This window comes from Saccopteryx leptura, chromosome 3 (assembly GCF_036850995.1).
Source record: "Saccopteryx leptura isolate mSacLep1 chromosome 3, mSacLep1_pri_phased_curated, whole genome shotgun sequence".
In the NCBI taxonomy this organism is placed as follows: domain Eukaryota; kingdom Metazoa; phylum Chordata; class Mammalia; order Chiroptera; family Emballonuridae; genus Saccopteryx; species Saccopteryx leptura.
Genome location: NC_089505.1, coordinates 47,141,918 through 47,214,006, shown reverse-complemented (window position 1 = coordinate 47,214,006; position 72,089 = coordinate 47,141,918).

Sequence of the window (72,089 nt, the reverse complement as noted above, 5' to 3'; positions counted from 1 at the left end):
GTGCCATTCAGGAGAACTATGTTAAATGTGAATTAAAGCCCAAATAGGGGGAAGGTAATAACTGAGCCACTTCATAACTTAAAGGAGTTCAAGACTCCAGAGTCCAGGTACATAGCTCTTCAGGCCATAAAAGAACTTATATAATAGATTCGGTCATTATCTACCACTTAAATGTATGAGAGATTAAGACAAATTGGAGGTGAGAGAGGCAGTTTTAGAGAAACATACTCATACAGAATTGTCAAAATGGCTCAGGTTAGGGTGAAAAAAATTCAGATGAATATATTTGTGTGGGTCTATTGCCGGGTTCTCTATTCTGTCCTATTGACCTTCCTGTCTATTCTTCTACCAATAATATACAGTTTTTACAGGTGTAGCTATAGAATAAGTCTTGAAATCAGGCATCCGCTCTGTTCTTCCACTTCAAAGTGCTTTAGCTATTCTATTTCCTTTGTTTTATAGATATATTTTAAGTAATCTTGTCTCTGTCTACAAAAATTTTTAATGGGTTTGGATAGGAATTATGTTAAGCTTATATATTAATTTGGGGAGAAGTGGCCTCCTCACTTTGTTGAATTTTTAAATCCACAAACTCAGTATATTTCTCCATTTATTCAGACCTTCTTTGATTTCTCTCATCAGCTTTGTGTAGTATTCACAGTACAGGTCTTTTACAATGTTTTACTAAATTCAGACCTAAGTAATTCATTTCAATGAGAAATTATAAATGGTGTTGCATTTTAAATTTTGGTATCTACATGTTATAGTTAGTACATAGAAATATAACTTATTTTTATATGCTGGAATTTTATCCTATAACCTTGCTGAATGCACTTATTACTTTCAGAAACTTAGTAGATTCCTTGGGGTTTTCTACACTGATAATCATGTTTCTGGCAAATATGTGCAGTGTATTTCTTTTTTTCCTATCTCCATGACTTTTATGACCTTTTCTTACCTTATTGCTCAGGCTCGAATGCCAGTACTATCTTGAGGCTAGAACGTTGGTACTATGTTGAATAGCAATGGTGAGAGTGAAAATCTTTACCTTGTTCTCTGTCATAAGAGGAAATCATTCAGTCTTTCACCATTAAATATGACGTTAGCTGAATTTTTTGGATATATGTTCATCAAGTTAAAATTGCTTTCCTCTATTTCTACTTTTCTGAGAGTTATTTTACTACACTTTAATGTTTCTTTTGAGTATTTACAAATATTAATAACTTTTCCCCCTTAGGTAGTGAAGAAACTTCCTAAAATTCACAAGTGAGAATATGACATTATTTTTGAGCTTCTAAAAGTTTGTCTTCCAAATATCTTTGCCCTGATGCCAATCATACCAATTTACAGGTTCTCACTTTGTTAAAGGTGTTTTTACCCCTAGGTAATCCTTATTAATATGCATAAATATTGTCCAAAATTGTATGAATCTATGAGTACCAATAAATACTGGCTAAGGATTTATTTATCACATAATACAGAGCATGAAGGGGAAAGAAGATACTGAAAAGGTAATCATTATGAAAGGAAACCAGGATAACTGTAGAGGAAATGAGGGAGACATTATGAAACTTCTAGAAGCCTAATAAAGAAGGACTGAAAAGATAAAATCTAGATGACTTTGGGCATGGCAATGACTTTTAGATATATCATCAAAAGCATGATTTACAGGGTGGGGCACAAAAATAGGTTTATAGTTGTGAGTATGCAAAACAGAGTTTATTCCTATATTATTATTTATTAATTATTGCATTATTTTTCCATATGAACAACTGTAAACTTACTTTTGCCTTACTCTATATAAAAAATAATTGCTAAGCTAAACTTTATTACATTTAAAACTTCTGCTCTGCAAAAGATAGTGTTACAAGAATGAGAAGGCAAACCACAGACTGAGATAAAATATTTGCAAAAGACACATCTGATAAAGAAGTCTTAGCCATAATATGTAAAGAACTTTAAACTCAACAGTAAGAAAACAAACAACCCAATTGAAAAATTGGCCAAAGACTTTAAGAGACACTTCACTAAAAAGTATATACATATAGTAATAAGCATATGAAAAGATGCTTTAAGTCAAATGTCATGAGAGAAATGCAAATTAAACAAGAATGAGCTACCTCTACACACCTAGTAGAGTGGCCTAAATCCAGAACATAAATAACACCAAATTCTGACAAGATTGTGGAGCAACAGAAACTTTCATTAATTGCTGGGGGAATTGCAAAATGGGCATCTACTCTGGAAGAAATTTGACAGTTTTTTATGAAACTCAATGTACTTTTATCATATGATCTACCAGGGGTCTCCAAACTTTTTACACAGGGGGCCAGTTCACTGTCCCTCAGACCATTGGAGGGCCACTACATACAATGCTCCTCTCACTGACCACCAATGAAAGAGGTGCCCCTTCCGGAAGTGCGGAGGGGGGTCAGATAAATGGCCTCAGGGGGCTGCATGTGGCCCCGCGGGCCGAAGTTTGGGGACACCTGAAGCTAATTGTGCTTCTGCATATTTACCCAAAAGAGTTTAAAACTTTTGTCTACACAAAAATCTGCACACGGATTTTTATAGCTTTATTCAAAATTGCCAAAACTTAGAAAAAACCAAGATGTCATTTCATAGGTAAAGGATAAATAAAATGTTCTACATACAGGCAATAAAATATTACTCAGTGCTGTAATGCAATGAACTACCACATTAAGAAAAGACATGAGAAGCTTTATGTGTAGAATAGTAAGCGAAAGAAGCCAATCTGAAAAGATTATATAGAATATTATCCAACTATATGATGTAAAAAAGACAAAACTACTGAAACAATAAAAAAGATCAATGATTGTTTGGGTTGGAGATAAGGGATGGAGAGGGAACAAGAGGAGCACAGAAGATTTTTAGGGCTGTGAAAATACTCTGTAGGACACCATAATGGTGGATACAAGTCATTATTCTTTTGTCAAAACCCATAGAGTGCCCAACACCAAGAGTGAACCATATAGAAAATGATATACTTTGAGTGATGATGATGTGTTGATACAGATTCATTGATTGTAACAAATGTCCCACTCTGATGAGGGATATTGATGATAAGGAAGGATATACACATATGGGAGACGGGAGTGTATAGGAAATCTCTGTTCCCATGAATTTTGTTAAGAACCTTAAACTGCTCTAAAAATATGACTACAAAAAAAGAAATATTTGGTGATGGAAAATGATATGACTTTGGGTGATGGGCACTCAGCACAATCAACAGTTTAATTGGTATAGAAATGTTTACCTGAAACCTATATACTCTTATTGATCAATGTCACCCCATTAAATTTAATTTCTAAAACAAAAAAAATGATAAATAATAAAAAGGGGAGTATTGAAACAGAGAGAGGTTGTGCTCAATGAAAAAGTCAACTAAGGTAAGCAAATATATCATACAGTTTCTCTGTAACTTTGCCTTGGACATCTGGGCTTACTTATTTGCTGTGTAACCGTAGACTGTATATTAAAAAGACAAATAGCTTTGTATATATATGTTTATATATATTTCTGTGTGTGTGTGTGAGAGAGAGAGAGAGAGAGACAGACAGAGAGACAGAGAGAGACAGAGAGAGGGACAGAATGGGACAGACAGGAAGGGAGAGAGATGAGAAGCATCAATTCTTCGTTGCGGCACCCTAGTTGTTCATTGATTGCTTTCTCATATGAGCCTTGACCAGGGGGCTGCTACAGCAGAGCAAGTGACCCATTGCTCAAGCCAGCAACCTTTGTCTCAAGCTGGTGAGCCTTGCTCAAACCAGATGAACCCATGCTCAAGCTGGCAACCTCGGGGTTTCAAACCTGGGTTCTCCATGTTTCAGTCCAACACTCTATCCACTGCACCACCACCTGGTCAGGCATTTATATATATTTCTTTATATTAAAAGTTTCAGGTATTTATTTTTTAATTATATATATCATTTCCATTATTACTTATTAATTATCATTTTTGTGTCATTCTTCATGTTAAGTATACTTTCCCTTTTATATCATTTTACCATACATCATGAATTTTTTAAACTCCAGGACAACCACACCACTACAGAATGTTAAAGAACAGGTACTTTGAGGATCCAAATATATGGCATATATATATATATGAATGAAACAGTCTATTGAATCTATTAAATGTTTTGATCCTGACTCGTGTTTAAAAGTAGATTTTTTTGGCCTATAATGACTCATTCAATATTTTGTTGGATAAACACCATTTATTTGTTTCTTGATTCATTTGAAAAAAATAATATCTGTAATTAATTGGTATTCAGTAAAATTTCACTCTTTCTTTGGTTTTATTGAATAGTTTATCTCTATGCTAGTATTTCCAACCTAATCATTGATATGACACTTTATAAATTATCAGGAAAGAAGGTATCTTAAAAATAGCTCTATACATCAAGAGGTAGATTACACCAATGTAAACCTTCTGAAAGATCTCTTACATAGAAGGTGTAATGATATTCTAGGGATCACAGAGAAATATTCAGGAGACTTTGGAGATCAGGGTAAAGTATAATAGGAAGCAAGAATGGAGAGAGTAAGAAGAGCCTTACTTCCTGAGCAAATCTATTAAGTAGGAATATAAACTTTTCAAATACACTGCAACCTGGGTGTTGGGAGGGGGCCAAAGGTTTCTGATGCTGCATCCTGCCTCATAACTCTTTACAAAGCAGGTATCAAAGGAGTCTGCACCCCATCACTACTTTCTCTCTAATCATGTCACTGCTAATTCAATTACAGCATAGAATAGCTTCACAGGAAAATACATATTTAATAAGGTCATATTCCTAAGACGATGCTAATAGACTTTGTACATTTAACCAACAGATATATATTTACCTCTTATTATAAAAAAAAGCAACGTGCTTAAGACAAAATGATTATCTGTATATAATTAATTTACCTAGCCCTTTCCTTCAAGAAGCTTAAAGCTGGGTAAAAGATAGGAGCTATAGACAAATAATAATATAAATGTTTAAATAAAGGATATATATTACCCACATATGTATAGACATTATAACATGTACAAAAATACAGTTTCAGAATTAATGGAAATTACGCTCTCCCAATAAACTCTAAGTGAATGAGTTAATTAATGCTTCTAGATATTATTTAATTTAATCATTAAAGTAAATTATAAACTAACTTCTATTCTATAGACTTTATTTTATTGAAAATAAACCAAAACCACTAGGGTACCAAATTGCCTATAGCACAATTCATTGAGTTGGTTATTACTACGGTCCTCAACAAAAATTACCTTCTGGTAAGTATTTCAGGATGTCAATTATAGATTAAGTGACTGTGGATTGCTGGGATCAAAGAAGGTTTCACAATCAAAGCCACCTCTGAGAACTGATTTCTGAGCAAACTGTTTTTCTTACACAGCTTGAGATGCCATTATCCCTGTTCACCAAGTAGGAAATGTATTGGGCATGCAGCTCTGAGATATCAGGTGTAAATTCTTGGTTCCATATGAGATTACCATATATATGGCCTAAGGAATGCTTTCCAAATGAAGTATCTTTGAAGACACATTAACTGTTACAGAGTACCTATAGTATTCCATGACAGAATAACTAATAGATGTTTTTCTTGTGCCTAGATAATTTTGTCTATTTGGGTAAATAGAACAGTTATCACTATCTATGTTCCCAAATTGTTATTATAAGTGTTATTTTCTTTAATATATTGTAGATGGATATAACCAAAGTTAATGACCTTGATCAATAAGTCTTTGAAATAAATCATTTCATTCTTTACAATGGTCACACCTAAGTTAAGGTGATTCTTTACATGATCACCTTAACTATAAGAGACTCATGTTACTAACCCCCCAAAAATCATTTTGTATTTGTACATTCTGGTGCTGAATTCTATGCTGATAACATGTTCTACTGAACTGTTTCTTTCCTAAAGGTTACCTAGGTTTATTGATTACTTCTTATTTTTTTATCACAGTGGGAAATAAAACTAAAGAATCCTAACTTATTGGTGATTTTCCTTTAGACATTTTTTTAAATTAATATAGTATATTGAAGTACAAGAAGGTATCCCTTCTTATTTTCTGTTCTGTTTATTATGCAAGTATAGATTATCTCCCACTGAGTTGAGATGTGTTCTATGGAGTATTCAGATCTTTTAAATGTGTAATTTTCAAAAACACACATTCAACAAACATTAATAAGCACATACTACATTCTAAGCACAGTACTACTCACTAGGAATTGAAAAATTAATAACTACTGTATGCACAGTACTTCTATATGCTGGGCACTTTACTAAGCACCTTAAATATATTAGATCATTTAATCTTCACAAATTTATGAAGTAGGTATCAGAATTATTTCCCTTTTCCACAGGAAAAAGTAAGACACAGAGTATCTTGTTATGTTATCCTAAGTTGAAAAGCTTATAAATAGCAAGCTTAGGATTTGAACCCAGGAAGCCTAGCTTGAACAAGTAAAATATGACATAGTCCTTGTCTTAGACATGGCCTATGGATTTATGACAAAAGAGATTAATGTATTTAAAAATATTTTCTGATAAATTTCTAATTGATTAAACCACATCATTGTATCTTACCCGAGGGTTTAGATTCCTCTATGGCTGTCAAGTATGACAAGGGGACCAAATGCACACAATGATTTTCACTGGCTCCAATGGTACAGGAGGAGTGAGGGTAAGAACTCTGCAATACAAGCATTTTATGGCTCTCAGCTGAGATATCTTCAGGAAAACAACAAACAAACAGTGATAGGGTTGCAGGTGGGGGCCATGACCCCCTCCTCCCTTAAGTGGACGAAGGGACACTGACATACTAGATGTTCCAGATCACCTTCCCCCAGGGCATCCGGGTGACTAACCAGGGTGTTGAAGGTCTCCCAGTTTATTTATGGTTAATCTCACATAAATCGCTGAAAGAGACATTTTTCCTTAATGGCCACCAGCCCCCACCCTCAAATCCCCTATTTAACCCTACCTGTTAGAGAACCGGGGGCTGCTCTCCCTTACGAGACAGCCCAGCAGGTTTCCTTTCATTAAAGCCTGTTACAGTGGTCTTTCAGACTCCGATTGATTCTATCAAACAGAAGTTAAAATATTGACCTGTCCAGATTATGTTGCAGAAAGAAATTTTCTTTAGGGGTTATTAAAATTTGTAGGACTTTTCTGGTGTTCAAACAGATGGCTCTATGCAATAATATTATCATAATTTTAAAGCTTGGGTCACAGCTAACAACTGAGAAAAGAAATTATACAATTAAGTGAAAGTAAAATTGTTGATGTGGATAAAGCAATGTGGCCCTTTAGAAGTTGTTAATTATAAATCAATTAACTAGAGATGATTCTCTGGGCATATTTTGTTTGAAAAATTTTTCCAGACCATTAAAATAGAAGGAAAAAAAAGAAACTTGAAACATTAGAATTTCAAAGAGCTGTTGACTGATTTGTATGACAATTTTCTGTGCTTTGAAATTCTCCATATTATACTTAGAGTTTTTCAGTTATGCTTATTAGATAAACTATCCCCACCCACAGAGACCTAATATCAATACAAATGCATGCCTATAGTTTAAGTTTTCAGACATTGAGATATTATATTGAGTAGTATTTGCAAAGAAGTAAACACCTATTTGTTCACTAAGTGGCCATTCATTTATACTTTTGACTTTCATTGACATAACAGGATTCAAACTGTAGGCGGTATGCAGAGTTGACAAGGAGATATCTACTAAAAACATGGATATGCTATTCCTCTCTGAAAATAAGTTGAAAGGTTATAACACATCATGGAGGCACAAAGTCATCTTGAAAAACAGAAAGTTTCCAATCCTGCAAGATTTGACATTACTATAAATGAATATTTTTGTTATTTAAAAAATAAGAAACAATTGCATTCTTAAGACAAATCCTGTAAGTGATGAGGCCCTTTTGTTTCTCAAGCTTCCTGGAAGATTGAAGAGTGCAAGTGTGGGCAAAGGGGATACAGATTATATCCTCTGTAGAGGAAGGAGAATTTAGTATACAGGGACAGTGCAGAAGGAAGGAGGTGAGGAACCAAAAGAGAAGAAGGACAGACATGGGGCTCGTGAGGTCAGCTGGGCCCTGAGAGAAAGACCCAGGAGGAAGCTCACAGTAAGAGCATGAATGAAGGGAATTCTGGGAGACAAGACAGCCTAATAGAGATTTCTTTTAGGAGTTTGCCTCATGTTTTGCCGCAAACATCCCAGTGTGAAGAACCCCCCACTCCAACGTCTATCTTATGCTTCAGTAAAATTTATCATTCATCATTGATGTTCTCTGTAAGTAAAAATGTGGCTATGTGTGTTAAGTTCTGAAGGACAGATGATCACATCTGAATAAATGCATGAAGGAGAAGAAAACACTTTGGAAGAAGCAGGAGTATATTGGCAGAGGAATCTAAAAGAATAACTACCCCCTGAAAAGGTACAGCAATCTCAGGGAAGGCTAAGGGTTCCCACGAGCTCCAGAAAGAGGAGTTTACAAAGCAGTGTTACCCACCTCTCAAGAGGCAGGGATGCTGTAGCTGGCAGCTTGTTATATTATCACGTTAAAGAAAACTTCTTTTAATTAGAAGGAGATAGGCTTGAGCAACAATAAAAGTGTAGGACCAGTAAATTCATAAAAGAAAATATACATAGTGCTCAGCCAGACACTTTGCAGGGAAGGGAGTGTCTTGCTAAGGACCAAAAACTCAGTTCTTGATGCCCTTGGTGGAGACAGATGCATTAAACTGCTGTGAACAGATGTTATTAAATAAATCATTTTACTGAATATCTTTTTTTGTTTTGTTCCATGGTTAACAAGTCACGTGTTGATTATAATTTGCTGTTGTCACTACTACATTGGTAATTATACTACTTAATAGAAATTAATAAAATGACATTTTTATATATAATTTCTTTAAGTTTAGCTAATTGGAGTCTATCAGTAAAATGGATGTTTTACTCTCAAGGCTGAAAAATCTAATTTACTGACATGCAAATAAAGTCCAGAACCTGGACCATAGTAAATATACCTCTTTTTATGTAAAGTGTGAAACCTCTTAGAAAAAAAGACATTAGATTCTCCTAATGACAACCAATGTTTCTCAACAAAGGATTTTTACTTGAATATCTTTGTAACCCACTGCAATTAGCTTAATCCCTTGCAAATCAATTGTAGTCTAGACAAGCTAATATACTATATAGGCATAGAACTGCACACATATGACATGTATTTGTGAACATATTTTTCCTAGTGAAACTTCCAAATTTTATAAAGACATGGTGAGTCAGTTGAAATAGTGGCTATTGTTATCTAACTGTGATTATAAATAATAGTGTGGTAAGAACTGTTTAGAATATGTTTTCTTTCTTCTAAGATTTATTGTCTTTAAAATTAAATGAAGAACTATTTGACCAGAGTATTTGATTCTTGATATTTTATTTAATTATCTATTTTATATTTTTCTTTGAATACCCTACAGCATCCTCCAGCTCAATGACTCCCACGCTAGAACCACCAACTTTTCCTGACTTCTTTCCCAATGCTTTAAACTCAACCTGTTCTTTTATGTCCCTATGTTTGATAACACCAAGATCTGTCCAGTTAACCCTGAGTTAAGCAAAAAATCTAAAGTTCTCAAAGATTTTTCCCTTATGTTCCCCATTAATTTCTTTCAGTGTCCTTTCCCAGCTTAGTCTGTCCCTCTTCAACATCAGTACCTTAGCTTATTGAAGTACCCTAGTGTCTTTGACCCTGTTTCCGTAGGCCTTTGATTTGTGTGATTGCCTCCAGAAGCAACACCCTGCAAATACATTTTCCATTTGCTCATTGAGTCCTCAGTAAAATCCTGATCTTATCAGGCTACCCTGTTGCCTAAATCCTTCAGGTAGATTGTGCTCCCTGAGGAAAGGGCCAGCCCTGGTGTGCATGATCCATGTGGGGGCTGATATATTTCTTTTACAGACATAGCCTTTGTAAATCCCTGCTAGCCTCCCTGGACTCTAGCAATATGAAAATTGCCAGACTTAGTCTCACTCAAAATGCACTTCATATGCTTCTATTTCTTTTTTTCTTATTACTCCTATGTCTGTAGTGTCCTTTCCCTCCTGTCTGTCTGGCTAGTTCCTAATATTTTATTTAAAACTAAAATAAAATTATATACCTTGAATAAAACTGAAGAATCTGATAAAATTAAGAAAATATGATTTAGTGAACAATGATCAAAGCAGGTGAAAATGGGGAGGAAATAGAGAATGTTTTTATTTTAAGGATAGTAGAATGGGAACAAAGCAATTTTTGCTTGTTTAAAGACATGATAGAAAGCAGTAAATTTGGTGTAATTATTTTAAAGTAGGAAAATTCAAGGCGTAGTTTGATAGCTTATGTGAGATAAATTATAACATTATTATGTTTTTAAGTAGTGATTAAAATAAGAAATTAGGAAATGTATGGGTAAAATAAGATAAGACTGAGATTTGCCTCAAAATAATCTACTGGAAGAATGGAGATAGTTATAGGTAAGGAATTAAATGAATTGCAAATTGTTTAAAATAAGGGATAAGCACATGGAGATAGATATACTATGCTCTGTCATATATGTGTCTAATGTTTTCTTTCACAGTGAGAAGTTTTTTTAAGGCTTCTTGAAAATAGTAGCAATAGCACAGCAGAGACATAAGAGAGGAGGAAGACCTTAGTATTTAGTATTAAAAAAAGACAAGTGTCTAACGTGTAGAGATGGTAGGATATAAACATAAGGTTTACAAGGCAGAATTAATAGCTAGAAGACACCTCTAAGGAAAGAAGTTTTAAAAACAATGAAAGTAAAGTTGATGAAATTCTCTATAAACTTTTATAAGTAAACACTAAATAAAACAAAATAAAAATACCTCAAATACCTGTGCATGTGCACGTACATGCATATTCTGAGTAAGAGTAAAGTTGGGAAGGGCGTGAAGAAGAACTAAGTATGTCAACAAAGGGGAAAAAAATGCAAGCCGTTGCTGTTGTAGACTGGCAGAGCAGTTTCTGACTGCGGAGGAAGAAAATGCCCTGATCCCCTGATGGGGTGTGCCCTGCCTTAGAATAGTCCCATTGACTTGTGTCACAGGGAACGGTCCAGACACACACCACTGCAAAGATACAATAATTCTTAGAACTAAATTTTCCTTCTGAAAGGTTAGCATATGGCAGTTTTCAAAACTGGCACCTCAGTTCTTCATTTAATATTCAAATTTGTGAAAGATTTTGAGCTTGACCAGGTGGCTGCACAATGGTTAGAGCATCAGCTTGGGATGCTGAGGACCCAGGTTCAAAATCCTGAGGTCATCAGCTTGAGCGTGGGAACACAGATGTGACCCCATGGTCACTGGCTTGAGTGCAAAAAGTTGCTGGCCTGAAGCCCAAGGTTGCTGACTTGAGTCCAAGGTCACTGACTTGAGCAACACTGACTTGAGCAAAGGGTCACTGGCTCAGCTAGTGCCCCACCCTACCCCATCAAGGCACATATGAAAAAGCTATCAATGAACAAATAATGTGCCGCAACTATGAATTGATGCTTCTCGTCTCTTTCCTTTCCTCTCTGTCTTTCTCTGCATATAATTAAAAGTGATATTTACTGACTAATCTTCACTGAAACTATAGAAAGACTAAAATATGTATTATCTCTACCCATTTTCCAGACCCTGGCCCCAACTTTCCCTGCCATGGAGCACACAACAATATTAAAGGAGCCATTCTTTACCTCTGATTATTGATTTTATCTAATTTTCATAATGTCACTCATGATAGATACAGTTAATTTTTGTTGTTCTGTATGTATATTGGATATTGTCATTTGTACCATTTATCACACCCATAATTGTCATTAAGAACAGAAATGCCTTTTCTTAGATATTACATTCTAAAATATAATTATCCTGACATCCTGATGTTAATAGCATTGAATCTTAATTATTTCAAAATGAAGCCATTATTTGTAAATTTAGTGCCTGCACCTACCACACATGTTTACAGAAAGTAAATGGAAGAATACTATAAAGTTTATTACCTACAGAAGGGCTCATTTTCTAGAAGTTGATTTAACCTCTCAGCTCTTTCATACTTCTTTTGTCCAACCTCATTAACATATCATAAATTTTACCAGGTCTTATTGAATCTAAAAAATAATAGTAGAAATTGTCCTTCACTGAAAACTGACATTCAAAACTGGTAGGCAAATGCTACGATTAATGACAAATGCTCTCATAACACAAACTAGGCCACTAGTAAAATGACATATTACATTATGATAATTTTTCTGGATTTAATAAAAGATAAATTATGTCAGAGAAGAGTACCAACAGATTATTTCTCAAATAATTTGTGATCTAATGTAGGAATCATAACCTAATAATTATGTATTACATTTTCACAGTGCTTTATACTTCACAGTGTTTCTCATTCACTAGCATATTTAATCTCAAATATTTTATTTACATGGTATTGACCTATTTAAAATTCTTTTCACATGACTAATGTCAGCAACATCTCTGCACATTTCTTATCAATTACTGATGAACTTTGTACTCTCAAGTGTCTGTCTCCTTGTGCCTATTCTCTCCCTATTGTTTGAAGATTTTTTTTTAAATGTCATATGGGTTGTCCAAAGAGAAAAAATATTTTTAAAAAATTATCCTTCTGACTTGTTTTGCTCTCTCATCATCAATCAACATCTACATTTATGTTAACTCAAGGGTCTTTCACCCCCAAGAAGGTATTCATTTTTTTTTCTTTTTAAGTTAATCGGTCATTCAATAAATTAAAATTTTGTGTTTATTTATTTTAAAGAGCACTTTTGAATAAATGTTCCAAATTGTTTTTCACTTATTTTTTAAATTTTATTAAATTTATTGGGGTGACATTGGCTAATAGGGTCATATAGATTTCAAGGTACATTTTTATGATATATATTCTGTATATTGCATTGTGAGCCCACCACAAAGTCAATTTTTTTTAATTAATTGAGAGGCAGGGAGGCAGAGAGACAGACCCTTGCATGTGCCCTGACCAGAATCCTCTTGGAAACCCCTATCTGGGGCTCATTCTGTGTCCATCTGGGACCTCTGTTCTGTTGCTCAGCAACCAAGCTATTTTAGCACCTGAGGCAAGGCCATGGTGCCATCCTCAGACCCTGGGGCCAATCTGCTCCAATGAGTCATGGCTGTGGGAAGGGGGAAGAACAAAAGAAGGGGATAAAGAGAGAGACGGAGAGAGAAGGGGGAGGCATGGAGAAGCAGATGGGCACTTTTCTTGTGTGCCCTGACAGGGAATAGAACCTGGGATTTCCATATGCCAGGCCAATGCTCTACCACTGAGCCAACCGGCCAAAGCCAATAAAGTCAATTTCTAAATAATTTCTGTATCTTCTTGTTTCCTCTGTTGTCAAACTTATCAAATACTATAATCAAATCCATCAATTTGCATAAAGATATTCTGATATTTCTTTGTGAAATACCTTATTAGCTTTCCATCTTAATTCTTAATCTTCATTTCATTATCATTTATATATGATTTAACTATAAATATATATAATTTTCAAACATCTTTCCTTGAGCATGGAAAAATAGGCAATCTTCTAATTTGGTAAGAGTAAAAATTGGTACAAACAGTCTGGAACAGCATTTGTCAACATCTGTTATTTTTATATTCTTCACCTCAAGGAGATATGCATATAAAGATTTAAGCATTAAAATGTTAATCACATATTATTCTTAAAATTTTTATTGTGTTTATTGAGGTAATACTGGTTAATAAAATTATATTGGTATCAGGTCGACAGTTCTAAAATACATCATCTCATCATCTGTATACTGTATTGTGTGTTCCCCACCCCAAGTCAAGTCTCCTTCCATCCCCATTTATCCCCCCCTTACCCTCTTCAATCTTCTTCCCACCTTTCTCCCTGGTAATCAGTATGCTGTTGTCTGTGTCTATGAGTTTATTTTTCTTTGCTTAATCTTTTCACCTTTTTCATCCATCCTCCCACCCTTCTTACAGCTGTCAGTCTGTTCTCTGTATTTATGAGTCTTTTTCTATTTTGTTTATTAATTTATTCTGTTCATTAGTCTACATATAAGTAAATTCATATGGTAAATCTTTGTCTGACTGGCTTATCTCACTTAGATAATATTCTCCAAGTCTATCCATGCCATCACAAAAAGTAAGATTTTCTTCTTTTTTTTTTTACAGCCATTGTGTAAATGAACCACAGATTTTTTTATCCATTCATTTGCTGATGGGCACTTGGCTATTGGAAAGAATGCTGCAATGAACCTAAAGGTACGTACATTCTTTCGAATTATTGTTTTGAGTTTTTTGAATATATCACATATTATTTTAAATAAAGAAAATTTAAAAAAACACTTATTTCTCTGGCCTCGCTCAGTTGGTTTGAGAATCATCTAAACACCAATGTGGCAATTGGATCCAGGGTCAGGGCATATACAGGAAGTGACCAATGAATGCACAACTAAGTCAAACTACAAATAATTGCTTCTCTCTCTCTCTCTCTCTGTTCCTTCTTCCATCTTTCTAAAATCAACCAATAAATAAAAACCTCCCATATATTCTATACTATTTAAAAATTTTTAAAAATAAGTTATGTGATGGCCATACAGTGTATATAAAAATCTTTCTAAAGCAATGTGGGTCCATTTCTTTATTATTGTTCTTACTGTTTCTTGTTATACTTTTTCTTCCACTGTACCCACCAATACTTCAAGGTCTCCATGAGATCTGCTTAGCTTTGATGGTTTTTAAAGGACACAATAAGATTTAGATTTGTGGAGAAAACAAAATCTTTTTTATTTTTTTGTAGTTTTCTGAAGCTGGAAACGGGGAGAGACAGTCAGACAGACTCCCGCATGCGCCCGACCGGGATCCACCCGGCACGCCCACCAGGGGCGAAGCTCTGCCCACCAGGGGGCGATGCTCTGCCCCAACCAGAGCCACTCTAGCGCCTGGGGCAGAGGCCAAGGAGCCATCCCCAGCGCCCGGGCCATCTTTGCTCCAATGGAGCCTTGGCTGTGGGAGGGGAAGAGAGAGACAGAGAGGAAGGAGGGGGGGTGGAGAAGCAAATGGGCGCTTCTCCTATGTGCCCTGGCCGGGAATCGAACCCGGGTCCCCCGCATGCCAGGCCGACGCTCTACCGCTGAGCCAACCGGCCAGGGCCAGAAACAAAATCTTTGTGCACTATGGGTGGGAATGTAAATTAGTGCAGCCATTATTGAAAACAGTATAACATTTCCTCAAAAAATTAAAAATTACAACTACCATAAGATCTAGCAATTTTACTTCTGAATTTTTATGCAAAAAACCCCACTAATTTGAAAAGATGTATGCCCTCCATGTTCATTATAGAATTATTTACCATTGCCAAGATATGGAAACAACTTAAGTATCCCTGAATAGAAGAATGGCTAACTAAGATGTGTTAAATATATACGCACAACAGAATACTATTTAGCCACAAAAAAAAAAAAAAAAGAATGAAATCTTGCCATTTATGACAACATAGATCGACATTCAGGGAATTATGCTAAGTGAAATTATTTAACCTGAGAAAGACAAATACCATGTGATCTCACATATATGTAAAAACCAAACAAAACAAACAAAAAGAAACCAAGTTTATAGATACAAAGAAAATGGTAGTAGTTGCCAGAGGTGAGGGTGTGAGGTGGCTAAAATAAGAGAAGGGCGTCCAAAGGTATAAACGTTATGAGAGTGCATATATAGCAGACGACTAAAGTAATAATACTATATTACACACTTGAAAGTTGTTCTGAGGGTAGGTCTTAAAAGTTCTCACTACAAGAAAACAATTTTGTAAATATGTGTGTGCAGTGATCATTTCATAATATATACAAATATTGAATCATTATGTTATACACCTGAAACAAATATGATGTCATATGTCAATTATACCTCAATGAAAAGAAAAGGGCTTTAGAAGTAAAGCTGATCTGAGAGACTGGAGAAAAAAAAGGAAGAAATAAAGCAGAACAGTACTTTTCCTGAGGAACCATATTTTGTGAAACAAGAATTAGGACACATTTCTGAGAAGGAAGCTGAGGAGATGTCAATAGGCTGAAATGTTGGGATTATTAAGACTGGTTTGCAAGGGACAGGGAGACAGAGCTGAAAGAAATGAGTCAAGTAGCCTTCAAGTTCCCCACTGCCATATATAATTAGGTGGCTCACCCTTGCTCCCCACACCCCTGTCCTACCAAATCAGAGAGCTAGATAAAATATCCTCAAGTCATTGCTGGTGAAAATACTGTTCTTTCACAGAGTTGCAGGGAAGGCATTCTGAAGGACTCATGTGTGGGAGATGGCTACAGTTTAATAGAGCTGAAATAGAAGGCTGCTCCCAGGTTCCCAATGTTTCATCTCTGTCCATCCCAACCACAGAAAAAGTCCCGGCTGGAATTCATCAGGTATCATACAAAGACCAGTACCCAGATGTTCTGTGCATGGTTCAACTCATATCAAAGCTTAGTCCAGTCCAGCTTTTGTCCTTGTCCAGTTAACATAGTCTGTGTCTCAGAGGTACTCAGCTGACACTGTGCCCAGGCCTGCACTTAGAGCTTGACTTGGGAGTTTGCATGACTGTCCACTCCCAGGCAGCTGCCAGCCCTCCTGGTTCCCACATGGCTACTTGGAGAACTCGAGAACTAATGGGGTGAGTGTGTTACCAAGCAAAAGAAACAAGAAAGCAAGAGCTTTTTTGTTAGGCTGATGATATTGCCTCAGGCTTTGGCAAGGACTAAGCATCCTTTAAACTAACCAATCAACTTCCCAATCTTTCGCAGTATACTATTGGATCCTCCCCTTAACCAATCTATTTCCTAGATCTTTCAGAGTTCTGTGTGCTATCCAATCAGACTCTTTTCTCAGGATAGACTAACAGGCCTCGGTGACCATGGTCTTAATTCCCACTGCGCATTCCTCCAAGAAGAAGCACCTTCTCCTGTGCAATTTTGACTTCTACTGAGCATGTGCTCAGCAGAAGAATTTTTCCTGTTGTTTTTATTCCTCTGCTCAGTAATGACCAGTAATGATTCAGCCTGCTTCTGGGGAATAGGTCCTGATGCAGTGAGGGATGCCCTAGGGAGTGTGTGAAGCTGTAATTTCCTAGTGAAGCAAACAGGTTTTTTAATGTCTAATTCCCTTTATTCCCATCCCTTATTATTATCCAGCTGCCTAAGCTAACAAGCTCAGTCACTCTAGTTGATAAATCTTTCAAGCCAGATGCATTTATTGAAAATTTATTTAATATACATAAAGGTGTCTTAAAATTAATTGTTTTGTCTATTTTCTTATACCCAATATACATAATGTAGATATTATTAAATTCATAATTTATTAGCTTCTGTTGATATCTCACCACTGGGGTGGCAGAAGGTGTTCATAAAACTGAGACACATAGACGCATTAGATTTTGTGAAGCTGAGCACATCAAAATTTATAGTTTAAGGGATTTGGACTCTTAACTCATAAGCCTATATGTTTAAGACTCTGCCTGGCCAGGCGGTGGCACAGTGGATAGAATGTCGGACTGGGACTCAGAGGACCCAGGTTTGAAACTCTGAGGTCACCAGCTTGAGCACAGAGTCACTGGCTTGAGTGTGGGATCATAGACATGACCCCATTGTCGCGGGCTTGAGCCCAAGGGTCGCTGGCTTGAAGCCCAAGGTTGCTGGCTTGAGCCTAAGGTCACTGTCTTGAGCAAGGGGTCATTTGTTCTGTAGTCCCCTGTCATGGCACATATGAGAAAGCAATCAATGAACAACTAAGGAGCTGCTACAGAGAAATGATGCTTATCATCTCTTTCCCTTCCTGTCTGTCTGTCTGTCTCTCTCTCTCTCTCTCTCCCTCTGTCATAAAAAAGAAAGGAAAAAAACACTCATATGGCATGGTTTTCAATAAAGCTATCTAAAGATATGCCCATAAAGAATTTTATTTTTTGTTGAAAGTAAAGAAATATTTATGAAGAAATGTTAGAATAGAAACAAGGAATACAAAATTAAAATGCAGTTTGATCCTAACTATATATGATAATATGTCCAGGTGGAAAAATATATAAAAATATATATTTCCCTCTAAGAATAAGAATCTTTCCCTGTAAATTAAAATATTTGGGGATATTTTTCAAGCCACCACTACCTACAAATAAAACATTAATATTTATTAAGGACTTCATTTCTTCCAGCCCTTTCCCCATAATACACACTGATATGCACAAACAGATGAACAAAACTATATTTTGAGAATCACTGAAGATACAGGGAGCTAATGAAGACTTAAATGGGGGAGTTGTGTGAGCCTATTTTTATTTAGGAAGGCCACCCTGGCATTATTCTGAATTAGACTGTGGGCAGAGCCAGTCAGTAGCTGTATTACTAGAGGTATGACAAGTATCTGAAGAACTGAGGTATAGAGTAGAGATAAAAAAAAATGTGTAAAGAAGAGAGGAAATGTAAGGAACACATCATCTTTCTAGTACAAAATTTTAGGTGATGGTACCAATGCATAAAATATGGAAAGAACTGGTTAGAACTGGGTGAGAACAAGGAATTTAATACTGGACATGTTAAATTTGAGTGCCTGTGGAATTTGCAAGTAGAATTGTTTAGTTGAATGTACTTCTCTGAATACCATCTCTGGACTGAAAATATAAATACAAACTTATGCTTCTTTACCATGGGACAGAAAATTATAGGTTATGCAGAATAAAGAGAAAACAGAGACATAGTCAGAATCTCAGAATCAATACCATTGGTTTCTAATTCAGTGTGCATGTCAGAAACATCTGGGAGAGATTTTAAAAATACAGATTCCCGGGACAGCCTCAGACCATCTAATGAGCATTTTTAGTTTGGAGTTAGAATTTTGGTTTAATTTAAAAATAAAATCTATGTATGATCTATATGAGCTGATAACTTCTCTTTTTAAACAACTAATTAAGAGATAGACAACAGGAGTAGAGTTCACAGCAGATGTAAGAAAGGAAAAAAGACTAGAGATGGTGGCAGACTTTCTTGAAATGGAATTAATTGTATTGTGCTTTCCCCCTTACATAGGTTAGTTGCTTTTACAGATCAATAACCTCATTTTTGATAAGTTTAGGGACATATATTAAGTTTTTAGTACGTACATGTATCAGTGTAAATTCTTTTTCCACATTCAACTGCCCACAAACTCTCCCTGATTGAAGACATAACCAAACCCAAAATCTTTGTTCCCTTGAGTAAAAGATAACCTTATCCACCCTATCAACCAGCCTTAAAAAAGAAGAATTTAAGCCTGACCAGGTGGTGGCGCAGTGGATAGAACGTTGGACTGGAATGCGGAAGACCCAGGTTTGAGACCCCGAGGTTGCCAGCTTGAGTGTGGACTCATCTGATTTGAGCAAAGCTCACCAGCTTGGACCCAAGGTTGCTAGCTTGAGCAAGGGGTTACTCGGTCAGCTGAAGGCCCGCGGTCAAGGCATATATGACAAAGCAATCAATGAACAACTAATGTGTCGCAACAAAAAACTGATGATTGACGCTTTTCATCTCTCTTCGTTCCTGTCTGTCTGTCCCTATATCTCTCTCTCTCTCTCTGTAAAAAAAAAAAAAAAAAAGAAAAAGAAAAGGAATTTAAGACGTCACAAGTGCATTCATTAAATCTAACAAGATTCATAATGTTTTTAAAAAGATAACATACTTACCTTTTCAAATAAAAAATACACCTCAAATTATTTTTCAAAAGTCACCAATAAATCTTGGAAATTAAGTTCTCTCTATGTAACTAATGCAACAGTCCTTTGTATTCCCAGCATCTAAATGAAGCAACTTAAATTGGTTTGATCATACATCGCTTTAAAGATTGACATTTAAACCCTGAAAATATATTCTACTATGAATGCTTTTCATTAAAAGCCCACTGCTATTGTTCTGGAGAAAAGGCAGTGCATAATCACCTGTGGAATTGTCTGCATAGTTGGAATCCCTTCTCTGTCCCTCAATCCGTCTTCAGAGCTATTCTGTGAGCAGCCTTGCGTTACAATGAGCCCCCTTGCAGCTGCTTTGCAATTGCTTTGATCTAAGCAAATCCAATGTAACCTTCCTTAAATTTTTGATATAGAAGCAAGAAAAAAAACACAATCTGTTTCTATTGTGTAGTGTTGAGATATAAAATATCAAGAAATAGAGTAGTCATATTTTTCACGAGGAAGCCAGTTTTCGGCAAGAGAGAAAAAGAAGAAAACAAAGAGAAGAAGCAGTGTCTGGAGATAAATGGATGTCATCAGTCTCCAAACCCTGGTTCTATTAGTTTCAAAGGTCTAGATGCATCCCTGACCTTTCTATACATTGATTGATCAACTTTCACTTAGATTACCTGAAATATCAGTATCCTTACAATGATCACATCCTTTTGCTTAAACTAGTTCATAATTGGGTGTCTGTCACCTGTAGGCTAAACAGTCCTACTTGACCCATTAACAAAAATAATAAATATTGTCCTATCTAAGATATAAGTATGTGAACCTATTCTGGTAGATTTCTATCCTGAGCTTGCTGTATATTTTCCATGTGTTAGAGAATATAATATTTGAATTTATTTTCTCAGAGTGCAATGCTATTTCTTTTATAATGGCTGCAATATTCAGTTTGTGTGTGTTCAGTTCTTGCTAGCAGCAAAGAGTCATTAGACAGCCCTTCGAAGATGGATGCCTATTACATAAAGGTGACATTGAGGCTGTTTTAAAGTATTATCATTTAGCACTCTTTTAAATGACTCTTGTTTCACTTATTTATTGATTACATCAACTGCAGCTTTAAAATCTGGGTCCCTGATTCAGTCAATTTCTGTTTACTGCACAATTTAATGGTTGATCTTATGTGGCATTTTGGGCAAAAGGTTTAATTTAAAAAATATTTTATGACATTGGAATTTGAAATTAGTAATATTGAATTATAATATTTTTATTATATAACATTTTGTCTTATAATATTCTAGTTTAACAATTTAATGTTCTGGTTCAACCTGAATTTCACTTAACTATCCTGTAAGTCAAATGCACAAGTAATTATATATACTTGAAAGAAAATAATTTTGACAAGCATTTTAAAAACTCAAAAAGGTTACATTTTTTTCTGGTTATAGAGATTATCTCATAAAGCCAGGAAAATAGGAAAGTGTGAAGTTATCTTATTAAAAATTAAATAATAAGTTTATTTTTAAGATATATTTTATTGCTAAAAACCTTGAAATAAAATTGTCCCTTTAGACTTTTATGTATTTTACACATTTTAAATATTTTACAAGGCTTACTGATATTTGCATTATAATTTCTTAACTTTAATTTTTAATAATGTTCATGATATTTCTTTAATAACCTGAATTGTCTTCTATATTGTTTTCTAAATGAAGAGATCCATTAAGCCAAGACTTGGCACAGAACTGGAAATGACAAAGAGAAGGGGAAGTGAATCAACAGTGGAATTGAACTTTAAATGTAATGGTGTCCTGCCCTGGCCGGTTGGCTCAGCGGTAGAGCGTCGGCCTGGCGTGCGGGGAACCCGGATTCGATTCCCGGCCAGGGCACATAGGAGAAGTGCCCATTTGCTTCTCCGCCCCCACGCTCCCCTCCTTCCTCTCTGTCTCTCTCTTCCCCTCCGGCAGCCAAGGCTCCATTGGAGCAAAGATGGCCCGGGCGCTGGGGATGGCTCCTTGATCTCTGTCCCAGGTGCTAGAGTGGCTCTGGTAGCGGCAGAGCGATGCCCCTGAGGGACAGAGCATCGCCCCCTGGTGGGCAGAGCTTCGCCCCTGGTGGGCGTGCCGGGTGGATCCCGGTCAGGCGCATGCGGGAGTCTGTCTGACTGTCTCTCCCCGTTTCCAGCTTCAGAAAAATACAAAAAAAAAAAAAAAAAAAAAGGTGAGAAAAAAAAAATGTAATGGTGTCCTATTTAAAGTGTTCGTTTCTGACATGGAAATTTGCAAGCAAGTCTTTGGCCAGTGGGAAAATCCAGGTTCGGCAGAAGACTGTTTCACCAGGAGAACTGAGGCTACACACAATTGTTGTAAAGTAGCGTACCTTAATCCACAGATTACGTAGAGGCACCAAGGCATGATACAGAAGAAATTTTAAGAGGAGATTTACTAATAAGCCGGCTACATATGACTTACACGGGGTATAGCTAACCCAAATTGTGCAATCTCGAATATAGCTCTGAGGCTAGTTATATAGACTTGATCACATACAGGTTGGAGGAAAAGGAGGGGGAGCATGACACAATAGTCAATTACTAACAAGCTTAAAATATCTATCTATAGGATCTATTAAAAGAAAAATATATTCCTACATATTAAAACTTACAAGGTAACATAGTAGCGATAAATGTCATTTTACATATCAAAGACATTTCCAAATCTTCTAGAGTCGTTGCCACACAATGAAAAGTTTTAGCTTAGGATAAGGAAATAGTTTCAGAATGCAGGTTTTTCAAGCAAAGGGGAAGTGGGCTCGTGATTCCTTTGTCTAGAGGTATACGTCACTCTCAGGACTCTAGGAGGGGAAGAAGAGTTATAATCAGTGTAGGATATATAAATATTATCTCCTAAACTTTAGGACCTAAAGGATCTTATTGGAGAGGAAGAGGAAGTTTTCAGATAGCCTTTGTCTACTTTGTTGTCTAGCAAGTAGTGGCCTCAGTCCTTCCAGAGAACTATAGTTAAATTATGACTAAATGACCCAATTGTCCTTGTAAGCCAGGAATCTCCCGCATTTTTCTCCCTCCATTCTCCACAGAAAGGAGGGGGGCAAGAAGCCTGACTTTTCCTCTGTAAAATGACAGTGCCAATGTTTTACAATTCTTTGGCACCTTATCACACAATGAGCTCCTCCATGTTTCCAGATCTAGCCCCATGAACAAAAACAGTGATATTACTGCCTCCCTCCCTTCTATCCCAAAATGAATATCCTATTTATCATGCAATACTTGCTTCCCATCCTTATCCTTGATTTTATTTCTTCCTATCTTTTCAGATACCACACCTTCTAAATTAATTGAGCTCCATTAAATTGTCCTTTTTCTGCTATTATCATGGTTTCCTAGTTCTCTCTCTTGGAATTGTTCTTGTCAATCACTCTCCTCGCTCTGGGTAATGTCATCTGTATTCATGGTTTTATCTTCATGACAACTGGTCTGCGCACTATATCTCCAGGCCTTTGCCACAGACTGAGAATCCATAGCCTTCCTATTTTATGCTATCTTTTTAATCTAGTTTTCTTATATGTGTCACAGTCTGAACATGCCCCAAATCTAATGTTCCTTTTAATTTTTCTTTGCCAAAGCCTACTACTCATATGATTTTCTAATCTCACTGCATATCACGACTACAACTCAATGTCACAAAATAAAATCTGAAATTCAACTGTTTACTTTATCCCCAACATCTAATCAATCATGTAAGGTTGTCTTATTTAAATTCAAATAGGTCTGAAGCATTACACTCTTTTTGTTCTAAAGTATCTCTTTTCTATTTCATACTGCAGTAGCCTCTTAATTATTTTCCCCTGTCTCATGGTACACCAGTCAAATCTACCAGAATGATATCAGGTGTCATTTTTTAAATTATAAACTTTAATGAATCTCTACTATCTACTTATTAGTATCCAATTTTTTTTAGTATAATATACAAGTCTCTTTGTTACCCAGCTTTTTCTTTCCAAAGTCTTATTTCAATATTCTCTGCATCATATATTATGCTACAGCAACACAGAATTACTTAAAATTTTCTGACACAGTATTTTAATGTTACTATCTCTAGTTCATTGCTTGTCACTCTGTAAGGCAATCAGAATATTTAACATCTAGAGAGCTTTTTGTCCTCTGACCCTCAGCTCAGGTCTGGGTGAGTTGGCTCTACTCTGCACCTTCCAAACAGCTTGCATTGTTGTACTTAACTACCTATATCTGCTCAACAGTAAGAATCTTCTCATTCTTCTTTCTATATTTAATTCACCCTTCTATCTCTGTACCTGGAAAAAAAAAATGTGTCTGAGTGAAACTTCAGACTCCAATCTGAAAGTTAAACTTCTTTCCTAAAGAACTAGGAATCTAACATGAGAAAAAGAACACTGCTTTCTGAGAACACCTTACACTCAAATGGAAACATAAATTCAAAGGGAAATAAGTGGGAAGCTGATATTTTCCATGCTTATGGGACAAAAGCAAACTACTTTCAACATAATACAAAGAATTCATTATTTACTCTGAACTTTGAAAACCAACAAAAGCAACAACTAATACAAAATTAATTCAAGAAGGCAACAACACTTCTGCATTAATTGGTATGGAATAAAATATTGTAGTCACTGAGGTTTGGCTACATTCTGAGGAAGAACTAGGAAGACTAGAGTCAATCAAAAACTTATGTCTTGTCTGGACAAAGCTAAAGGTTCTCAAGAACTTGATAACTGATAATCTTAGCACATATTATTTGCTAGGCTTTGCAAATGATTTATGATTAATAATAATTGGTATATGATCTCATTCTAGAGTGTCGGTATAGTCATCCTGAATGTAGCCTGTTTTTTCTTCCAAAGTCCACATCCCTAACAAAGTATTAACAAAGCTTATTTTTTCCCCAAGTAGAAATTATGTCTGCCCCCCAAGCCTGTTCCTTACTCTCCTTACTCTTTAGTTTCTTCAGTTATGCAGTATACAATTTGATGTAAGGATACTAAAATGAATCTGATATATATATTCCTCTGTAGCTCTGGCTACTGTTAAAAATTCTTTCTGTAAAGAATTTTGACACTGGCAGGTCATACAATTTCAGAGGGACAGAGAGAATATGTAAACAGTGTTGCTCACTGCCAGCCCCTTGGTCTGAATCCAGGCATAGGCAGCAAACAGCGGACTTTTGTTTTGTTTGTTTGTTTGCTTGTTTATTTTGGGCCTCATATTTTTAATACATTTACACTGGATATACAATTTTCAATTTGTCTGCAGTTCTCAGAACTTGTTGTCTTACACAAGGTAATTTCTGTTTAGTCATGAAAATTACCTGCATTACTTACGAAATCATTTGTATTTAGGATTTCTAGTATAAGCTCGTTCATTATTTCTCTTTCAGAAAACTGAAGTCACAGAAATAATACAAGCTGTTCAGTTTTATACATCTGACCAACAGCAGATTCAGTTTGACATATATATAATATATAGTTCTCCCAGACCTCTCTCAGCCCCATGCACTTCTAAACATCATTTGCTGCTGTCTATGGATTTTTAGTCTCATAGTCTTATGAGATAGGAAGCATTTGAGAGCGGTAAGGGGAATGTGGGTGATATAAGAACAAAAGAAAGCTCAGAGAGAAGTACAAATTTTTGAAACAATTTGAATGTACATGCCTGAGTATGTGAGTGCAAATAGAGTAAATTTGTGTATGAAAGTAAGAATGGGACGTGCGTAATTTCTGGAAAGCATTTTTAAGATTGTGCCAATAAACAATATGACTTTAAAGAGACTGATCAAGGACTTTACTCAATGAAGGTGATACAGGCTGTGGGTCAAGTAATATAATTTGGATCACCTAAGAAAATCCGCAAACACTGACAATTTATCATCTAAGGCATATAATAAAAGTAATGGTAGGAGTAAAGAGAATGAAAACAGAAAGAAACAAAGGGAGATCATCAATTTAACTGCTGTGTTTGAAGGGGGAAAATATATGGCTTTTTCTGGGCTTCAAAAAATACGGCCTTTGGCCAAGTCTCAGCTGCAACATTATCTTCGCTGAGTTTTTTTGATTATGGATTTGTTTGGAGACTTCCTACAGTGGCACTTTGCTATAATCTGCCTTACCTTCAACAAAAGAAATACATGCAGCTCTCATCTAGATACCTTTCATGCAGATTTGTGATGCATTGTTTCTTGCCTCTGGAGGATTCCATGACATTAAAACACTGCACTGTTTAGAAAGTGCTTTGCAAGAGCAGTCGGAACCAAACTGAGACTCTGAAGCACACTTTAGTTACCACATTTGATGTGCCGTCCTATTTTCAGCATACCCTTGAAATACTTTACAGTGAGAAAGTGCCATGTGTAGAAATACCGGAGATGATGTACACCAATGTCATTACAGTTACCCCAAAGGACACAACGCTAGGTATGGATAATAATGGCAGATTTAGCAAGCATGGATTACCAAGTTTTAATTGTGTTTACAGTCTGTCTGCAAGGCACAGGAAAATAGGTCGGTGTGATTCTTGGGCTAACAGCAAGGAGAGAGTTGAAGCCATTTATTATATGTTCCTTTCTATAACCCTTTCATCTTGATCCAAATCACTTGGGATATAGCCTTGTACATGAAAGCCAAACAATTCTAGAATAGCTATGATAAGATTTTTTCAGTCAAAATGATCTTTGGCAATTCAACCTTGCTAATTTATTGTCAAAATAAAAAGTTTCAGAATACTACCCGACTCTTCTGACCAAGATTATGTGTAGTGAACATTGAAATTACCCAGACTCTAATTGGAATCTTAGAGCTACTTAGAGTTGTCTTTATTTCAATTCTTTTATTACAAGATCATTTCAATTTTCTGATTGTTAGTTTTCTTATTTGTAGAGATGTGGTATTTTTTACCTTTATATCTGATGTTAAAGATAATACATAAGAAATAAAGTGTTTGACTTATAGCAAGCACTACCCCCCCAAAAGTAGTTAATATTAATTGTACTCATAATAAAGCATTCAATTTTGTCTCAACACAATAAGGCAGAGATTTTTGAACCTTATTTTAGGCTGATCACCTCAGTTATCTGTGAAATAATTTTTACACACTTGGTCTTAACCAAAAAGGCCAAAAAGCAATAAAATAATTTTATAAAATGAGAATTTTATTCTCTTACTTTTATAGTTCAAGTTAGAAGTTCTGGGGTAAGGCCAAGGAATCTAGGTTTTAACAAGTTTCTTACTGTCTTTTCTTTTAAGATCATTGAAATACATTCTGAAACATGAATATTACATTAAAGGATTTATAGGAAAAATGACAGAAAGATAAAAAAGATCTTTTTTTTTAATGAAAATACTCAGTGTCTAATATGTACAAGTTTTCTATTGAGGAAGCCATTAATTTATGCTCAAGTAACCAGTACATCTAACCAATTTGGTAGTAAGGAGGGAAACTTGAAATCTGACATATAAGAAAAACTATGTCAAAAGATTGTGTTTCTGTGTGTATGTGTGTGTGTGTGTGTGTGTGTGTGTGTGTGTGTGACAGAGACAGAGAGAGGGACAGATAGGGACAGACAGACAAGTAGGGAGAGAGTTGAGAAGTATCAATTCTTCATTGTGGCTCCTTAGTTGTTCATTGACTGCTTTATCATATGTGCCTTGACCAGGGTGGCTACAGAAGAGCAAGTGACCCCTTGCTCAAGCCAGCAATCTTGGGCTCAAGCCAGCAACCTTGGGCTTCAAGCCAATGACCTTTGGGCTTAAGCCAGGGACCATGGGGTCATGTCTATGATTCCACTCTCAAGCCAGCGACACTGCGCTCAAGCTTGTGAGCTTGCGCTCAAGCTGATGAGCCCGTGCTCAAGCTGGTGACCTTGGTGTTTTGAATCTGGGTCCTCTGCATCCCAGTCCAATGCTCTATCCACTGCGCCAATGCCTGGTCAGGTGGGTTGTGTTTCTCTTAATAGATTTTACAACCAAATTCTTCATTTCAGGTGGCAGTAAAAAATATGGAATTTCTCTTGCCAAATAGCAAATCACTAGTTCCACAATTATACATATCTTATTTTTATTATTATTATTCACCCCTTATATATGCTTTGAGCTACCGCATTCATTCTTTGAGTTACAATGTTGCATAGTTCAAAAAGTAAAAGTAGAAACGGAAACTGTTATCTAGAAGTCTGGCATCTCACCTCCTGTGTAACTTTTGGCAAGTTACTAGAACCTTCTTTCTGAGGAGTTATCACATTCCTTGATTAACACTGCTACCAGAATCCTAAAAAATAAATGATACTGGATAGTTCAGTGATCATTACTTGAACACTGGAAATCGAATGCTGATGAAAGAACCATAAATTAAAGGGGAAAATGACAAATACATACTTGTTAACAGAAAATTTAAATTCTAGGACTGGGCCTGGTCTCTAAACTTTTCATCAAAGCAATCCCAGGTTATTATAGACCACCCACATAAAGGAATATTACAAAGCAATTCAAAATCATGTTTAAAATTTATAAAGATACTATAATAACAAAAAAGCAAATTGAATATAACATGTTCTCACTTTTTTACTAAAGATCTTAAAAAATATTAATAGTTCTTGGTGATAATGTGATGATAATTTTATATTCCCAATATTATATTTTTTATGTGTTCAATAATGATAATGTATTACTTTCGTGTTCCAAAAATTTTTTTTTACTTAATCTTTTTTTTCTTTCACAGGGACAGTTTACCTTATCCAGGATTTTTCTTGCTTCACTCTCAGGCTTATGTTTGATAAATCAACACACTAGGACTGCAGGAATCCCCTGAAACAGTTCTTGTTCCCCATAATGCACAGATATTAAAGTTTGCAGGATTCATTTCATTCTTTGTGGTGACCTAGAAGAGAAACCACAAATTGTAACTGATCCTATAGTAATGTCAAGAGAGCAGATTCAAAGTTATAAGCATGGCATGGAACATTAATTCAGAGCTTAAAATTCAAGTCCTGCAATGGAGGATCCTGGCAGAAATTAGCCATAAAGGGCAAACAATGGGAAAAAATCACTAATTTTTTAGGGTTATAACACTATTGTTTAGGAAATAGACTCACAGAATAACCAAAAAAATATGCCAAGGTCCCTGTCTTTCTCTTAAAAAATTTAATTAACATGAAAGAAAACTGAAACCAAGCTGAAACTTTTCTACTATGAGTAACTTTAAATGCTGGAGGTACAGGTTCTTGAAAATCTTTACATTATTGCAAAAGGATGTTCATGTGGCTGATGCTTAAAGGTAAAATATCTGCCAAAAAGAAAAGAATGAGAGAATATGTGAACAAATCCATATTGAAAATCAATTGGGTTGAACTGGAAATAACCTCTACATCCTTTTTAAATGCTCATTCCAGTGTGTACTATATCTGGATAAAAAGCTTTTTATCAATTGCTGCAGAGATGTTTCTGGGTGGATGACCTAATAGGGACATACAGGAGAAAATGCAGCAGGCTTTTTATTTTAAGTGTCCTATTTCTTTCCTTAAAGCTGGTGAGAAAATAAACTGGATTGTTATTTAAGTGGAATGTAGAATAAATGTATCGTTATGATATGATGAAGCTCTTGTGAAAGAAAAATATTATAAATTATATATAGAACTAAAATCAGTTGTTCTTAAATTGAAAATGGAAATATTTTACTTTATATTTCTAGATTTATATCTTTTTATATTTTAAGTACTTAAATTCATAATTTTTATGATGTCATTCTATTTACATTTTCACCTGAATTAGGAGAACAACATATATACATATATATGTATAATATACTCCAGAAATGACAATTTTTAATTTTTATGTTGTAGGTTGTTAAATTATGCCCATCCAATATTGTCTTTCTTTTTACTTCTTCTTGCACACGTAGGTGGTGCTAGGTGGTGAGCGTGTAGAGGCAGGCATTCCTCAAATCGCCAGATTCTCCTAACCATCACTGTGGGAAGTGGATAGAGCCTTTATGTGGGCAAATCTCCCAGAGGGAGTCATTTGAGGATTAGTATGAGGTTCCATGTAATAAAAACATTCTCTCCTCCCTAACTCAAAAATATATTTAGATCATTAACATGTATAAGAAAATTATTACATTGAAATATATGTTTGATCAACAAGAGGAAAACAAATTAATGTCCATTCATTTAGTTAGCAATAATTAAGAATTTACAGTGGGCCAATTACAGTGTGATCTTGACCCTGCATAGAAAGAAAATGAAGATGTAATAAAAGATGTCACAGTTCAAAAGGGAGCTTACAGATACTGGTTTGGCAATTTTCCATGAAGATGGAACCACGTTTTCAAAAGCAAGGAATTGAGAAACAGCCTAGAAGATCAGAGAACAGTGACTCGCCCAGGGTGGACCGACAAGGATAGGTATAGAGGGATGCAAGGTAATGGACAAGAAAAACTAGCAGGGGATCAGATCAAAATTTTTAAAAAGAAAGAAAAAATAACAGACATGGAGAGACTTGAAAATTATAAGAGAGTCCATCTTAAAAATTAGAAAAAAAGTGCAACTATATATGGTGTTAGATTTTTTTTATATTGTTTTGGGTTTTTTTGTGACAGAGACAGAGAGGTACAGATAGGGACAGACAGGAAGGGAGAGAGATGAGAAGCATCAATTCTGTATCAATTTTTTTGTCGTGGCTCCTTAGTTGTTCATTGAATGTTTTCTCATATGTACCTTGACCAGGGGGCTACAGCAAACCAAGTGATCCCTTGCTCAAACCAGCGACCTTAGGCTCAAGCTGGTGAGTCTTGCTCACACCAGATGAGCTTGTGTTCAAGCTGGCAACCTCAGGGTTTTGAACCTGGGTCCTCTGCATTCCAGTATGACGTTCTATCCACTGCATCACCACCTAGTCAGGCTAGTGTTAGATATTAACCAAACTTAATTTGGTGATCATTTCTTAATATGTACAATAATGAATTATTGTACTGTATAACTGAAAATAATATGATGTTATATGTCAATTATGCCTCCACAAAAATAAACAATCATCTAATAAATGTAGTATATTTTGCTTAAATAAATAGCTTTAAAAAACATAGTACAGTAAGTGTGATTGGGAGAAAGATGGTGATGGAGTAGGTAGACATTCCAACTGCCACCTCCCAGGACCAAATTGGATTACAACTTAATTTAAGAACAATCATCTTGAAAAACCAACTTTGGGCTAAACTAAGAGGAATCTATAACCAAAGATCATGAAGAAGCCACACCGAGACTGGTAAGAAGGGCAGAAACGGGGAAAGGGCTGCCCCGCTCCCAGAAGTGAGCCGTGGCATGGAGGGACTCTCACAGTGGGGTGAGTTGCCCTGAGAGGTGTGGGTGCTCAGCCCCCAGACTGGAGCCCCAGCCTAGAGCACCGGAGACTAGAAGAGGCACCCAGACAGCATTTAGCTGTGAAAACAGCCAGGTTTCTGTCCGTGAGAAATAAACACACCTCTCGAATGCAGACTCCATTTTAAAGGGCCTGCACAGAAAATCTCATTCACAGCCACTTGCCCAGGGCTATGGTGGGGGAGAGCTGAGAGGACTAGAGTTTTAGGAGGATAGTGTAAAGTTGGAGGCCCAGGGAGAGAAACTGTGGGGGACTGCCACAGGAACGTGTGCTGAATCATTCTCCAATACTGGAGTTGCCATCCTTTTTGGGTGCAGCAATCCCTCTGAGTGGCATCAGCCTGGGGAAAAGCAGCTGCCCACCCTCAGGAGTCTCTTCTGAGAGGCTAGGAATCAGGGGGCATGTCGGTAACTCAGTTTTCTGGTGTTGAGACCAGAGCTTCCCCTTACACTCTCCCGAGTCTAGGACTGGTGCTTATACCTCACAAGAGACACAGCTGAAACTGTCCAGAAAAAGGAAGACCACACCTCTGGGTCTCAGAGGTCACACCCACTGAACTCCTGGGACCATACCCTACTGAGGTCTGTGAAAAAAGTCGGGACAGACTGACACCTGGGGCCGAGGGGCAGAGCTACACTCACCACCCTTCCTAATTGCTAAATGGCCACAGGCTCTAGACTCTAGCAGAGGTTTTTTGCAGCAGCTGAGCCCAATAAGCAGCCAGCAGACAGGTTGCAGGAGTGAGACTCAGGTAAACTTGGCCATTTGAGGGGACATTCCCCAAGGCCCAGAGTGGGTAAAAGCCAGCCTAGCTGGCATTTCCATGTGCATCTTGGCCCAGGAAAGGCAGCCATAAACTCTTAATTGCTTGAAGCTCTAAGAAGGTTGCTAAGGGCCAGTCATGGGCAGGGTCTCCCACTAGTCTGTGCTGGGTTCCTGCTTGGGAGGCAGAGGGCTGGCACATTGAGGGACCAGCTGTGGAAAGCATTGGTTCAGGACCTAGCAACCCTTGCTAGAGTGGTATCCTAAGGAAAAGCTCCTCACATTGGGCACAGCTGAGGTGAGTTTCATTCTCTGTGATCAGCACCAGCACAGTGGCTCATGAGCATTGGATAGGGTGGAGCTTCACAGTCAGCTGACCTGGGCACTGGATATTGTGTCTAGCTAGGCCAGCTTCTACAGGAGGAAGGGAGAAAGGATTGAAGCATGGGCATTTAAAGTGTGAGTCCCTGTGAGTCTACTGTTGGATCTGATAGAGGGGCTTAGTCACCTTCAGGAGGGGCCAAGTCAGCCCCAAGAGAGGACTCTCTCAGTCTTTCTCCATGAAACTGGGGTCTCAACAGCTGAAAGAACTTCTGCAGAGGGGACTGTCAGCCACACTCAGTCTGCTCACCTTGTTGGGGAGAAATAAAATTTGAGTATCCAGCAGTGGCTGAGGGATCAAACTCTGGAGTAGGAGCCACATTCCCTGTACTGAGCTCCAGACCAAGAGACTCCTTAAGTAGGGGGTCCCACAAACATTGTTTTCACAAACTCGCTGCTCTAACCCACCAAGTGTGCAATCTGTAGAGGGGTTGGTTAGGTGTGGCAAATCTGAGCTCACACTAGCCTTACTAAGAAGACTCTGTGGGAAGACCAGGCAGCTGCAAGAGAAAGAGAAGTAACTGAAAACTGGAGACAAATCTTACAGAGTTTGGGACTTTTACGGAGCTGCTGTCATTTCTAAGCAAGAGGATGCTGATCCTGATACAAAGGTTGACCCCTTTCATAGTATCTAGACACAGAAAATGCAGACACAAACAGTGAAAAGTACAGTAGCTGTAGAATGGTAGCCCACAGCAGGTTATAGTGGCTGATGCTAACCCAAAAAGAACTAGAGCCAACACTACTGGTAGTGGGTGGCAGTCAGCACCAACCCTAGACTCAACTACTTACACAAGCAGCACACCCAAAGGTGGAGTCTAGCAGGCACCAGACACTGTGGAGAATAAATACTCCCATTAGGACAGACATTACACAGTGTGTAATACACATAATCAAGGTTGACTGTTAGAGCCAGCCAGTCTGAAGGGATAAATGTACCCATGAAAAGACCAGGTGCATCTAATCCTCACATACAACAGAGGAAATATAGTACCCTCAGGAAGCATTCCTAATACAAGGAAAACAAGTGGCCTGAAGGACAGTACCACTGAGCCCGCCTTCTTCATAAAGACTACACAAAACTTTCAAAGTCAGACAGCACTTCCTAATAAACAGACAAAATGGGCAGACAGAAATGTAACCCAAATGAATCAACCAGAAAAATCTCCAGAAAAAGAACTGAATGAGATGGAAATAACCAAAATACCAGATGTAGAGTTTAAAATAATGATTTTTAGAATGTTCCAGGATCTTAGAGCAACAATGGATGAACATAATGAGCACCTAAATAAAGAGATAGCAAGCATCAAAAAGGACATTGAAATCATAACAAAGAACTAGTCAGAAATGACAAATACAATATCAGAAATGAAGACTGCCCTAGAAGGAATTAATAGCAGGATGGATAAGCTGAGGATTGAATCAGCGATTTAGAGGACAAGATAAACAAAAGCATAGAAGTAGCAGCAAAAAATAAAATAAAATAAAAGAGACTCAAAAAGTCTAAGGAAACTTTAAGAGAGCTCTGTGACAACATGAAGAGAAACAACATCTGCATTATAGGGGTTCCTGAAGGAGAAAAGAATAAACAAGGAACAGAGAACTTGTTTGAAGAAATCATAGCTGAAAATGTCCCTAAATGGGTGAAGAAAAAAGTCACACAAGTTTAAAAAGCACAGAGAGTTCCATTAAAGAGGAACCCAAGGAGGCCTACAGCAAGACACATCATAATTAAAGTGTCAAAGTTAAGTGACAAACAAAAAAATACTTAAACCTGCAAGAGAAAAGCAGTTAATTACCAACAGAGGAGCCTCCATAAAGATGACATCTGACTTCTCAACAGAAACACTTGCAGCCAGAAGGGATTGGTAAGAAATATTCAAAATGATGCAAAACAAGAACCTACAACCAAGACTTCCTTATCCAGCAAGGCTATTGTTTAAAATTGAAGGAGAAATAAAAAAAATCCCAAACCAAAAAATAATCTCAAGGATATCATTACAGCCAAACCAGTAATGCAAGAAATATTAAGGGGCCTACATAAAAAGAGCAAAGGAAAAAAATCAAGAATAAGGGGATTGCAGATTTAAAGAATAAAATGGCAATAAACAACTACCTATCAATAACACCTTAAATGTAAATGTATTAAATGCTCCAATCAAAAGACATAGGGTAGCTGCATGGATAAGAAAATAGGACCAGTACATATGCTGTCTACAAGAGACCCACTTCAGAGAAAAGATACACATAGACTAAAAGTGAAGGAATGGAAAAATGTATTTTATGCAAATAAATGAAATGGAAAATAAAGCTGGGGTAGCAATACTTATATTTGACAAAATAGACTTTAAAACAAAGGCTAGAGTAAGTGATAAAGAAGATCACTACATAATGATAAAGGGAGCAATCTAGCAGTAGGATATAACCATTTAAATATCTATGTGCTTATATAGGAACATCTAAATATATAAAATAAATTTTGATGGACATAAAGGGCGAGATCAACAGCAAAACTACACTAGCTGGGGATTTCAGTACCCCACTAACTTTGACAAAAAATTAACAAAGAAACAGCAGCCTTAAATGACACATTAGATCAATTGGATTTAACAGATATCTTCAGAACATTTCACCCCAAAGCAGCTGAATATACATTCTTTTCAAGTACTCATGGTACATTCTCTAGGATAGACCACATGTTAGGACACAAAACAAGTCTCAATAAATTTAAGAAGATTGAAATCATATCAAGCATCATCTCAAATGGCACAAAACTAGAAATCAGCTATAATAGAAAAACTGAAAAACACTCAAACAATTGGAAACTAAATAATATATTATTAAATAACCAATGAGATCAAGGAAGAAATAAAAAATTCCTAGAAAGAAATGAAAATGAGCATACATCAACTCAAAATTTATAGGACACAGCAAAATCAGTCTTGAGAGGCAAGTTCATAGCACTACAGGCATACCCTAAGAAGCAAGAAAAAGCTCAAATAAACAACTTAACCTTGCATCTAAAAAAAAAACTAGAAAAAGAACAGAAAGTAAAACCCAGAGGAAGTAGAAGGAAGGAAATAATTTAGATCAGAGTAGAAATAAGTGACAGAGAGGCTAAAAAAAATACAAAAACCAAGAGCTGGTTCTTTGAAAAAGTAAAAAAGATTGATGAACCTTTAACCAGACTCACCAAGAAAAAAAGAGAGAGGAATCAAATAAATAAAATTAGAAATGAGAGGAGAAGTAACAACTGACACAGCAGAAATACAAAGGATTGCAAGAAAATACTATGAAGAACTGTATGCCATAAAATTAGACAACCTAGGCAAAATAGACAAATTCCTCAAAACATATAATATTTCAAAAATCAATATAGAAGAATGAGAAAACCTAAACAGACCAATTTCATCAAATGAGACTGAAACAGTTATAAAAAAAACTCCCAACAAACAAAAACCCTGAGCCAGATGGCTTCACAGTCGAATTTTACCAAATATTCAAAGAAGAGCTAACTCCTATCCTTCTCAAGCTATTGCAAAAAATTTAAGAGGAAGGATGACTACCAAACTCCTTTTATGAGGCAAGCATAATACTGATTCCAAAACCAGGCAAAGACACTACAAAGAAAGAAAACTATAGACCAATATCCCTGATGAACTTAGGTGCTAAAATTCTCAACAAAATATTAGCAAACCAGATTCAAGAACACATGAAAAAAAATCATACATTATGATCAGGTGGGATTTATTCTGGGTAGACAAAGCTGGTGCTATATTCACAAATCAATCGATGTGATTCAACACATAAACAAAAGGAAGGATAAAAATCATATGATATCAATAGATGCATAAAAAGCATTTGATAAAATCCAGCACTCATTTATGACCAAAACTCTCAGCAAATTGGGAATACAGGGATCATAACTCAACATGATAAACACCATCTATGACAAACCCAAAGTCAACATCATAATAATAGGCAAAAAATTTAAAAACTCCCTTTAAGGTTAGGAACAAGGCAGGGGTGCCCCCTTTCACCACTTTTATTCAACATAGTTCTGGAAGTCTTAGCCACAGCACTCAAACAAGAAGAAGAAATAAAAGGCATCCAAATTGGAAAAGAAGAAGTAAAACTATCATTATTTTCTGATGATATAATACTGTACATAGAAAACCCTAAAGTCTCAGTAAACTACTGGACCTGATAAATGAATTCAGCAAGATGTCAGGATAAAAAAAATCAATATTCAGAAACCAGTGTCATTTTTATACAACAATGAACTGTCTTCAAGAGAAATTAAGAAAATAATCCCCTTCACTATTGCAACAAAAAAAATAAAATACCTAGGAGTAAATTTAACTAAAGAGGTTAAAGATTTGTACTTGAATTATAAAACATTGATAAAGGAAATCAAGGAAAATACAAACAAGTGTAAGCATATACCATATTCATGTATAGGAAGAATAAATATCTATATTACCCAAAGCAATCTATAAATTTAGTTCAATTTCTATTAAAATATCAATGACATCCTTCAAAGATATAGAACAAATATTCCAAAAATTTCTATGAAACTAAAAAACACAAATAGCCTCAGCAATCCTGAAAAAGAATAAAGTGGGGGGTATCACACTTCCTGATATAAAGTTATCCTACAAGACCATTGTACTCAAAACAGCTTGGTACTGGCATAAGAACAGGCATACAGATCAATGGAACAGAACAGAGAACCCAGAAATAAACTCACACCTATATGGACAATTGATATTTGACAAAGGAGAGAAGAGCATACAATGGAGTAAAGACAGTCTCTTTAACAAATGGTGTTGGAAATTTGGACTGGTACTTGCAAAAAAAATGAAACTGGATCACCAACTTACATCATTCACAAAAGTAAACTCAAAATGGATAAAAGACTTAAATGTAAGTCATGAAACCACAAGCATCTTGAAAGAAAACATAGGCAGTAAACTCTCCGATATCTCATAGCAATATTTTTGCTGATTTAAATCCATGGGCAAGTGAAATAAAGGACAAGATGAACAAAAGGGACTATATGCTGCATTCCCATCACCCAAAGTCCGATTGTCTTCTCTGACCATATGTGCCCTGATTTATCAATGTCACCCCATTAAAATTAATTAAAAATAAAAAAAACCTGTCATAACCTTTAAAAAAGGGGGGGACTATATGAAACTAAAAAGGTTTTGCACAGCAAAAGACACCGTTAACAAAATAAAAAGACAACCCACACAATGGGAGAACGTATTTGCCAATACATCTGTTAAAGGGTTAATAACCAAAATTTATAAAGAACTTGTAAAACTCAACACCAGGAAGGTAAACAATCCAATCAAAAAATGAGCAAAAGAAATGAATAGAAACTTCTCCAAAGAGGATATACAGATGGCCAATAGACAAATGAAAAAATGTTCAACATCACTAAATGCAAATTAAAACCACAATGAGATACCACCTCACACCTGTCAAAATGGGGCTTATTAACAAAACACACACAATGAGTGCTGGAGAGGGTGTGGAGAAAAGGAAACCTTTCTGCACTGATGGTGGGAATTCAGACTTGTGCAGCCACTGTAGAGAACTGTTGGTGTTTTCTCAAAAAATTAAAAATGGAACTGCCTTTTGACCCAGCTATCCCACTTTTAGGAATATATCCTAAGAATGCAAAATCACTGATTCAAAAGAAGATATGCATCCCCATGTTTATGGCAGCATTGTTTACAATAGCAAAGATCTGGAAACAGCCCAAGTGTCCTCCAGTGGACAAGTGGATTAAAAAGCTATGGTACATATATATACAGTGGAATACTACGTGGCCGTAAGGAAGAAGAAAATCTTACCTTTTGTGACAACATGGATGGACCTGGAGATTATTATGCTAAGTGAAATAAGCCAGGCAGAGAAAGAAAAATATCATATGATCTCACATATATGTATAATCTAATGAACAAAAGGAACTGAGGAACAGAATAAAGGCAGAGACGGAGTCACAAGGACCAGAGGGACAGCAGTCAGAGGGAAGGGGGATGAGGAGATGGGATCAGAGAATGTAAAGGGATTAGTGAAACCATATGTATATATAACAGAGATATAGATAACAGGACAGCAAATCCTGGAGGGAAGGGGGTAGGGAGTTAGGTGAAGGAGGGCAAAGGGGATATAAAAAGGGACACAGGGGTGTGGGGTGAGGGAGTTATATTCAGTGGGACACTTGAATCATGTAAACACAATAAATTAAAAATTAATAAAAATTTTAAAAAAGAAATACATTGGAATAAGAACATAAAAAAATAAAACATAGTAAGTGGGCCTGATTGTGAGATTAACTCATTACCATAGACTAACTTGCCAAATTTTCTAGCTACCACCCCTGAAATCCTGAATCTTGATAAAATGACCCAAGTAAGAAAGGAAGAAATGCTATTCTGAGTGTTATGTAAGATCTGTTGAGCAGAATACTAACTCTCTAAAGGGAATCTATGGAGTTATGACAGAATATGTGTTAGCCTTTTGATATTAACCTCAGAGTTCAAGGATATCCACAGATATTCTCATTTCTTTACAGCCTTATTGAAGTTAGGTCATTACAAGTTACTTAAATCCATTTTGAAGCTATTAATGAGATTTTCTCAAATGATATCATAGTAAATTAAGTCACATGGGTTTACCACTTGGATCACAAAGTAATTCTTCATTTCATTTATTCTAAATTAATAGTCAGGTATCAGAAATTATAACCTGGTTCTAGTATTCTGAGGGTTAATCTTCAATTAAGTTCATTATTTTATAGCTATTATTCATAAGTACCTTTTAAATTCATCTTCTTACTATGAAATACTAAGAAGTAACCTCTAGTAACTATCCACTGTGCATGGTTAACGTTAACTTGTGGTTAGCTAGCAGGACTTGAGTAACTCTATGCTTATTTCTGAGAATGGCCAAAATAAAAATGAAATGCACTAGGTATAAAGTTCAAAACTCCCCTGGAAATGATCTATATTATCTTCCTTAAAATGTTTAGGGTGTATAGTTTGATGTTTTGTACATAGTTTCATTGGTTACCCAACCTAGTTTTAGCTGTGTCCCTAGCAGTTTAGTAATAAAAAATAAAAATTAATATGAAAAACCACCTCATTTAGCAAACTAGTGTCTGAGACCTCCTGAGAATAAATGTCTCTCATATATCTTAGATGGTTCATAACCCCAAAACAAAGCACATTCATCCCGCCTGTCTGAGAGGTCCCTTTGGTAACTACCTGTGCTTTTTTTCTCCTGCTGTACCATAAACCTTATATTAATTAAAGCTTTATGTGAGCATGCCTTACATGTAAGACTTTCTAATTATGCAAACTTATGTAGTTATTGCATTTACCTATACTCTTCCAACCTAACCAAGGTATCAAACTTTCTCATACTTTTCTAATCAAATAATTTTTACACAGCAAAGAACTTCAAAAAAATTTAAAGTATATCCTAAATGTTTCTTTGATATTTTGTTTATAAAGATAACAATAATGTGGTTTCCCCAAAAATATCACAATGGGATATATATTCTGAGAAAATGTGCACCCTTCTGGATTTTTTATATCCACAAGAACCCTCCCTACTCCTGTTATGTCTCTTTTAGACCTGAGTGGGGTGATCAGCCATCCAAATTTGTCTACGAACAAGGAGGTTGGTGGAACATGAGACTCTCAATGATGGAACTGAGAAAGTCCTAGGCAAACTGGCACTAATTGCTCACTAGATCTTAGATCTTTTATGTCTAGATCTTAAATGGTGACTTTTTTAAAAGATTTTATTTTATTGATTTTACAGAAATAGGAGAAAGAAAAGGTGGGGCTTGAAAAGCCCCAACTCATAGTTGTTTCACCTTAGTTCAGGGGTAGTCAACTTTTTATACCTACCGCCCACTTTTTTATATCTGTTAGTAGTAAAATTTTCTAACCGCCCACCAGTTCCACAGTAATAGTGATTTATAAAGGAGAGAAGTAACTTTACTTTATAAAATTTATAAAGCAGAGTTACAGCAAGTTAAAGCATATAATAATAATTACCTACCACGTACTTTATGTTGGATTTTTGCTAAGTTTGGCAAAATAAATCTTTATAAAACAACTTACTATAGTTAAATCTATCTTTTTATTTATACTTTGGTTGCTCTGCTACCGCCCACCATGAAAGCTGGAATGCCCACTAGTGGGTGGTAAGGACCAGGTTAACTACCTCTGCCTTAGTTGTTCATTGATTGTTTGTCTTATGTGCCTTGACCAGGCAAGCCCAGGGTTTACAACTGATGATCTCAGCATTCCAGGTCAATGCTTTTATCCTCTGTGTCACTACAGGTCAGGCATAAATGGTAACTTTTTATTTTCCTATAAGTTTGCCCCTCAAAAAAATATTTATTGCAATAAGAGCTCATTTTCTTTCTGGGAAAACATTTAATCCCATGAAAAGAAAGTTACTTATAATAAGCACTGCTCAATTTGACTGTAGTCAGGCTGTAAGAGTTTGCTCCTAAAAATCAAAGGAAGTTTCTGAATTATGAAGGTACATCAGAGCAGAAGTCTGAAAACTACAAAGGACTTAGATTTGATTCTTGCATCTACCGTAAAATTCACTGGTTTAACTCAGAAAAGCCATTCTCATCTCTAGCTTCAGTTTTTTTACTCAACAAATGTTTGTTAATCTCTTATTGCATTTCAACACTGTGCCAGCTGCTGCAGGCTGGGGCAGGGGCCCTTAAGACTGTAAGACAGTCGTAGCCCTTTCCCTCATGGGCTTCCATTCTGGAGGACAAAGATCTGCAAATCCCCATTCAGCTTTCAAGGTCTATGGTTACACTTAACTATTTCATTATTTAGTATCCTGGTCTTGCTCTTTGTTAATTAGTCTTCTCTTTCTTATAGCTTCTAACACTCATAAATATAGAACCATAATGTTAAGCAAAAGCTTTTGTTATTTCTGAAATAACTGATTAAACATACTTTTTAAGCTTTCCCATTTTCAAAATAAATATTTTCTCCATGAACATGGAAATATTTAAATTTCTTTTCTTAACATTTGGGTCGATATGATCACTTTTAGGTGATCATTTTAGGAGTACTGGTTGAAAATGTTTAGAGTCACTGCTGAAAATATTATATTTAAGAAAATTAAGAAAATTGATATACCAATGTAATCTTTCCAGAGGAAAATCAGGGTTTAAGTTTATATATTTTCTAATATAAACTCAGATATTTGGTTAATTCTCTTGCCTTCTAAATCAGAAATTATATTTTTTCTAAACCCAAAATTCAGCAACCTTTATATTCTCATTGTTAACCCTATTTGGTCAGCACATTTTAGGGAAACAATACTGAGTTGGTGAGCTAACTATTAATGCATAACAATCCACAAAAACCTAACAACTAGCTGAATTCAATGAAAGCTGTTAAAAGCTCTGTCACAATTTCTTAGGATGGGCTTGAGTTTTATATGACAACAAGGTAACTTCCTACCAAGCAAAGCAATGGCACACCTGTGTTCAAGTCTTCAGAATTATTGTATCTAGAACTGCAGCTTTTCAGCTATTTATGTACTTCCGTGTTTCTAAATGACATCTATTATGTAGCAAAAATAGAAATTTGTTCTGGCTTTGCCTATTCAAGAAACAAATCTGTCTTCCCTACAGCAATATGCTGCAGAATGGGAAAACAAATACACTGATTGAACTGCTTTATTTCACACAATTGTGAATTTGTATTTCTTTCCCCATCAGCATAACCTTTCCCTTTTGTGCTGTATTTCTCTGCACCTCAGATTATAATTCACATTTTCCCTCTTTGGGTAACTGAACATGCAGGTGACCAAAAACCAACTCCAAATATGTTAATTATAGAGAGCCATAGTTACTCATATGAAAACATTATTCCAATGTGTCAAACTCAGGTCTCCTGGACAATAAATAACTAAGTAGTAGCTGTACGATTTTGTATTCATCTTTTTTATATATAAACATAATTTTAAAAATACATTAACAATTTTTATGCAAGCACACAAAGTTTTAATGATCTCTTGCAGTGATATGACAAAAGTAACATTCAGGTTGTCTAAACTCAAGACTAAAAGGTATTACAAGTTTTGTGAGGGAATCCATGTTTAAACAAGCCCAGGAGCCTAGGAGCAAAATGATAAAATGTGTCTTCCATTTTGCTTATTTAAATAAAATCTAAGCTAATGTTTATGAATTTGATGGAATAAATTTCACAAACTCATGCAATTTTTTTGCTTAATCTGCTTTAATTGTTTTAAATACTTTATAACATGGGCATGTCCTGCATTTTTGGCACACATCAGCTTTTTAACTGAAAAAAAAAATGAAGGGAAAAAGGTGCGAGGATACATCAACACTAACATGAATATAGAGTCAGGATATTAAAATTCATGAAGTCCTGTCAGCTGAACTGATGCAAACTCTATTTGCCTGAAATACCTGATGACACTGCAAGCCAACAAAGATAAAAACAGCTCACAAAGCTTTTTCTGATGCTATTTCGTTCCTCTGAATATCAAGTAACCTGCCTTTTTCCAGGTGGAAGCCAAATGCAGATTCACCATTCTATAAAGTTCAGGCAGAACTGGTTTTCTAAACACAAGAGAGTTCTCCCTTTCTGCTTTTCCTCTGGCTTCCTTCACAGCACACCCACTGCATATGGAACAGAAGACTCTTCAGAAGCATGATCTCAGTTTCTCAGACAACCTCCTTAACGCTTGACTTGAATTGACACCACACAAGCCCCATGGATACATTTGTATTCAGACCCAGTAAAACGCTCCTTTAAAATATTGTCTTGGGGACTATTCTGAAGAGCTCTGACTGGTTGTCATAACAAGGGAGGCAGACTTAATGCAACCTGGGAATGAGCTAGAAGACACACTAGCCTGCTAGGAGAACTCTGACAAGTCCTTAGGTAAAGACCTAATAAAACATGGTTACAACTGTTAGCAGTTTAAACTGGAGAGTTTCTGAAGTTGTGCAGATTAAATAGGACAAGTCAATTTCTTCTAATTTGTAAATTCAACAAGACAAGTAAATGCTTTGAAATCTTGGGCTCCGTCACATTTTCTCAGAGTCATCAATCATCATGACTCTTTTTAGTAAAGCTCTTGCAAAATGTGATCTATTCTTAAATACAGTTTGAAAAAAGTCCTGAAAAATTCCTTCTGATCAAAGACCATGTCTTCTGAGGATTCTGTGAAAAGTTTAGCATTTGGCTGGCACGATTCAAGTTTAATTATAATCTCAAGTATAATTGTGTGTGGATTCAGGAGAGACTTTGGGAGGTCAAAAGTCCAAAGACCCACCTTCAGGCTATCTGGCTTGCAAGCTTTCTCTGAAACTGAATATTTATCCTATTTAAGAGAGCTTTAAAAAAGAAAATATTATGGTTTTCAACTTACTCCTTAAATTGTATAAACTGTCGTGCTTATATATTTTCCTCCTTTATCACCTACTTTTTTATGGTTTAAATATTTATTTTCTAAATAGAGTCTTGAAAAATAGAACCTTCTGCAAAGATAATACGTTCTATACCTGGTTGTCACTAGCTACATGTGGCTATTGAACACTTGGCTAATACAACTGAGAAACTGAATTTAGAATTTTGTTTAAGTTTAGTAATTTTAAGTTGAATTTAAATAGCCACATGTTGGTGGCTGCTTAACAAACAGTGCAATTCTATAGATTATAGTCATCATATTTTTTAGTTGAAAATACTGTCTTCTTTTTCATAAGTCCAACAGATATTTATAGAGTGCGCCCTGGTGTATTTTGTGCCAGGCACAGTTCCCACTGGAAGGAATACAGTGGTGAAATAAAGAGAAAGGGACCCTTTCCCAGAGAATTTACATTCTAGTGAGAGGAAGACAACTAAGAAAACTAGAAACAGCAATAAGTATAATAAAAGAAACAAGTAGGGCAGGGTGATTAATAGTACTTAGTTGTTAGAATGGCTGTTTTAGGCAGAGTGATCAGGTGAGTCTCTTTTGGGAGGTAACATCTGAGCTGAGAAAATGAAATGATGAGAAAAAGCCATTCTGGCTCAAAGCCTTCTTCTTGGGAAGAAGAAAAACCAACAACAAAAAAGGCCCTGAGGCAGGACCTAGCTGAGCATGCTGAGAAACAGCAAGGTCTGGTTTGAACCCTGTGAGTAGTGAAAGGAGGGGCTAGGGGTAAGATCAAAGAAGTAAACTAAAGTTAGATTAAGCAGGGCTTTAGAGACCATGCGAGTAGTTTGCTTTTATTCTAAGTGAATAAAAAAGGTTTGAAGACCCAGGAGAGTGTTCTGGTTTACCGGTACATGTCATGAAAACAACTTCTAGGGGAGAAAAATAGATTATCAGAGTGTAAGAAGAAGAAAGAGATGTGAGCTAATGATGGCTGTGGTGACAGAGAGCAATGACAATAGAGCTAGACTACTCTGGAACATATTTTGCAGGTAAAAACTGATGGATGAGAGTAAAATCTAGAGTTCCAGCTTGAATATCTTATCCTTAAGATGCCAGAAAGAGAGGTGACATAGGAAATAAGATACTAATCTGGAACTTCTTCTGAAAATATCTCTCAGAAGTTCTAAACATAGTTAGCATGTAAAGCCATAAGGCAGGATAAGATCACTTAGAGGAAAAGTACAGATGAAGAAAAGAGGTCAAAATAGTTACTGACAGCAAAGGGGAAGAACATATCTAAGACTTCTCTTAAATCTATTTACTGTACAGAGCCAACTTTGAATTATAAGCACTGTGTGGCTTGGATCTAAAATCTATCAAATGCACAGTTCTAGACATTTCTGCTACATCAAGTTATGCACAGCTCAGCAAATACATTATGTTGTTTTAGATGTCAAAGCCTTTACACATATCATCCCTTGGCTTAAAATTCAATCTTGTCACCTACAGTCTTCCATTACCAATCACCTGGAAATTCCAACTCATCCTTCAAGAATTAATTTAATGGAGACTTTCCTGATCCTACCTTCCTTTGCACTGTCCTTGTGACTGATTCTGTTCTAGCCATTATTTGTTTTCAAGTCAGTCTCCCCAAAATAATGTCAGCTCCTTGAGGATGGCATTTTGTCACATTCATCTTTGTATCCCTAGTATCTCGGACAGAGTTATGTTTATCCAGGGGCTATAGAATGATTGCTACTGAAGAAACCTGGACTTTCTCTTCTAAGTCCTGCCTCACAGTGAGAGAAACCTCCTCCAGCCCAGTGTGGAAATGCCACCTATAATTTCTCCCCTGAACCACCTTACAGCCACCTTTCCCTATTGGTAGATTTACCAAAACCATAATTAAGATTTCCAGTACACTCTTCTCAAAAACATCAAGAAATCCATCGCTTTCAATAGAAGAAGACTATATTTCTGTTTTGTACCTATCAATAATAGCTAAGATCTTAGGCAAACATTTGGATTACCTTAAACAAACAGTTTTCAAATGTTCAGAACAAGACTTTATGAATAAAAATGCTCTTTATTAAAAATACTTATTTCCCAGACCCACTTCCCAAAATTCTTACTCTGTATGTCTAAAGTAGATTTTGGGAAACCATGTTTTTACTTAGCATTCCAAAAGATGCTAACACAAGTAGATCTTTAATTACATTTCAAAGAAAGCTTAAGTATTTCAAAAAGCAATCCCACTTCACATTTGACCTCAAAGGCACCAGTAACACAGAAACAGCTGTATTAAATTCCAGATTATTCTAAAGGCAGCTTATTTAAAAAACAACTTTAGAAATTGTATAATACCAGAACTCTTTATGCCTAATTGTATTTTAAAAAGAGTTTTTTAAAAATATATTTTTTATCTCTAATATTGCTGTCCCTGTATCTAATCATACATATATTTAGAATAGCGAATTATGGAGAAATCAGGAGAGCTGTTTATTTTTCATCCATTCCTCAGGCACCTGTCTGAAGTCTATAAAATGTATAGCACTTCATTTTTGTCTCAAAATGTTCCCTTCTAACTAGATTCTAACCTATTATATCCCGATATAGTATTTCCTAGACAATTAAGGAAAGGAGTTTATTTAGCTTTATCTGCACAAGAGCCAAATGAACCCAGAAAAATTATTTGCTATTTTAAATGATAATCATATGGGGGAACTTAGAAGTGAGCAGATATAACAGAGACAGCCTCTCATTCTACTAGTCAACAAGGCTGATTCAACTGCCTTGCTAGCTGTACAGGAATCACCTTCCTTGAATCTCCCCTGCCTGTGTCCTTCTCAAAGCAGTGTCTTTGCCCAGTACAAACAGACCTTCCCAACTCAGGACAGCCAGTCTTTCTTCAGGGGGACATTATTAGATATCCTCTGTGAAAACTTCTATATGGCAATCACCAACAACATTTTTAAATTAGATCCTTCTATAAGCAACTTATCCTCTCAAAACAGATACTAAGAGATATCAATGGGTTTTACGCAAGCGGCAGTGACCCAAGCAGATCTGAGGTTGTTGTTATCAGTGTAGTTTTAATAAGACAAATCTAGAGCTTACATCTTTATCAGAAATTGAACCAGCTAATTCACATAGCTCTATAGATGATTTCTATGCATTTTATTAGAGATTGCAAGAGCTCCCCACACGTAATCCAATAACTACAGCTGCATTGAAACATCTGATCAATAACCCAAAGCTAAACAGGGCCTCAGGAGGGAATCTTTTTGCCAGAAATGTTTGAATCTTTTCCTAAGTGGTGAACCCTAATCATTGTCAAAGTACTTATACTAATTAACTCCTCAAGTAGAGTTCCCACAGGATGAATTCAAAGTATATTCTACCCAGTCTTCTAAAAAGAAAATTCTCTAATTTCCCCCAAATTACTATCCCATTAGTCAGCTGGACAATCCTTTTAAAATCCATTCTAAGATTGTTTCCAAAAATTTTCAAAATGGAGATGTTTAATATCTTCTCTAAGAAGTGAATGGATGTTTTAGGCACAACTAGTTCTCCAGAGATCACTGTCTCGCTTTTGGTCCATTTAGCTGTAAAAACAATTAAGAAAATGTGAGAATTTTCTGTGATGCTTCAGTAGCATAAGACTTGTATGTGATGCTTTAGTACCTCGAAACATATTAACTCTAGAGAAATGACTGTAATGTAAATGTATAATCTTGATTCTTTTAATAGCTAAAATCAACAGCATAAAATGTTAGCAAAAATGTTGCTATTGTAAGCAGAATAAAAGTTAGGGGGACATTTTGGTTGGCCATGAGAATGAACAACTTTCCTAGGAAGAGCTCTTGGGGTTGAAGGGCATTCCCAGTAGAGCTAAAGTACAAAATTAAGAAACTCTTTAATAAATAAATCCACACAATAATCTGCATTTTATAACAGAATAACTGAGACACAGATATTAAATAATTTTACAAGGTTGCATACTATTAGGTTGGGCAGCCAAGAACCAATGGGGATCTTCTGACTCCAGAATCTGGGCTCTGAATTACTAATTCCTTTTGCTTTAAGCAACTGCACTAATTAAATTGTACTGGCATAAGATGACAGAAGTGCATTTCACCATTCTCTTCCTCAAGATGAAGAATTACATGGCATTAGCTGGCTCTGTCATAACATCATTTTAGATGTTTTATGAGCCATAGCAACCCAAAATTTTCAAGAATAAGTGTATTTGGTGTGAGTACCTTTTGTAACTCCAAGGGTTACAATTCAAAAATTTTACATCTGATCATCCATCAACTTTATACTTCTTTCCCCTTCCTACTCCAATTATGTCTCTTATCAATAGATGTGGCATGATTAGGGGTGTGCTTTTAACAGGTTGCTCTGGCATCAATGAGCAGGTTGGATTGAAGCAGGAAGAGGGTAGAATAAGGAGCTCAGTTCAGAACTTATTAGTATTGAGAAGAACTGTACTTTTCAATACCAATTGTGGTTCCAACTGGGGTCATTGGTTTTAATACCCTGTGCTTCCTTGCCAGAGACAGAGGTGTACCATGAGTCCCAAGCTGGGCCAAACATGGCACTTTAGCCCCTGTCCACAATTGTTAGGACCCAGATGTGGAACCAACAACTAATCAATTAAAATACTTTCTCTACAGCTCGGAAGAGAAATAAAAAAAGGGTTTTCATTAAGGCTGACAAAGCCCTGACAATCTGAGCTCAGAACCTGGAACTAATGGCTTTGCCTCCCGCATTTTGGAAAATCTGGTCCACAGCAGGGTACTCCGGGAGAAAGTGAGTAGAGATGGAAGGAGAGAGTCCTGACAGAATTCAAATCTCAGAGGGCCCTATTACTGACCTCATTCTTACTCTCTCCGACTGACTTTCCTCCACTTCCTTTAATTTGCAAACTTCCCTAGAATCACTCTAAAAAATGCCCGCTTTTCCCTTTGTTCAACCCAGTGCTAGGTTTCTGGCAGTAACAAACAAGAATCTTAACTAAAGGAGATATCAAGAAGCATATGGACTGAGAAGAAGCTGTTAGATTTTTGCAATTTGTAGTCTATAGGTGGAAGAAAACTGGAGCCAATGAAATGCTGGCAGCAGGACACAGATGTCAAAGGATGTATGACCAAAGGGTAATGAAGTAGAGTCGGTGAGGGTGCGTTAGACTTCTGACAACTTCAGAAGGCAGGAAATGGGCAATAAGTGTAAGGAGTAACAGTTTTATGAGTATAAGAGATTGAACCTCCTTTACTGTAAATGGGTAATTCTTACTGTATAAATGAATGGATATTTTGTTATAAAGTGGATGTTATATTGTTATTCAAAAGGGTACACAGCTTCTCTTCAGGGTCTCTTCATGGCATTTTCCAGTGTATCAAAACCAGGTCACACAACACCATATTGTTATAAATTTTTGAAAAAAGTGTTGGTTTTATTGGCATTTTTAATGTTTCTGTGTTGAACATGTATTTATTATTTATTATAGTGACTTTTAATAATGTCAGTCTTTTTCAGTTTTGCTAAGAGAAGCAAAAAAAAAAAAAAGGATTTCAGTTGATTTGGGGACTATTTAAAAAGGGGGCATCAGGGGTTTCTATGGGCGAACTGATGCCCGTGGTAACCAGTAAAAGGTAGAACTTACTGGTACAGAGTTAGTTCTTTATCTCCCCATGTGGGAATTTCCTCAAAACTGTTCTTCTTTAAACCTGGAGACCATGTTGGGGGGGAGAGGTGGGGTGGAGGGTGTTGCAAGGTAGGGAGAAGATGTTGTCTTAATATGAGGAACTAGTCCGCTGAGGAAGGACTTGAGTAGAGGCTGCTGCAGTTCAGTCCAGTGAAAGGGGAGGAAAAGCCATGGACAGAGTGAAAGTTGCCACTACGGCTTACAAACAGACAGGATCGTATTTATGCACGCTCATATTATCCAGTCATATTATCACAATGTTCCTGTGAGAAGGCCAGAGATGTCCTCATTTTCTTTAGAGAATGTAAGCTGTATTTGAAAATGAAATAAAAAAAGAGAGAGACACACAGCCACACATACTTTATAAAATAAATTAAAAGCATTGGGGGGGGGGGGAGAAAGAGAGATAAGGTAAAGAAGGTGCAGAAAGGTTTGCGTGATTTGTCAAAGACTGCTCAGCTACTAAGCGGTAGAGTGGAGAACTCAGCCCAGAGCTGCTGCCTCCAGGCTGGCCTGGCTCTCTCCTACCTCTTCTGCAGCTACACCCTTCAGCTGCTGCTCTACTGCTAATGGCAGCCGTATTTTCAGTGAAATATTTAGAAAAAAAATCTTTTATCTTCAGTTTTTTAATAAAATTTTACACAAACGTTAGGAGTAGATCTCCCTCATTTTGTAGTCCTATCTGTATAACAACAGATATCCCTGTGCATGCAGTGCATTGGTGATGGCTTATTCCAGCTTAAAGAAATAACAATAGCTAACAGAAGTAACGTGATATTTTTTATGCACCTACTAAATAACAGACATTTTGTAAACCTGATCTTATTTCATCATAACATCCCTGATACATGGGCATTCACTGAGTGAGGGGACAAGGACCCAAGTCTATGTCTGAACTATTTCACCAACTACAATGAAAAAATGACATATTTGCAAAAATACTGGTCTGTAGGTCAGACCTCAGCATCTTCTCATTAGAGATACTTCTTTACTTGCAGTAAATTTCTCTAAGTGAAGATGATGCTGGATTTTTATTCAAAATATTATAGATCTTTAAAGGGTAAATGTGAGCCTTAGAGGAGAGGTCTCGATTGTGTTAGCCAGATCTATTAACAAGCCTCCTCTGAAGCCCTTTCCAAAACCACCTTTGTGAAAACTAAGGTAAATTATAGCATGCTCCCTGCCGATAGAGGCTGGAGTTTCCGCCTCAAAGGTTCCAATCCCAGCTTTATGCTTTTAAAATATCATAAACTATGATTGTAGTACTCTGGCAAACAGGAAATAATTGTCAGCTACGCTAGATGGTTTGAAGGAGGCCATTGCTTGAAAAGTTCAAAGTGCTTTCTTTCCCCCCGTGAAGAATGTTTGCCTTTCCTCCGGTAGTCATTTCTCATAAAATCAAGTGAACCAATGTCTTGAAACATGCTCCTTTGCAGACAGGTGCACCGCCGCCTCAGTCACGAAGCTGAAATAACTACTGTTTCCCTTAATGGGATTTTCAGGCAGTGGGGAGATTATCCAAAGGCCCAAACTAATAAACGCCTGTCTCCTATGTGTGCCCTAGAAAGCACTTCCCTTCAGTGTGCAGGGAGCTGTTGCTGCCATGTCACTGAAATTACTTTGGAGGGATGTCTTGATTATCATTTTCTGTGTGGAGGTGTGAACTGGGCTCAATTTGCTGAGCAGCTTTCAACAATTGTCCTTTGGTACAATCAATAATGAAGTTTGACATTCTGAAGGAATACCTGCTGCTCCCTGTTAAAATAAGATTAGTGAGTATTTTACCAAGAAATAAATATAAACAAAAATAAAATTTGGTGGGGAAGAAGACTAATTTAGTCACTAATACTTGATGGAACAAATATTTGACTTCTCTATCTTATGGCTGCTGTTTTTAACTATCAACCTATCGAGTCCTCAGCCCTGACAGTACAAAAACCAGAGGGAAAAACACAGAGCAGAAAATTCTTTAAAGGAAAGTAATATCTGGCACACAGTTCTTTGAATAAAGATGTCTATATGTGCTGGTATTACAAGATCATTTCAAAATAATGGCACCTGCAGCGCTACCAACGGTAACTGCGCAAATTTGCACAACATGATTTGATCAGGGCTTATTTCAAAAAGCTGGGACTCCTCCTGAGAAACATATAATGATCTCCTTGCTCAGAAATCAACATTGAATTCACAAACATCTATTTATGTAAATTTTGTTCTAGAATTATTCTAAATAACACAGAATTTCTGTAAGGATGTATAAGTATTATACAATATAGACACCTTTTCCTAAAATTGGTATTCATTTTGTTATTCATTAAAATAATTGAATAGTTTTACATCACAATACGGTATATCAATCTGCCCTACATAATCCCTCTAACTGTCATGATATTTTAAGTTTATAAAATGCTTAATAAATTAGTAAACATGTATTATTACCCATAAGGCCATGCCTGCCTACATTAACCAGTTTAATTATTTCCATAAATTTGACTAAATTAAGACAATAACAGAAGTTAAACTAAAAAAAAAAAATTATCAGTCAAAATCAAATGAGAAGTATACCAGTATAATAAGGTTGCCATTGCCATGTTTTAAAATAAATTATTTTATTTAAGAAAAACATTTATAGATGAAAATAAACAAATATAATGTATAGCTCAATGGTACACCTAACTAAGTACATCCCAAGAAAATAAGTGAAATATGAAAATACCACAGGAGGCAATTAATTGTCAATACCACTTTGAATACCATAAACTAATACTGTCTGGTTTTAGACTTAATATAAATGGTATCATACAGAAGTACCTGTTTCTTTTTTTGTTTGATTATATTTTTAGAATTAACTTTGCTTGATTTATTTATTTTTTTAGATTTTATTTATTGAATTTTAGAGAGAGGAGAGAGAGAGAGAGGGAAAGAGAGAAAGAGGGAGTAGAAGCAGGAAAGACCAACTCCAACTAGTTGCTTCCTGTATGTGCCTTACTAGGTAAAACCAGGGCTTTGAACCAGAGACCTCAGCATTCCAGGTCAACATTTTGTCTACTGCGTCACCACAGGTCAGGCTGCTTGATTTATTTTTGTTGTTGAGGCAATCATTCATTTTCTTGTTGATTAATATTACATTGCATGACTACAGTAAAATCTTTGTATCCATTTTATTATTGGCGAAAGTCTAAGTTATTTGTAGTGTTTATTAAAACTGACTTTACTGTGAATATTTTTCTCTCCTTTAGTCTATTAATATGTTAATTTACATTGATTGAATTCTAAATGTTAATTAACCTTGCATTATTAAAGCAGACACAATTCCGTGTATTTTCCTTTTTATATATTGATCAATTTGTTGTACTTCTTCTATTTTGCTTAGAATTTTTATCTATTCATGAAAGATATTGGCATTTAATTTTCCTTTTGTAAATGTACTTTGCAGATTTTTGGGATATAAATATTCTTCATAAGTTAAGTTTGGAAATAATCTTTCCATTTATTTTAATGATGCCACCTTTTGAATTATCCACATCAGTTATTTGTGTCTTCTCTCATTTTTTATGATTAATATGAATAGGGTTTATCAAATTTATTTATTTTTCTGAAGAGCCAACTTTTATCTTTGTTGATCTTTTCTATTATATTTTTAAAAATCTCTCTAAAATTGTATTTTTGTATAATTTTTGTTCTGTCAATTTTGCTTTATATTTTTATACTATGTTTTAGTAAATACATATAAATTTAGAATGATAATATTATCCATGGTGAATTAAACATTTTATCATTCTTCAATGTACTCATTTCTAGCATTTTTTTAATATAAAATCTATTTTATTACAACTTTCTCCTGCATTTTTTTGTTTTCAAAGTTTTTATATCTTTCTAATTATGGATATCTTTTATAAGCAGCTTATAAGTAAAACTTATTTGGCATTTATGTACAGTCTGGCAATCTGCCTTTTAATTGGAGTATATAGTTTATTTACATTTAATCAAAATGTCAGTAAGGTTTGCTTCAAATTTACCATATTTTTCTCACAACCTTGTTTTTAAAGCATATGACTCTGGACTTAATTGGCAATATGAAATATTTGTATTCAAGTTTTAAGTATTTTGCTTTAATTTTTGGCTTTGAATTAGGTTTTGACCCATTTATTCCATGTAAAAAGTAAATAAAAGTGGGATGTCTGTCACTCATGTTGAGCTTGGCAGCTTCAAATTCAAGAAAGCACAGGTCTGTCATCTAGAAAAGGGTCTGTTTGAGGCATTTTAAAAGTGAATATAGTTTTTCAGTGGATCCTTTAGGGTTTTCTATATATAAGACATAGATATAACCAAAGTGTCCCTTGATAGAGGATTGGATAAAGAAGATGTGGTACATATTGATATATACGATGAAATACTCCTCAGCCATGAAATGATGACATAGCAACATTTACAACAGCATGGATGAACCTTGAGTACATTATACTAAGTGAAATAAGTAAAGCAGAAAAAAGCTAAGAACTATATGATTTCACACATAGGTGGGATATAAAACTGAGACTCATGGACATTGATAAAAGTGATGTGGTTACCAGGGGAAAGGGGATGAGGAAGAGTGGGGTAAACAGGGACAAGTAAATGGCGATGGAAAATAATTTGACTTAAGGCGATGGATACACAACATAATCAACTGTTCAAATGCTATAGGGATGTTCACTATGTACTCTTACTGATCAATACCACCCTGTTAAATTTAGCCTTTAAATTTTAAATAACTGAATATAGATTTTTATTATATTGGCAAAATAATTCCCCTCCCATCATTTCCTCATCCCTTCAGTGTATTGTTCCTTTAACTGTGTCCAGTAAAGCATTATCCCTGAAGAAATTATATCATTCTACTGTCTTTAAACACAGATCTTTTATTTTAATATTTAAATATTTAAATGCTATTCTTATTTTTTCTGATTGTATTTTTCAGGAAAGTTGTCCCAAACAACTTAATTTTCTATATTCTTGAGTTTAATTATAGCACTGCCAATTTTGTACAGAATTATCCTCAACAGCAGTGATGTGTTGATAAATGTTTAACCAGCTCTCAAGAAAAAAAAGAATCCCTGATTGATAGTGTTTGTTTATTTCTGCCTTAATCGATTTCAATCTGTCTTCCTGACATCACTGAATCTGGAGTCCAGAAAAGACTCACAGTTGGCTCCCATGAGCCATTGTGAGCCAGATCCAACACACAACTTTAGCTCACTTCTGAAATATGATAAAAAATAGTCATACTAATTGTGAAGCACCTCTGTACCAAGCATATTATTATTAAACAACTTATTATAACACATTACTCCTTTACTAACTAAATATATATTTAGTTAACTCAAACTCTAAGCCAGATTCTGAGCTATTTGCTGATGTTACAGTGGTGAACAAATGCTAGGTCTCCTGCCTTCTTAAGACTTACACTCAAGTGCATCAACAAATGTTAAGTCATTACTTAAGTAAACCTTTATCTGCACAGTATGATAGCCCTATGAAGCTATTAATAGAATGTAATGTGAGATAATAATGAAGAAGCTAATTTATATAAAGGGCCAAGGGAGAACATTTTTAAAAAGTGACATTTAAACTGAGACCTGAAGGATGAGGAGCCAACTAGGCTGAGAAGAATATATTTGACACCTGTCATAGAGACCCCGTACATCAAAGTGTAGGCAAAATTCTTTCAAAAGAAAGCTTTTCAAATTATTGAAAAATTATTATATTCTAACTTCCATTCTATTTTTATTGAAACAGTTAGACCCTGGTCCATCTCCCTCTCCACCATGATGGCTTAGATGTGTTTTTAAGAATTTTTAACTTGGTGTTTCTCTTCTGAAATCTCTCTATACTTGCCAAAAGTATACTAAATTTGATTAATTTTCCAGAACCCTACATAATAGCTTATTTGTCATCTAATAAGTATGGAAAACAGTGAAACTACTACCTCTCTATTTCGAGGCACAATTTATCATTTATATTTACTGTAGTCCATAACCTACAACATAATGATAAGATTACTAATATTGTTCCCAAAGTCTATAAGAACCTAAAGTGCATTTCCAATAATAGAAATAAGATATAATTATACTCTTGTTAGTTTTTATGGTAAGCTAGTATTTGTTGTACTCTCATTCTTAAAATTGCTAACATATACCAGGCTGCACTTATTTTCTACAAATATAAACAGGTGATTAATTATTATACTTCATTCACCACTCTTCCTCTCTTTTATGTTCACTATAGCATATTGTGAATACTAATGCAGGATTGAAAAGGGTTAAGTCAGTGGTTACAACCAAGGGTAATGTTTCTCCCTGAGAATATTTGGCAATATGTAGGAACACTTTTTGTTGTTGATCCTGGAACAGTTTTATTGGCATCTGGTGGGTGGAGGCCAGGGATGTTGTTAAGCATCTTACAATACGCAGGACAATCCTCACGCCAAAGATTATAAGGCTCAAATGTTCAACATGTTAAGTTTAAGAAATCCTGGGTTAACTAGATTGATTTATGGACCAATATTTATACCTAGATTATTTAACTAATGTGTCTATTTTAATTTTAACTAGTAAACTATGGCTATTACATTTTGATTAATTAGAACTTCACATATTTTCATTTGCTACCATATGAGTCCAGAGGACTTTTATTTATTATTTACAATACAAGCCAAATAAAGGCTTATTCATATAAATAGAAATCTCTCATAAATATTCTATAGTTTTAAAAGTAAATCATGACACTGCCAAGTTATATACCCTTTTTATAATTACTCATTCAATTACTTGTATTCGGCATATTCTATTTTTCCCCCTTTCTTTCCATTATAGAAATTGTCTAGCTCATGGGAAGAAATTTGATAGTATATACATTTGGACTCCTACCACACAAAACGTTTCATTATAATCTTTATTTTAAACCTATAGTATTTTCTTGATGTAAGAGTGGGTTTTAAGACAGAATGTTGCACCTGTGAAGATTCTATGGAACATGTATTAGTACATCCAACCACATGGCACTGTAGGCAGTGTAAATACAAGTAGGAAACAATGAACGCTTAAGAGGAAGATCCAAGACACTACAAAGGTTCTTGTAGGTTGACTCTAATACAGTTAGAATTGCCTAAATTTCCCCAGCAAGTTCAACAACATTTAAAAAGTCGATCTCCCCTGGCCGGTTGGCTCAGCGGTAGAGCATCGGCCTGGCGCGCAGGAGTCCCGGGTTCGATTCCCAGCCAGAGCACACAGGAGAAGCACCCATCTGCTTCTCTACCCCTCCCTCTCTCCTTCCTCTCTGTCTCTCTCTTCTCCTCCCGCAGCCAAGGCTCCATTGGAGCAAAGTTGGCCCGGGGACTGGGAATGGCTCTGTGGCCTCTGCCTCAGGCGCTAGAATGGCTCTGGATGCAACAGAGTGACGCCCCAGAGGGGCAGAACAGAGCCCCCTGGTGGGCATGCCGGGTGGATCCCGGTCGGGCGCATGCGGGACTCTGTCTGACTGCCTCCCCGTTTCCAGCTTCTGAAAAATGAAAAAAATAAAAGTCAATCTCTCATACGTTCAAGTATTTTTGCTTATCTGGTAGAAAAAGAATCTGAGAGTTTTGGTCCATGATCTTGATCTCTTGAGTCCAGTAAATTGACACCCAGTTTCTCCTAGGTCAGTGTTGGTAACCTTGGATGGCATGGAGCTCAGTGCTATGACGACTGATTTCACTTACTTTCTATGTGTGTCACGCATTAACTAACTATGCAATGCTTGCCTGCCACCTGCACACTTGATCTGCAAAATAATAGCACTGGGGGGAGGGATCAGTTCATGAATGACACAAAACCGACAAACTGGCATATTCAAAGATTCTGATACAGAATTCATTCATAAAGTACTAATGCCTCTAAGGCTCCACATCAGTTTCCTAACTCCTTATGTTAGAATGAGGTAGCAGCAGTGAAATTACTCAGACTACAGTATCTGATTCAAATTTGTTTATCATCATTTATTTCCTTCAGATAATGGAATAATATTCAATAAAAATTAAAAGGCATATTTTTCCCCACCTATAAAAAACTTTGAGATGTTTGAAAATATTATCCCATTTACTAGCTAGATTCTCAAGTGACAGAGGACTTCTGGGGTAAGTTAGATGTCAGTTTCATAATAGCAAGAGCATTGCTTTGTGCACAGCTGTACCTCTGGGTCTAGCTGGATCCAATTATAGCAGGTGTTCAGTAACTGCTGAAAGATGGCATCAATATAGTCATTTCAGTGGACGTAGCGCTATCCTTTTCTTTGAGAGAGAGAATGAGACAGGAAGGGAGAGAGATGAGAAGCACCAACTTGTAGTTGCAGCACTTTAGTTGTTCATTGATTGCTTCTGATACGTGCCTTGCCAGGGGGTTCCAGCTGAGTCAGTGATTCCTTACTCAAACCAGCCACCTTTGGGATCAAGCCAGTGATCATGAGATCATGTCGATGATTCCATGCTCAAGCCAGTGACCCCGCATACAAGCTCGTGAGCCTGTGCTCAAGCCTAATGAGCCCATATTCAAGCTGCTGACATCAAGGTTTTGAGCCTGGGACCTCAGCATCTCAGGTCGATGCACTATCCACTGTGCCACCACCAGTCAGGCCATAGCACTATTTTTTATTTAACACAGACTCTAGCTTACTCTAGTTTCTAAAAGAATAGTGTCTGCTGGTTTAATTTCCACTGTACCTTCTCACAATATCTAGAACTATTCACACATTCATTTGATAGCAAATACATGACAGAGACTATATGATGACAGGCTGTCTACTTAAAACAAGTTTTATCAGCCTGATTTTTTTCTCTGTTCAAAACAAATACGATTTCATCTGTGCCTGTTATTTACTTTAAGCCTAAGCACAGGGAGAAAAAACAAAGGTCTGTCTGAATCGTCTTCTGTTGTCACTATACCTTTTAAGACTGAAGACATATTCTCATTTGGCAAACTGGCAAGCTGAATTTTACTATGAGAGATTTGTGGTAAGACTCAAGAAGATGTGTGTAATATTCTCTCCCACACTAAGAAAAGATCTTCTCATTCATTATCAATGGTTGATAAGAAGTGCTGTTTTTAACAACATTTTTGATAAAGAATGAGCATATTCTTCCTTCATATTAAAATAAATATTAGAAAACAATCATTTTGAATCATGGAAGAAATCTTTCAATGCCATTTAATCATAAAGGGGAAATGAGATTAAGTAGAGGAAGGCTGTGCATGGAGGGAGGTAGCCCACTGTGCTATCTATACTCTGTGTTTCTACAATTACAGGAGAGAAAAAGATAAGTAAGTCTCTATTCTGTAGTTTGATTAACACATTAATATTGTTCATCTTAAATGTATATTTCTGTGTCATATACATTAAGAAACAAGAGGGAGACATTAAGGTATAGTTAATTATTTCCATATAAAAGATACCCCAAGAAATATCACAAGCTTTTTCCACTTTATAACTCTTTAGTTCCTAGGTATAGAAATTGGTGTCAAGTCTTATTAAGACTATGTAGCAATCTGACTTATTTAAACTCCAGGGAAGTCTTCTAAAAAGACAATATTTTTGAAACTAAGATTCCATCATGATTAGTTCTTTTGTTACATGATTAAAGAAGGATAAATGGATGGCCATAGGATGCTATTTAGTGACTCTGTGAATGTTTTACATAGTCTGCATAAATGTCACTTTGAAATAGCTGTAACACTCAATAGCTTGGGCCCTAAAAGCATTTTCATTAAATATCTCATTTGGAAAGAAAAAGTCAAGTTTCTTTTTTAGTTTGTTTTCTTTTCTTTCTTTCTTTTTTAATCCTACTAGGTTAAATTAAGATTATTTCATTTTAGTGCAAACTATCGGCTGGAGTTTGGAGGTGAATTAAAACATAGACATAAGCTCTTAAACACTTAATAAATATATTTTTTAAAATCTGATTTTTATTTAGAAAAGAATTTGTCTAGCTTTAATAGGTTTATACGGTGTAAAATGTAGTTGTTAGTTCAATAAATGTAGATGTTGTTTTATCACTTCAGATTCTTTGAAATAACAATTAAAAAATCTAGTAATGCCAACTCAATATAGAGGTTTGCATATATTTTATCTAAAGGGGCAAATAGAAGATATTTTAAGCTTTGCAGTCCATATTATCTCTGTTACAAATACTTAACTCTGCTGTTGTAGTGAAAAGAGCCATAGACAATACATAAATGAATGAAATAACTTTATTTCAATAAAACTTTATTTACAAAAACAGGTTGTGGATTGGATTTGGCCTGCAGGTTGTCATTTGCCAACCCATGACTTAATCCAAATAAGGACATTTCCTGTTTATTTAAAATAAAATTTGGAGGTTAGCAATTCAAGAATTTTTTAGCAGCTTCAAGAGTCTGAGCACTGGGTCTGACTGCTACTCTGGACCTATATACACAACCTTAAAATGTCGACTAGAGCTCCAAATACTTGACCGTAAAATGTCCATTTCTATATACAGAAAGCATGCATGCTGTCAGAGCATTAAGGATGAGCTTTCTTCATATGCAACTCCTCTTTGATAAGAAAGGAAAGAAATTTCCCAGAAGATTCCTGTATTCCCTTTTTATCTCCTTAGTCAGACTGAATCATATACCTATCCCTAGGCCAGTCATTGCCAATAGGGGATGGAGTCGGCATGATTAACTGAAAGCAATTTGTTCCTTGGGGCTGGTCTTATTACTTCTGACAAAGATGGCGGTTCTGATACATGGATGAAGATAGAATGGCTGTTATGCAGTCAATCAATATATATCACACAAACAGTATTGAGGTTTGTTCTGTTTTGTTTTGTTTTACCCATGAGAACATAGATCTTAGATGGTTTACAGATTCTATTTTGATTCATGGGTGAAAAAAAATAAAAATGACTCATTTGGGTCTTTTATCTTCTCCATTAAATTTCTATCCTGGTCTTGCACTACACACATTTTAGAAAGATCATTTTATCATATTTCGCTGTTCATTGTCTATCTGAACATTTGCAGCAAAAAGTAGAAAATATTTCTATAGATATTGATAAATAGGTTTAAAAAAAAAAGTCTGTTTTAGAGCCATACTCTCATAAGTTCTCTCTGCTTAAACAAGTACGAATTAGAGAAGATAATTACTGAGACCCATTTTTGATCCCAATAAAAATCACAGTTGAAGATATGCATCAGCCCAGGTGAACTGTGTACCTGCCAGGTTGTGGTGGCATCTGACAGTCAGACAGTAGCTGTCCAGGTGCTGTTTATGACATACAATTTTTAGAAAGAAAACATTTCCTAAATAAAGAGAAGTCAAATGCACACAGGTGGTCAAAAAAAAAAAAAACCCTCGTTGTTAAAAAAGATTGTCTATTATAAACAAGACAAGATAAATCACTTGAGTGTATTCCTCAATTTATGCTTTATATGGACTCAGGGAGAAAAGGACCTATAATTAAAATTGAGAGAATTATTTTACATAAAACTCTATGGTGTTTTGGAGCAAAGTACAAGGTAGAACAGCAAAGAGAGAAGTGATCTACTTATCTATCTCTGCTGAGACTGTAACCCCACATTGGGGGTCCAAGAACTTCAAAGAGAACTAACTCTAACACTGCAGAACCTCAGAAGCCCCAACTCAGGAGCGGTAACATGAGCAATGCCTGTCCAAGCTATTGTGCCCAGAGGAGGTAGAGACGGGGCATGGAGGTGACTACAGTACCCAGTTAAGCTACTTAGTGCACAACAAAAGAAATGGTTCCCAGGAGGAGGTAGACCACTGGAAGAAACAGTGAAACACAGCTTCAGAGCTGTGTGGTCTTAGCAGAGAGGAAATGCTAGAGCAGAAGAAGATTAATGTATATGGCACATAGGATGCATTTGTGAGCATGTGTTTGACATCCCCTAAGAACTCCAAAATGTCTTGGGGACTTATGGCAGGGATAGATCCTGCAGTTGAAAACAATACCAATATACTGCTTGTTGACACTAATAAGATCTTTATTATAAATTATATTGATGGGGTTAAAGAAAGTACAAAATATCACTATAAAATGGAGTTTAAAAAAGAGATCATCTCATTAGTCCTCTTTTTGTCTTCTAATAATCTGCCTATGCAATTCCAACACCACTGATGAAAATTTTTTTCAAAAACATCAAATTATTATTTTTATATAATATACTGCTCACAAGAATTAGGGGATATTTCAAAACAAATATGAAGCTATAAAATATCCCCTTTTTATTCAACCTAGAATAGAGAGTGTTCTAACGAGTGTTCATTTGTAGACTGGAAAGGGATTAAAATGTGTTTCTTCTTAAAAATGTTTTGTCCCTGGCCTGACTAGTACCTGAAATGTTCACATTTATCCACAGACATTGACTGCTACATTCTTTCAGGTACAAGGTCCTATGTCTGGTCATTCTAATCTTATTACACACTCCACTGGGTTAAGGCATTGAAGGTCTGGGTTAAAATGCAATAGCTACATGGAAGAGATAAAACATTAGGCAATTTCATGCCATTAGAACCTTAACTCATCAGATTAGTATGAGTCACTCAGAAAGACCCTTTGGGGAGCCAAGCACGAGCAAATAACAAATATCTTTCAATGGGATGGCATGAACGAGGCACTTTATTTCTGAGGTAGGAAGTTTACAGAATTAACAGAAAATGTGCTTCACTTTCATTACTTTTTTTTTGCCTTAGCTCCATTTTGATCTCTATCTCCCCAGAAATTCTAGACTCTATTTATTAAACTTTCTAATAGATATGTGAGCACAACGCCCACACTCAGATTAGAGTATATAGTTTGATTTTTTTTTAAGAACTCTTAAGCAATAGCCCTGGCCGGTTGGCTCAGTGGTAGAGCATCGGCCTGGTGTGCAGAGGTCCCGGGTTGGATTCCAGGCCAGGGCACACAGGAGAAGCGCCCATCTGCTTCTCCACCCCTCCCCCTCTCCTTCCTCTCTGTCTCTCTCTTCTCCTCCTGCAGCAGGGGCTCCATTGGAGCAAAGATGGCCCGGGCGCTGGGGATGGCTCCTTGGCCTCTGCCCCAGGCACTAGAATGGCTCTGGTCGTGACAGAGCGACGCCCCCTGGTGGGCAGAGCTTCGCCCCTGGTGGGCGTGCCGGGTGGATCCCCGTCGGGCGTATGCGGGAGTCTGTCTGACTGTCTCTCCCCGTTTCCAGCTTCAGAAAAATACAAAAAAAAAAAAAAGAACTCTTAAGCAATACAGAAGTTAGAGCTCAATCCAACTTAGTTTTTTCTAGTTTTACCATTAATAGCTATTGAGGCCTGACCAGGCAGTGGTGCAGTGGATAGAACATTGGCCTGGTATGCAGAGGACCCAGGTTCAAAACCCGGATGTGGGCTCACCAGCTTGACCATGGGGTCACTCGCTTGAGTATGAGATTATAGACATGACCCCATGATTGTTGGCTTGAACTCAAAGGTCACTGGTTTGAAGCCCAAGGTCACAGGGTTGGCTATAGCTCCCCCCCTCCCCATCAAGGCATATATGAGAAAGCAATCAATGAACAACTAAAGTGACACAACAAAAAAATCAATGCTTTTCATCTGTCTGTCTGTCTCTCATAAAAAAAGCTGTTATGCTAGTTTTGTTATTCACAACTTCTATTTATTGAATACTTAGAGTTTGATGGTCTTTGAGATAAATGCTTTAAGTGGCAGAGCCAATTAGTACTTTATCTAATTTTAAGTTATGAGGGTATTTTTGGTTTGTTTGTTTTTTTAATTAAGATCCATTTTTTTTTTTTAGTGAAAAGTAAAAAAGGAAACAAGAAGCAGAAATCCTGAAGGTCTTTGCATCCTGTATTTCTGCTGGAGCCAAATAAAAGGGACTTCATCTAAACAGTAAGTGTTCTGTTTGCCACAGCTAACTGGCTACCTTCATCGATATTACCTGCCCTAAACAGACCTCTAGACACGTCAAACTGAAGAATTTTCAGTCCCTGCTATACTCACTCATACTCATTTATGATAAGAGAAAAATAGAATCCTATGTTATTTTAAAATACCACAAGCTTATAAATCAACAGCACTAAAATCATCATCAAAGGGTAAATAAAATAACTTTAATTTATTGTTATTACAACTTCAGATGAAGTAAAAATATTGTTAGTGAAATCATTCTCAAATATTAGTTCTAACCCCCCCCCCAAAAAAGAACAAAATGAGTATAAAAATTAACAGAAAAAAATGAAGAAAAATAGTTTCATTACGATCCTATAGGCCTGTGTAGCTGATTGCATCAAGTGTTATAGGGCCATCACAAACTAAAAGGATTAGTTCTTCATAATTCATTGCTATTTATAAATTCTTAAATATCCAGATTTGCTGAAGCTTATTGTAAAGCATATATATGTTAAAATGTAAAAAGAAATATTTTATGTTTAGTGTGCGCTCATTTAAACTGATAAAATTATAGTGTGCACCACCAAGAGCAAAATCATTAAGTCATGCAATGTTTTTAAAATGTTAGGAATTCTAGTCAGAGGTATATAGAATGATAGGACAGTCAAACTCCATTTCCCAGGGGCCACCATTTGTTTACTGTAATGATAATATCATGTATCAATAGACATAGAGAGAGCTATGCAATATAAAAATAAGCTGTTAATTAACTCAATTCAGTGAAGAGTAACAATCAAACCAACTGGCTATCTGGCACCAATTAATCAAATTAATCTTTTTATTGAATTCTTCAGTTTCTACCAGTTACTTTTTATATCATATATTATAGTTAGATTGTTATTTCCTCAGTGGGAGCTGAATGCCTCTCTCCACCATGAATGTGGGTCCAAAAACCAACATCAAAACTATCAGAGGAGAAGTACTCAGAAAAGTTTTAATAGATTTTCTCTAAGAGTTAATTAATATTTAGTAAAGAAGTAATGAATTTTACATGTAACTTTATGTAAAAACTATCATTTATGCATTTCTCATTGTTTAAATAGTAGGCACCTACTATGCTTCAAGCCTGTAGCCTTTTACTCTTGAAGCTTACAGTCTAATAGGGAAACTAATATTAACAAAAAATATTAACCAAAACATTAATCAAACTCTGATAAGTACCAAGAAAGAAAATGACTCCTATGTACATAGGAGACCTCATCTAGTCTGGGAATTCTGGAAGGTTTCCCTGAGAAAATAACAGTTGAGATCAAATCTCATAGACATGTAGGCTTTAAGACTTTCTCCACCAGGGTTACATTCACACTAATAACCAAAATGTCACTTGATTTAGCCCTTATTAACATAATAGAGAACTTCTAGTCTCTTCTACCCTTGTTTCACTGAGTTACTTCTAGAACAGCCAGGAGTGTCTCCACTGAGCTCTTCCTGGTCTCCTACTTTTCTGCTGTGACATGCTTCCCAGACATCTTTGCCTCAGAAGACACCTTGAGGGTAGCAAAATCTCAGGCATGGTCTTTCTGGGAGAACAGTAGGTCCTATGGATTCTAGGTCACAATAACTTAAGTACAGCAGGACAGCCCCTACAGCACCTTTGCACGTACCTAATGTTCCATAGATCCTCTGGTGTGGCCAGTGTCTCTCTGACCTCTGACACAGATCCAGAGTCCTTGATAAGGTCCTTGTGATCACTGTCTGATAAAGTCACAGTGTTGTCCTCTACATTCTCTCCTCTCTCTCTCTCTCTCTCTCTCTCTCTCTCTCCTGTCATTACCACCCATCCTAGCTTCCCAGTTGCCCAAGCTAATTTCCATTTTCTCCCTCAGCCTAAAGTTCACTGCTCCTCATGGAACTGCTTTCTAGTTCAACAGACAAACCACAGTGGAAACTCACCAAAATCACATGTATGGCTCAGATAGTAATCAGAAAACATAGTTTGCCTATGGTATATAAGTTAATTACTGCATGTGAACGTTTGTGTAACACTTTCTTTAATTAACTTCCTTATCTTACCCAAGTAAGATAATGTTTATTTCTGTGAGTTCATATTCCATCCTGCTGAAATTCAGTTTGTTTGTTTTTTCTTTTTTTGGCCAGTACCTGTGTTTTCACACCACCTGTGATGCTGTTGAAGGACAGCCAAAGGTTCCAATGTGCAGGAGTTCCTTGACTGTTGACTGTGTTGACTGGTTATTAACCACAAAGGGCAGGATAGACTCTATTTATAAAGGAGAGAGCAATGTTACCATGTCAAGTGTAGCAAAAGGATGATAAATTTCTTAACTTTCAAATGGCTACCTCAGATAATAGTCTTCTAAAATATTAGGTATTTTAAATATGTCAGGTTTCAGAATTGCAGTATTTGTATTTGGCGAAATCTGCATTAAGCACTGTAAAATCTTTAAATTACTATTTCAAAATATTCTTATCTTTTATTTTCACTATTCACCCAAAGATTTACTGATTCATTTGGTTTACAGGAGAGTCTAAACATTTTAAGGAGGAGAGTGATTTATAATTTATTGCTTAATTATACTCTCCAACAGAAAATATTTTCCAGAATATAAAAAAATATATAAACAAATAAATGTACATTTCTTATCATTAGGAAATTACTATATGACCAGTTACAACTTTTAATATCACAAAGCAATGACTGGTTAAACATACCAACACTGCATCAGATCATAAAGTTGCCAGAAATATCAACTAAAAATAAAATTGTTATGAGTACTTGAATATTATATTACAAATGGATTATTTAAAAGAAGAAAAGACAATAGTATTTAGGATGCCTATTTATAACCATGAAGAACTTAAGTAATAAATGATGTTACTTAATCAAAAAACCAAACCAATGACCAGCTTTACGTCTCTATCTTACATTTGAAAATGTAAATCTGAGTCCCATTTCTCAATAAATAAATATTTGCATTAATAAATCTACAGATCCTAATGCTTGCAGTAAATAAAAACTATGTATACTTTTCTGTTAATTGGCTGAGTGTATACAACATTTTTAAGTTAATGTTACATTTGCTTAATAACTGTTTGACTATATTCTTTTCCAAAATAAAAGTAGCACCAAATAAGCTTTTATGTGTTACTCAAAATTAAATCAGTAACATGAAAATGTTCATTATGTGATTCAATAAGAACAATTATGTAGGAAAAATATCCAAAGACAAAAATCTTTAAATTTTATTTGACATAATTTTTTTTTTCTTTTGACATAAATGACTTTTGAATTCATAAATAGCTATATACCAATCAGTTGAGGTTTGTTTTTTGGGTTTTTTTTATTTGTTTGTTTTAAAAATAAGAAGCTCAAGGTCAAGCAAATTGTTTTCCAATTGACTTTTGTATAGACAGAGGCTATACAAACCTTTGCTCAACCCTTCCAAGAGCTGAAGACCCAGAGAAACTGAACAGCCTGAAATCTAAGGGAAGGTAGATGCCTAAAAGAACAGCAGCATGTGAGCACTGGCTCACCTGTGGCAGAGCAGACACAAGGCACCACAGGAGTAAATGGTTAACAAGTCATCGAAAACTTTTAACAAATTATAAAGGCCAAATAGTGTGAAAGTGTAGAACCCATGGGAACTGCAGATACCTCTTATACACAAACCTCTGCTAAGCCTCAACATGGGTTTGGTACAGGACAGGAGACAGAGAAAACTTTCTATTATTGTATAATCCTGAAGGAAAGAGCAATCGAGCTACAGGAAAGTAACAAAGTATTACCCAGACTTTTCTTTATAGAACAAAACCTTAAGTCATTTAGGGAGCAGGGTACAAAGAAAAAGCCCTCTGAATTAGGAAAAGGGTAAAATATTTTGCTATATCCCTGGAGGAGGAGAGGGAAATAATTCTGGCCCCAGGATTCCATATCAATATTGTTAAACCCTCCTTCTGCCAGCAAAGGCACAGGAAACTCCCTTGTAAGAAGCAAAAAGATACAGGAATAGTTTGGCTAGAATACTGCGATAGTCCTATTCCTGAGAACCAAGAACATAGAGCCTGCCAAAGACAGACTAAAGCAGAAATAGAAACTCTTCCATTTCTTTTTATCCCAGCACAAGCCAGCACTCAAAGACTAACATTCAGTAGCAGAATCCCTATAGGAAACAGAAAGAGAATGGACAGAGATCTCTCTGAGGGCAAGCCCTCTGAAGAAAGATTATGATATGAGGATAACATAAAAATACTCACTCTAAGCACTAAGTAACACTGGAAGAAGCTAAAGCTAATGGTGCATATCAAGGCCCAAACTCAGATGAGGGTGACTTAACCATCTTAAGAATGTAGCAGAGGCCTGACCTGTGGTGGCACAGTGGATAAAGTGTTGACCTGGGAATGCTGAGGTCATCAATTCAAAATCCCGGGCTTGTCTGGTCAAGGCACGTATGGGAGTTGATGCTTTCTGCTCCTCCCCTTCTCTCTCTCTCTCTCTCTCTCTCTCTCCTCTCTCTAAACTGAGTAACATTTAAAAAAATAAAATATATCTTAAAAAAAAAGAATGTAGCAGAAAACATAAGACATTTATAGGCATACATACTATTTACCTAATTTAATACTGGTTAAGATAAGATTAAGTCACACAGAATGGCAAAGACAAAAAAAAAAAAGAAAACATTGTTAAGGGGAACTAGACTCATAACTGATACAGTTATTAGAGCTATCAAGCAAAAAATCTAAAATAATTATGATCAATACATATAAGGCCATCCTGGGTAAGCTGGAGAACAGGAATGATGTGATAGACGTTTCAGCACAAAGATATATACTACCAGAAAGAATCAGATGGAAATGCAAGGAATAAAAAATACAACAACAGATGAAAAATACATTCAATAAGTTCATCAACTGACTGAATACAAGGGGTCTTCGGGTTACCACACAGTTCTGTTTCTACAACAGTGACGTAACCTGAATTTTGGTGTAAGTCGAAACACACCCTAGCATAACATACCTATCCTAACACAGTTGTAAAATTACAATCTAGAACATAAAAACACTACTAAGCCACAGAAAAAGGCAAAGGACATGAATATACTCTACACTGTACAGTAGTAAAAGAAAAAAAAATGACAAAAAAATGTGTGTAAAAAAAAGTACAATGCTAACAGTATAAGCCAAAACACTCACGTCTCAATTTTTTTAAGTTTTTATGGGAATGAGCATAGTCAACTTGAAACTTCTTATGGTAACCGGCAAACCCCCTGTATAGCTAAAGAAAGAATCAGTAAATTTGAATATAAGTAAAAAGGGAATTAAGTGGTGAATGGTTGTCTTTTAAACAAATGGTACTAGAACAATCAGATATCCATATTGAAAAAAATGAACCTTGCACTGCACACCAAAATTAACTCAAAACAGATCATGGCCCTAAATTTAAAACCTGAAGATAGGCCCTGGCCGGTTGGCTCAGTGGTAGAGCGTCAGCCTGGCGTGCAGGAGTCCCAGGTTCGATTCCCGGCCAGGGCACACAGGAGAAGCGTCCATCTGCTTCTCCACCCCTCCCCCTCTCCTTCCTCTCTGTCTCTCTCTTCTCCTCCCACAGCCAAGGCTTCATTGGAGCAAAGTTGGCCTGGGTGCTGAGGATGGCTCCATGGCCTCTGCCTCAGTCGTTAGAATGGCTCTGGTTGCAACAGAGCAATGCCCCAAATGGGCAGAGCATCGCCCCCTGGTGGGCATACCGGGTGGATCCTGGTTGGGCACATACAGGAGTCTGTCTGACTACCTCCCCGTTTCCAACTTCAGAAAAATACCCCAAAAAAATAAATTAATTAAAAAAAAATCTTAAGATAAAACTTCTAGAAATAGACACATTTCTAGAAGAAATGTGAAAAATTGTGTCACCTTGGTTTAGGCAGAAAATATTTTTTAATATGACACCAAAAGCATAACAAAAAGTAAAAATTAATAAATAGAACTTCATCAAAATTAAAATCTTCTGCTTTTCAAATAAAACTAGTAATAAAATAAAAAGACAAAAGGCTCCCAACATGGATGGTAAGAAAAGACCCCTCCAAAAAGGCAGACTGCTCCAGATTGGCAGGTGGCAGTTTCCATAAGCAAGGGAACTTATTTAAGGAGGCTTGCCTGGGGTGGCTGAAAGATGGATAAATCTCCACACCCACCAACCAAAATCTTAAAAGTTTATACAGAGATTTTAACAGAGTTCAGTCATGTATCCATCCAGATGGCCTCAACAACATGTTACTCATTCAGGCTGCATCCTAGATCAGCTTCTAACTCAAGAAGGCAAGCTGACTGCATTTCAAGGGCATGGAAAGGGGGGGGGGGCTCCAATTGCCCCATCAGCTAGAGGGTTAAGCAGAGGTATATTCTCTACCTGGCATCCTCCAATAAAGCCACAGGTTAGAATAAAATGTTTAAAGAACACATATCTGATATGTGATATACAAGGTAAGGGGAAAGTAGGTTTATAATTGTTCATATGGAAAATAATACTATAATTAATAAATATTAATACAAGAATAAACTCTGTGGTTTGAGTAGTTACAACTATAAACCTACTTTTATAGGAATGTACAAATATGAACTAAACCAAAAAAGATCCCATTATATAGTTATCATTATGGCTAAAACAACAAAAAACTGATAATATTAAAATGTGACTGAGTAGATAGAACTGGAACACTCATACATTGCCAGTTGGAAAACAATATGGTACAAGACTTTGGAAAAAGTTGGACAGTTCCTTTTAAAATTAAATATACATTTACCATGAAACTCAGCATTTCCACTCTTATCTTTCTTTTAAGAGCAGTTTTAGTTTTATAACAAAATTGAGAGGAAGGTAGAGATTTTCCATGTACCCCTAAACTAGAAAAAGTCAATACTGGTACAATATAACAACATAGATATATTTCAAGTGTTATGCTAAATGAAAGAAGTCATACTGTAAAACTATTACTATAAGTTTCAAATCTGATATTTGGGGATAGTCAGAGCTATAAGAAAAGAAATCAGTGGTTGTCATGGGCTGTGTGTATTGGGAGTCAGGATGAATGACTACAGTGGAACATTTAGGGGCTCTGGGAGGTGATGGAAGTGCTCTTTGCCTTGCTTGTTGTGGTTACATGTCTAACAAAAAGTTCACAAAACCTATACCTTCATCAAAAATCACAGAATTGTGCAAAAAATTGGCAAATTTTATGTTAAAATTTTCAGTAAACAGGACTGTGAAGAAGGATTCCAGAATGAATTTCTGCATCCAGGTATTTACCACGGCTAATATTTTGGATTTATTTTAAATTTGTGTGTGTGGGGGGGGGGTGGGGGGGTGGTGGATGGGTGTGTGTGTTTTATCATCTTTATATAATTTTGTATTCTTCAAAAAATACTATACTGAGAACATTTTCTTATTTTAAAATCATCTTTCAAAAGTGATTTTTTAAAATTTGTGTAACATAGAGTATCATGTAATGGAAGAAAAGTACAAAATGTTTTGTTACTTATTATTAAATGATATAATTATTAAATGAAAAGTTTAAGAATCCAATTGACTTAAATTTTATTTGTTCATGTGTTTATTTTTTATTTAGTTATTTTTCAAATTTACTCATTCATTCAATAAACATGTACTAAGAATCACTGATAGTAAACAAAATGAAATTGAATGGAATTCATGCTCTCAAACATGTGATTGAATATTAAGGACAAAACCAATTCAATAACTAATTGTACTTCTGGCAACATATGTTACAATAGAGGTATAAAAAAGTGCAATTATTTGTGGCCTTGGCCAGTTGGCTCAGTGGTAGAGCATTGGCCCAGCTCTACCACTGAGCAAAGTTAGCCCAGGCGCTGAGGATGGCTCCATGGCCTTCATCTCAGGTGCTAGAATGGCTCCAGTTGTAATGGAGCAATGCCCCAGATGGGCAGAGCATCGCCCCTTAGTGGGCATGCCAGGTTGATCCTGGTTGGGCACATGCCAGAGTCTGTCTGTCTCCCTCACCGATTCTCACTTCAGGAAAAAAAAAAAAAATTTTTAAGGTGTAATTATTTGTAATATTTTTTATAAATTATTATTAGACTTTCATGCTAAATAATTTTATATATTTAATCATATCAAGTTTAATTGTTTTTTAAATTTGCATGTATATGTCTACATTAATGACTTCTTTATTCATAGTTATTCTGGCCACCCTTGTTTTGAAAATATTCTGCCTAAACTTATAGTATACAATTTTAACATTATATCATTCATTTTTTTTTTCCTGTGTCAGATTTGAGCCACAACTCTTTTCAGTGAAAATTCTTGTTCCTGGGCAGGTTTCCCCATGGTTTGGAGCCAAGATGACCACAAACTAGACTCACAGTGGTAGTCAACCTGGTCCCTACCGCCCCCTAGTGGGCATTCCAGCTTTCATGGTGGGCGGTAGCGAAGCAACCAAAGTATAAATAAAAAGATAGATTTAACTATAGTAAGCTGTTTTGTAAAGATTTATTCTACCAAACTTGGCAAAAATCTGACATAAACTACTTGGTAAGTAAGTATTATTATATGTTTTAACTTGCTGTAATTCTGCTTTATAAATTTTATAAAGTAAAGTTACTTGCCTACTTTATAAATCACTATTA